This window comes from the organism of the source record quoted next, unplaced genomic scaffold, assembly GCF_019419815.1.
Source record: "Pyrus x bretschneideri cultivar Hongxiangsu unplaced genomic scaffold, Pyrus_bretschneideri_v1 Contig14, whole genome shotgun sequence".
NCBI classification, from domain to species: domain Eukaryota; kingdom Viridiplantae; phylum Streptophyta; class Magnoliopsida; order Rosales; family Rosaceae; genus Pyrus; species Pyrus x bretschneideri.
In genome coordinates, this window is record NW_025999435.1 from 5,750,849 (window position 1) to 5,822,514 (window position 71,666).

Consider the following 71,666-nt stretch of genomic DNA (forward strand, 5'->3'; position numbering starts at 1 on the left):
TCGATATGGGATTAATATTCAACACTTTTATGTAGTGAAAAGCATGTCCTTGAAATAATGAGGATCCTCTTCGGATTTTTTTTGTGAGGATTTCGGGGATCTTTCAATCACGTTTGTTTGTCGTACATCGTGCAATTAGTTTGCATCAGATACTGTTTATATTCAATTTTAAATAAAAAAAATTACAATGATTTTCGATCATACATCGTTCGTACAAGCCCCATGATGACAAACCTTTGCAACACATAACCCAAGTTGACAAAATCATACCATCGGTGTATACAGATTTGAAGTAGGATTCTATTCCCTCCTTACCTATTTCATCCCTCCGTACTTTCATCTTTCTTTTTCTTTTTGTTTTTCTAAAGAAAAACATCACAGGATGTTAACGTAACTTAATCGTAACCGTTCAAATAAGAGAAGATAGAAGGGAAGAAAGATTAGAAAGGGAGAGAAATCCTACTCTTACAGACTTTTGCACGACTCATACTTCGTCGGACAGAGGTTGTTTGAACGAAATGATTCATCGCCAAAGCAGTTAGGTATTTTTTTTAATTTTTTAATTTTTAATCTATTATTATTATTATTATTATTTATACTAAATAATACAATATGAAGTCTTAAATATCTGCGACTTTTATTAGGTCTAATGGTATCTGCTCTACTTCAAAGTTGACAGTCTTAAGTTGAACACAAAAAAAAGTAACGAATTCAATGCTTAATTAAGTGATTGGTTTATTGTCTGACTTTACTCAAATCCTCAGACTCCAAATACCATTGTGTTAAAGAAAGTGCACTACCAACATCTACACAGAGAAAATACAATCATCCTTTTGATTAAAGGGGCTTTTAGATCTAGGTCTAAAAACATAGATGGTTTTTATGAGTGAGTCTAATTATCTAATTACATGTTTTTATTTCTTTTATACTCATTTTATATTTTTTTAAATATTAAAAATCAATTAAAATCTTCTAATATTATGCATTTTTCAACTCCAAAAAATCTAATTAATATCTTACAAAAAAAAAAAAAAAAAAAACTAACATACTAACATAAATTATCTACAAAACACTGTACCTTAACTCAACTAACAAATATATGAATATATATATATACCTGTAAGCGAGATATGAAACCTAACTAAAAGGTAGGAAAAAACATAATATACCTTGTAAGATCCCACATCGCCCAGGGGAGTGATCCTTAAATGTATATTCCCATCCCTACCTAGCACGAGGCATTTTGGGAGCTCACTGGCTTCGGGTTCCGTAGGAACTCCGAAGTTAAGCGAGTAGCGCGTGAAAGCATTCCCAGGATGGGTGAACCATCGGGAAGTTCTCGTTTGAGTTCCCAGAAACAAAACCGTGAGGGCGTGGTCGGGGCCCAAAGCGGACAATATCGTGCTATGGTAGTGGAGCGGGCCCGGGAAGTGGTCCCCCCCGGGCCGAGATGTGACAATTTGGTATCAGAGCCTAACCCTGACCGTGGTGTGTCGACGAGGACGTCGGGCCCCTAAGGGGGGTGGATTGTAAGATCCCACATCGCCCAGGGGAGTGATCCTTAAATGTATATTTCCATCCCTACCTAGCACGAGGCCTTTTGGGAGCTCACTGGCTTTGGATTCCGTAGGAACTCCGAAGTTAAGCGAGAAGGGGGCTTGAGCAATCCCATGATGGGTGACCCACTGGGAAGTTGCTTGTGAGTTCCCAAAAACAAAACCGTGAGAGAATGGTAAGCCTAAAGCGGACAATATCGTGCTACGGTAGTGGAGTTGGGCCCGGGAAGTGGTTTGCCCCGGGCCGGGATGTGACATACCTACAAGCAAGACACATGAATTTGTGACACGTTGATTATAAAAAAGAATATATCATATAGATACATAAAAATAATTAACCTGTGATATAGGTTGATTATAAAAATTAAAAATAAAATCTATAAATGGGGTTTAAAGCAGGAGGAAGAACAAGAAATTAAAAAAAAAGAAAAAGAAATAATCAAAGAGATAATTAGGAAGAAATTTAATTTTTATAATAAATCTTATCATTGAATAAATAATTATTGATAATAAAATAATTAAATTTAAGGAATTGGATATATTTTAATAAATTGGACTATTCCTACTATTAGCTAAAAAAATTGGACTTATATCAAGTTTTCCCTTGATTGATTAAATTCAATCATCCTCTTGTACTAATTGTTCAATACACATAGGAAACGAGAACATTTTGGACCTAGAGCGTTATTTGGACTAAACAGCCCTTCATTAGCCTTCAAGAATAAATAATACGAAAAAACAGTTGAAGTAGGTAATTCTATTGGCAATTCATTAGTACATCACTTCTTTTGAAATAAAATACAAAATTTACTAGTACTACATTTTTTTTTTTTTTTGTAAAGTAAAAGGTTTTAAGTTATATTATCGTAAATAATGAATTCAATACAATATTACTATGGAGACTGCCATATTGTGTGGTTTAACTTATCTCACCAGATACCAAAATAATGATTTTTTTTTAACAAGCATCACTATCTACTTAAGGGCTGGGTGAATAGGCTAAACCTCACAATGAGCTAACAATAATGTGGTTCAAATTCACATTTCAAAGCAGTAAAACTTATACTTCCACATTTTACACCACATTTTACACCACTGAGCGTGACATTTGTTACACCACATTTTACTAATAGAAGTATGATCTACTTATATTGATTCACCTTCATTAGAGAAGTAGTACAATCTAGTCTACCAAAATGCGTTCTCCCAATATTCTCGTAGAGTGTAGATTACGGTGTCAAATCAAGAACTATTCTATTTTTAAAGGAATGAATCTGCACATCATCAAACCAATTATTTATTTTTTTTAATTATTTATTATTATTTTTTGCAGTAGTTAACCAAGAAGGTAATTATTACCCTATAGTTTTGGTTTTTAATGGGAAACCAAGAAATTTTATATTTATTTTAATATTTGAATATGTTATTAGCACTTCAAATTAAATAGTCTTTAAGCATTTTTTTGCTATTTTGTAATATGTTAATAATTGTTTTTATTTTTATTTTTATGTCAATTACAAATTGTGACAGCTCGTCCCGAATGTGTATATTATTTTATCCTTAATAGCATGAAATGACTTTTATACCCTTGGACGTTAGATGGTGTTGTGTGACATGCATTTTGGTTGTGGTCCAATTCATGTTTTCCTTAGTTTTTGGAACAAATTAGAACTTAGGTTTTATTTTATTTTCTTTTGTTTTGGTTGACTACCATCTGGACCACACACACACATCCATACCACTCTCCTGTTGACTATCTCCTCCCTCTCGGATTTCTTTCCATTTCCGTACAATTGTATGGACAACTTCTCAAGCCACTTGATCATTCATGGATCGAGGTTGTGGTTAGTGTTTTTGGATTCCTTGCAAGCTCAGGAGTCGATCTATACTCGTAGTTGGATGTGAAGACTTCAATTACTCAAGAACTAGAAAACCACGATGAGGTGCACTGTTCATCCATCATGATCAAGGAGGTTTTGTTGAGTTTGGAGGTGTTAGAGAGCCTTAGAACTTCTTCACGAAGCTTAGGGAAGAGTTTTGGAAGGTTTTGGACGTTAGGAAGCTGGGGTTTGACAAGTTGCAGATGTGGTTGGATTATCGTGATTTTTCCAGCGAGATCCGTGAGTTTTAGGACCTAAAAGTGGTAAGGATGTGTTCCATTCATCCTTAGCTTCATTTTGGTTTAAGTATCATGGATTTTGGTGCTAAAATGAAGAAGATATGATGATTAGAAGTTTTTCCAGTTTTCGGGGATGCAAACGGCGGCTGGCAACGACTTAGGCGAGGATCACCGGAGAAGACGAAGAATATTCCGTCAACTTTGACGGAATATATTAACGGCGTTACTAAAGACGTCAGGTACATTTAACAGTATATTCCATTTTTGGACGAAATATTCCCTAACGCCGTTAGGGTTTTCGTACGTGTGCCAGGCACGTGCCTACACGTGGCCGACACATGTGGCCGTGCCTTGGCTGGCGCGTAAGGGCACGTGGGTGATCAGAATTTTTTTCTAAAAATATGGGGATATTAGTGGGGTTGAGTAGATCACATTGGTATATTCAAACATCCCAATTAAGCAACGTGTGAGAAGTTATTACCTAGTTTTGTTTATGTGCTTTAAAATAACGTTTATATGGTTGTTTTGCATATAGGTGAGACCTATCCAGAGGACGACCCTTCTACATATCAGTGAGTGGGCTTTTGGTTTTCGGTATATATATATATATATATATTATATATATATATATATGCTTGGTATTTTTCCCAGAAAATTAATTTAAATGATTCATATGTTTTGAAATGCCATGCCAAATGTCTTATACTTAGAATATGTATTTAGTAGTTGCACATATTGTCATTGACACTACGGATGCTCAGGTAAGTACCAGGTGAGTTTATTGATTGTCGATGTGAGTTGCATGATTATGTTGAGATGTATTTTGAGCTCATAACCTGCACCCCAGTGTTAGTGCTCCCGTCCGTGATTAGAGCACAGTCATTCACGTGATGTTCACCTCCCGCACCATACGTTCACCTTGGATCCAAGTTAGGTGTATAGTCCTGTCGTACAGACCACTATAAGTGGTTTCGACTCGTAGGTAACCCGCGACTATTCGCACAATCTTCACGTGGTCGTAGCACTTGAGCGTATTTATTTACACCTAGTCCTGTCTTACAGACCACTTTAGGTGGTTCCGACTCGTGTGCAGGTATACTTGTTGAGACATGGATTTGAGTCATACAGGTTACGTTAGGTGAATCCGGATTTTGCATTGATTTATATCACCTGGCTTACATATTTTTTATGCTGAGATATTTGACATGGCATATATGAGGATTTTACTATTCTGATCATGGTTGTGATATAGATATGTATTCTAATTTCTGGGAAATTATACAGGTTTTACGCAAGGGGTTACTAGCTTTGATGTTGAAATGGTTTTGAAAAGCTTTGTTTTTGCCCACTCACACTTTTTGTTTTGCACCCTTCCAGGTTCCAGTTAGAAGTGCTTATTGGTGGCTTGCGAGGAATCCATGGTAGTTCTGATAGATTATCACCATTGTATGATCACATTTGGTGTTGTATAATTAGTATTCGTCCTGCTGGACTGCACTTAGGCTACTTATACTCTGGTTGTGAACTCACACTTAATTCCATCTTGCACTTATTCTTATCTAGTACTCTAGTTGGTTTGGTTTTTGTTTATTCGCATTTCTTATATTATTATTGCTTCCGCACTGTGCACATGGCTACGCCACCCTCACGTGACGGCCAGCATGCCTTGATTTCGGTCGGGGTGTGTCATAAATGATGTATTACTACTCTAAACTAAATTCAAAGAAGAGGGGAGGAATTAAATTAAAATGCGGTGAGTTAAAGAAAAAGATCTTATATACCAAACCAATCAATTATCATGTAATTATCTAAACTACATATTAATGAAATCCTCTTTGTCAACTAAAAAATGGTGAAACGATATGTTTGTCTTTTATCAAAAAATAAAATTATGGACAATAAAGTAATTTTACACAAACTAGGGGTGTATTCAATTGGAATTTTGAGATATTTTAATTCTTTTAATGTATCTATGAGAATTCAATTAGGATTTTAAATGTTTCTATGAAATTCAAAGTGTATCCAATTGAGATTTCAAGATAGTATGTTAAAATCTTTAGAAATCCGAGTGTATTTAATTAGGATTTTAAAGAAGTTTATAATATTCTAAATGTATTCAATTATAAATTAATTTTAAAGAATTTTTAAAAATTGAGGAATTCGTGGGAATTGAAGAGATTTTGTAGTGTACTTTAAGTATTCACAAATGTCACCTTACCCCATAAGATTTCGAGGGAATTGAATCAAAGTTTTATATGGAAATTTTACAAATCAATTAAACTCCATAAAAATCCATGGATTTATAAATCTATTAAAATATCTCAAATAAGCAAGTGGCCCTTTACCACAGTGATGGAAAGAAGTTAAGCCCTTGCATGACGGTGTAGGTTTAAACCTTGTCGATGACTAATCTAATACCTAATTTAACGTCTGATCATGAATTTGGCCCCTTTAACGTTCGATCATGTGCCTATCTGTTTGGAAATCTGACACAGCCCAGAGGTACCACATTTTAAACACAGATATTTCAGGTTTGAGGAAGCTTGGTTGCATCGTGATGAATGTGAGCAAGTGATAGCTGAGGGGTGGGCTGCTTCGGTTCAGGGGGTACTATTGTTTCGGGTTTGTGGAAAAATTAAGACTGTCAAACTTGAACTACTTAAGTGGAAATGGTCTTTCTCTCTAATCAAGGATGAAATCAATGTTGTTCATGATCAGTTGAGGGTCTTATATCAGCAACCACCAGACACTGAGGTTTGGAGCCTCAGCTCTGCGCTTTATGCAAAGCTAGGCCCAGGAAGAAGCACATTGGCGGCAAAGGGCTAAAGTACATTGGCTCCAAGATGGCGATCGTAATACACGTTACTTTCACCAGAAAACTACCAATCGTTGGAAAAAAAAAATTGCATTAAAGGTTTATTTAATGACCAGGGTGTTTGGCGCTCTTATCCCAACGAAATCCAACAGGTTGTAGTTAGTTATTTCTCGAGCATGTTTTCCACTAATGGGTGTCTTCCCTGCTCAGATATTCTAGATATAACTCAAAGTCGTGTAACTCCGGCGATGAATGATCTCTTACTGGCAGAGTATTCTGATTTCGAGATCAATGAGGCGTTATTTCAGATGGAGCCACACACTGCTCTAAGGCCGGATGGAATGCCCTCAATATTTTTTCAAAAGTTCTGGCCAATTGTTGGCAATGATGTAATCTGTGCAGTCAAGTCCTTTCTCTCATCTAGGCGTATTCTGAAGGAGCTCAATTATACTCACGTCTCTTTAATTTCAAAGTTAGCTAAAGTTCAGAACATTACGCAGCTTAGATTGATTGCGTTGTGTAATGTTCTATATAAAATGGGTGCCAAGGTGCTAGTGAACCACTTAAAGAGTATACTGGATCAAATTATTTCCAAGCAGCAGGGTGCCTTTTTTCCTGGTAGAATGATTTCCAATAACTTTGTTATTGCTTCCGAGGTTAGGCATTATTTTCACAATCTTTGTTGAGTCTGGAGTTGTTAGCTAGCTTTAAAGCTAGATATGAGTAAAGTATATGATCGAATGGAATGGGGATTCTTGTGTTCCATGTTGTTGAAGCCTGGATTTGCTGCAAGTTGGGTTGAAACTGTTAAAAATTGTGTATCCCCTATCTCATACTTTTTCCTGGTTAATGGTAAGATTACAGGTTACATGTCCCCTCACTTGTGGTCTCTGTTCGGGTGATCTGCTTTCCTCATATTTGTTTCTGATTCGTGCAGAGGGGTTCACGGCTGTTTAAAATTTTTGAGAGGCGTGGGCTTATTAATGGGGTCCCAATTTGTCGTGGGGCGCCCACTATAACTCACTTATTATTTGTGGATGACAGTTTCCTCCTTCTCCTCACATCTTTTTAAGAATGTTGGCATCTTAAGAATATTTTGAATATTTATGAGCATGCGTCTAGGCAACGTACCAATTTGCAAAAGAGTGCTGTGTCTTTTAGCCCCAATGTTTACCGAGCCATTCAAGATCAGCTTGTTGCCTATTTGGGGGTGCCTCGGGTGGATGTCCATGACAAGTATTTGGGGCTTCAGATTGTTATTGGTCATAGTCATTCTGCAAGATAAGCATACATTAAAGATAGGTTATGGAAAAAGCTTAAAGATAGGAAAGACAAGCTACTGAGTAGTACAGGGAAGGATATTTTTATTAAGGTGGTGGGTCAAACTCTCCCTATTTATACGATGAATTGCTTTCTCTTGCCTAAAACCTTTTGTGAAGATCTTTAACATATTCTCTGTCGATTTTGGTGGGGAGACCTTGATGATTCAAAGCGTATTCATTGGCTCTCATGGGGAAACATGTGCAAACCAAGGCCTGAGGGTGGTTTGAGATTTTGATCTCTGTATGATTTTAATTGCACCCTTTTGACTAAACAGGGCTGAAGATTGCTTCACAACCTGGATTCACTTGCCTCTTGGTTACTCAAAGCCAAATAATTTTCTCATAATTCCTTCTGGGATGCTGGTTTGGATTCCTGTCCATCTCCTTGATGGTGGGGGATTATAAAGGCTCGCATCATTCTAGAGCGAGGGTCTCGTTGGCAGGTGGGCGTTCTATTCGTATTTGGAAAGATAGGTGGTTGGACCACCTGCACTTGTTTCGGCCTTTATCATCACCTTCATCCAATGGTGAATTAGAATTAGTCTCTTCCATAATCTTACCATTACTGGCTTCCTGGAATGAGCAATTAATATTGAATATTTTCCCACCTGATGAAGCTTTGCTAATTCTTTCCATCCCGCTAAGTTTGAGATTTCCCCAGGATTGTTTGATCTAGCACTACGATACAAGGTTGGTTGTGGCTTGGTGGTTGAACCTTCTTCTTCTCACAGTGGGGCTTCAAACACTCAGTGGAATATTATCTGGAAAGCAAAGGTTCTTAATAAAGTAAAATTGTGTGTTTGGTGGGCTGCTTGGAACATTCTACCTACTCGTGCTGCTTGGTTAACAAAGGCATTATGGTGGATGACATTTGTGTGTTATGTAGTTCATCTTCGGAGTCGGCGCTACATGTGTTTACTGAAAGTTCATTTGCAAGAGCCGTTTGTTCTTCTGCCAACATTGAGCTTAGACCATGCTGCTCTTCTTTCTCTTGCTTCTTGGAGTGCCTTAGTTGCCGTGCTATTGTCCTCAAGCATGGTCAATTTGATCTTCTTCTTGTCCTTATCCATTTTATTTGGCATGCTAGGAATTCCCTTCTTTGGGATGATAAGCAGGAAAACCCCATTATGGTGAGTAGATTGGCGAGCCTTTTCCTATCAAATTTTGTGTCTGCACAACCCCAAATTGCTCATTGCCCTCTGCTTTCTCCTTCTTGGTGGTCTCTGCCACCGCTAAACTGGATTAAGATTAATGTCGATGCTTCTTTTTGTTCAAATTCGAAGTGTAGGGGTATCAGTGGCTTTTCGTGACGAAGCAGGTAACTATGCTGGAGGTTTCGTTTGCTAAATTCCTCATGCGATCGACCCCTATACTGTGGAGATTCTAGCAGCTCGTGCAGGCTTGCACCAGGCTGTACAACGACAATGAAGGCTAGTCATTCTGGAGAGCGATGCCTTACAAGTGGTTTAAGCACTGTATAGTCCCCATTGTGGTGTTTCTGCTACTGGTTTATTTATTGAGGATGTGAAAGCCAGCTTGCAGAGTTTTGCTTGCTACAGTGAAAGTAAATCATATATGTAGATCCGCCAATGTTTCAGCACATAGTATGGACTAAATTGGCCATAAGTTTTACTGTTCCTAGTCTTTGGTTTGAGGTGCTTCCGGTTACTATTCAGGATGCCTCCTACATGATTGTATGCTTCATTAATATTATGAATAAAACTGCTATAGTATCTTCTTCTTAAAAAAAAAAAAAAAAAACCCTAATCTATCAAAATCTTTTTGAAGATTTTTTATTTTTTATTTTTATTTTTATTTTTTTATCTCTAAGTCCCAATTGAATACACCCTCCAAATTTTACAGGTTTTTAAACAAATCACCTACATACAATCTTAATTAATTTTTGGACTTGGATGTGTGGCTGAGATGGCTTGGTGTGTACACCCACCAATTTTAATCAAGATGCTCTAATCGAGGATGTTTCTTAATTAGTTTCTATTGTTTGTAATCTTTGGAGGATGGTTATATTATTCATTATGCGGGCATTGAGACCCAGGGTGCACCCCATCCTCATATTGATGTACGTATTTTTCTTACCCTAATAAATATCGTACTTCTCTAAAAAAAAAAAAACAAAAATCACCTAAATATGATCCTAATAAATCTCTAATTTAAAAAAAAATAAAAATATCGATACCAAATTAGGTTACCTATTGCAGTGGCTTAGCCGAACTCCTCATCCCCTAGTATAAAAATATTGGTGTATTAAAAATAAAAAACAAAAACAAAAACTCATCCATCTTTTCCACATTCTCTCTTTCTCCCCCTCTCTCTTCTTCTCATTTTTTTGAACAAAAAACTATCGATTCTAGTTAAATTTTTCTCTCTTTCTCATTTAAAAAAAAAAAAAAAATGTCCGCACCCACAAATGTGTGGACATATGCTAGTTTCATTTATTAAAACCCCTTGCGTGCAAACAAAGAAAAAAGAGAGATTGGACATAGAGGTTGCAACCATCAAATTTAAAGGCCCAACTACTTTTTTCCCGTTTGATCATTATGATTCTATTAATTTGGGAAAGAGAATATCTCCAAATCTTTTTCACAAGATTATGGGATCAAGTGATCTAGATTTTTAAAATTTGATTCGACGGATAAACAGGAGTTCCTTTAAAAATTATAATAACTTTAACCATTTGATCAAATTTTAAAGATCCGGATCACTTGATCCGGTAATCTTGATGGAAAAAATCCGGAGATGATATTTTTCCATTAATTTGGTGGGTAGCAACTCAAATCCAATATGGTAGAAAAAACAAGAAGCAACAATCTAGGCACACAACCAAACTTTATCAAATTAATGAGAAAACAAACAAAGAGAGTTTCGAAAAGGGGAAGCAATTAACTTTTTATGTGCTAAAAAAAGGACAAGAGAGAGATCCGCTTTCACCCGAAAGGCCAGGAGAGAAGACTGGTTGGTGGAGAATAAAATTTATAAAACTGCCTCAACCCCCATGAACGTTAGCTGAACACGATTGATGAGAAAACGTAACCAAACAAAACTGCAAGGACGGAAAAACCAAACAGCAAACGAAACCAAAACAAAAACCCAAAGCATGGAAAACCAGGAGAGAAGATCATGACACAAGAAGAAGCAGTAGCAAGAAATACAATATTTGTTTTAGGGTTTTAATTTGAATTTTTTTCTGGTGAGGAGGAAAAATTGCACGGAAAGTATGGAGGAAATATTGTTCAGGATGAAGAGGGAGGTGATTGAAGATGTTGCGATAATAGGGGGGTTGGTAGGGGTGCAATTTGTGTATGCTGGGAATGCTGTGTTGCTAAGCTATGTCATGTCTTTGGGGCTTGACCCTCTCACCATTGTTATCTTCTCTACCTTGTCCACTTTCATCGTCCTCTCTCCCATTGCCGCTTATTTTGAAAGGTACGTACGTATGCATTTCTCTCTCATCAATTCAGAAGTAATTGTTTTTATTTAATTTCGAAATTTAAACAATTATAACAGACAGAATTCAATTGGGTTCCAGTAGATTTTGGTGTTTGATGATATATGAATTTGTGTTTGCAGGCACACATGGCCGAAGAAAATCAGCTTGAAGTTCTTGATACAGTTGCTTTTGATCGCCCTTGGAGGGTATGAATTTCTAAAATCTTTTGTTTCTAATTAGTTATTATAATTTGCATAATTCCCATGAATTTTTCTGGAAAATCTTTTTTTTTTTAACAAATAATATTATCTACTCTAAGAGGTGGGAAATGTGTTAAGCCTTATAATAGGCGAGCCATAATAATATGATTCAAATTCTCCTTTGTAGAAACATTTTTGAGATATGCACTTTTTATTTATTTTTTATTTTTTTATTCTGGGTTACCTTTTTTTTCCCTGATAATGTGGTAAGTGAAAGATCGCTCGTCCCAAATTTGGAAGATGCAATCAATTTAGTGTTCTTCAATTTCACCGAACTCAATGCATCTTTTTAAGGTTTTACTTATATTATATTTCATTTGAGTCATTCTTAAAAGTTGGGCTGGAAATTGCTATACATGTTTTTAATCGTATACAATACTTATCTTGACATAGTTATTGGTGAAGGAGCACATGCATTGTCATCCAAATTAAAAATCCTGCTAATTTACCACCAAATTTTTTTTTTGTGTGTTAATTTAGCACCTTTTTTATTTTTCGTTTGAAATTTTGTCAAAACTAATCATTTGTTATGCAAGTGATCATTTTTCATGCTTATTACTCTAAGACTCTTAGACAACTTCGGGTAAGAATTTCGTTAACTACAACTTGTTCTCGAGGAGAAGGAATATATGTCCCACGAGCTTTGTTTAATGAAGTTTATACACTTATTCGCCTATAGGTTTTAAGTGGCAAAAGTACCATTAAAAATATATTACATGTGCTGCAGATGACACATTTTAACTAAATTTTTAGCAAAAACTAATGGAGGTGGTAAATTCACACTAACATATGAGTTTGTGTGGTAAATTGACAAGATTTTTAGTTTGGGTGTATTTGCACACACCCATAATAGGTGAGGTGATGTTTATGCAAATTTCCCTTTGCAAACGCTGAAATTTAAGTGTTTAGAAAAACAGAAAGAATAGGAGAGTGGTTTTTGTTAAATTAAACTAAATGAAGCTCACACTATATGCGTGAGGATTTAAGGTGTTTGTGTGAGAGTGGGAGAAGTGTTTTCCTAAAACGTAGGATGAACATTTTAAATTTTAAAGGTGTGCAAACACGAATTCTAGATAGATTTTTCTAATTTTGTGCATGTACCTAAATCCGTATTATGAATTCTAATGATTGTACACAATAATTTTTTCCGCAAGAAATCAGAAAGTTGTAATCTCTCTTTGATTTGGGAATGAAATTCAGATGTTATGATGAACTACTTACATGGGTTTTCTGAATTTAGCTTAGTTTTGGTACTTAAAGCAACAACCAAACAAGTTTTTAATTTTTAGTTTTTAAAACGGATCCTTAATGATGATTGTTTTGGTTCTGAGTCAATATAAATTAACTTTTCAACTGAAATATAGATTCTTTAAATTTAAATTGTTTTTACACTTACTTGTCTTCTTCCTCCTCTAATTTAAAAAATAAACATAGAAAATTATGAAAGAAAAAGGGGTAGTAAAGTTATTTTCCTTGTTTCTTGTTTTGCAGGGTAACTTTGTTCCAGACATTATTTCTAAAGGGGATCCAGTTGACTTCACCAGCAATGGCAGCAGCCATGCCAAACCTTGCTCCTGGGTTTATTTTTGTCATCGCGTGTACTGTTAGGTATTTGATCTCATCTTTTTTCTTTCTTTTTTCCCAAGTAAAGAAGATGATGAAGAGAAAGAAGTGGCAAACTATTAGAATAGTTAACATAAGGTATGGGGATAATCATTTGGACATTTTAGTCTCGACTTTGTTGGAAGAGATCAAAATTCAAATCTCATGTACGGAAATTGTTGAATTAAACAAATACTAATATAGTAATATTTATAGGGGTTTTTTGAAATGGGTCCAAAGTAACTAAAAATTGGACCTATTTCAAAAGTCAAAAGTCACTAAAAATTGGACCTATTTCAAAAGGTAGTCTATAAAATTGGACCTATTTCAAATTTTCCCATATTTTTTTTATAATGGTTATGCAGATTGGAGAGAGTGAAAATTAGTTGCCTATACAGCAAAATGAAGATTCTAGGCACAATTCTGTGTGTGGTAGGAGCTATCACAATGAGCGTAATGCAAAGCACTGCCAGTCCTTCCGAAGCAGAAGCACAGCCCCAATTTCGAGCTCCTTCCCCTGAATCACTCTTTGATAAGCAAAAGATTATTGGTTGCTTTTATCTCCTTGCTGCTGTGTTTGTTTTGTCCAGTAATATTGTCTTGCAGGTGAACGTACAACTAGTATGAATATAATTGTTAACTTTAATTGTTATCTGACTGTGAATCTGAATTCGATGATACGTGAGATCCAGATTCACAGACGGACAACATAAGCATTTGCCAAGAACAGAAGATTATCATTGTTTAATATATTTTTCTTTTGTTTTTTATGGATTAGTATTTTTTATGATGTTTGACAGGCTACAACATTGGGTGATTTTCCTGCACCTATCTCCTTGTGCGCCATAACATCTTTGATAGGGGTGTTTCTAACTGCAGCTGTACAATTTATTCAAGATCACAAAATAGAAACTGGTTGGCCACTTGTGAGTGCAAAACAATTGATTGGCTTCTCTCTACTGGTAAGTACGCCTCTCTCTCTCTCTCTCTCTCTCTCTCGCGGTACTTTGGTATGTGTTGAACATATAATCAATCATAACCCTAATCACTTTCTTCACCCACCATCACTCGGGCTAGTCCGAAGGGCTTAGTATTTATGACCCCGGTCTTTAACCCCGCTCTTTTAACCAAATATACACAGGGAGGTGTAGTAAGCGGAGCATGTGTGAGCTTCAACGGATGGGCAATGAAGAAAAGAGGGCCGGTTTTGGTTTCCATGTTTAGCCCCATTGGAACAGTTTGCTCGGTTGTTCTCTCAGTTATCACATTGGGAGATGCCATTAGCGTTGGAAGGTACTTTAATTATCTAGTACTGAAGTAGTTTTTCTCTTTTTCTCTTTTTGAAATTTTTGTATTAATTTGTTGCTTTGGTCTCAATAATGCAGCTTCGCTGGTATGTGCCTCATGTTTACTGGGCTCTACTTCTTCCTATGGGCAAAGGGGAAGGAAGGCTACATCGATGTGCGTGACTTAGAAAGTGAGTTTGATGCAGAGAAGCCTCTGTTATGTTGATATCATTTGTTTGTGTATATATGGGTTTTGGCTTCAGTTTAGACAGATAGGGATAAACAAAATTTGAAGGAATCGTTCTACGGGCTACAGACTAATCGCCTGTAAGTAATGTGCATGATTTTCATGCATAGTACTAGTGTTAATGTGACAACACAACTTGATGGAACAAGCTATGTGCGACCGATAAATTCAGTAAAATTGTTATAAATTTGCTTAATAGTTAATGCTCAACATTGAACAGTAAGTTTTCCCTGCATTTTTAACTGTTTTTGCAGAATGCTGAAGGGCCTACAAATACGACTTGTGATATTTTACTTTATAGAGATGGTGCTTGGGAAGAGTACGGATTTGGGCAACTGAGAGTTTTAATTCTACGGCTTTCTTTTTCTTATATATTTGGGAAGGCTCATAAAATTTCTAACTACAAGTTGAACCCAAAAAGGACTCATTTGGCAGACATTCTTCTAGGAGGAGTTACTAATTAACACTTCGACCACACTGTTAAGTCATTTTTGAGTTATTGGGTCTAATATACTTAACCAAAAAACTACTTTGGGATGTTTAGATGTGGTAAAACATTATACACAAAACCAAGTCTAGGCTGCTATGGAGTGAGCAATATTGTATATGATGTTGTAAAACCATATATATTATAATTCATACTAACTACTACAATTCTTCTATAAAATATTTTTGATGTGCTTTCTTTGCCAAAGAACTTTCTAGAAAACGACCGTGCTGTGACCAACAATCATTGTGCAGAATTACCGTTAGTTACAATATGCAATGTTCAAAATACGATTACATGACTTGTTAATTATTATTAATTAGATGGATATGCAACATGATAAATATGACCGACAATGAATGTTAAATTGAGCATTGTAAGTAAAATTACACTCTAGCTGAAATATAATTCCAGTCAGAACTTTGCTTGGTGTTCTCCTAACCTAACCGGTTGAGGAAATGAGTGCTGAATTATTTGTCTTGATTGGGTTGGCTTCCATACCAAGTTTTGGTTCCAAGGCCTACTTGTCAGGTTTGTGTGATTCTTAAAACTAGGTATTTTGAAAAACAGCTCACCAAAAGAAGATACATGAACAAGAAGCAGAATCCAATTAGAACTCATCGGTTCTACAATTATGTTAGCATGTATGCGTGAGCGATTAATGCTAGTAGTCATCGTGATTTTAAACATTGTTAGATGTTGATCATCATAATGACCTCTGTTCGAAAATGAGACTGATTGTCACAAAGTGAATTGTCAAGGAAGGTGTCTACTTTTTCTATCTTCTGTTGGCCAACAAAGTGTCTATTTAAAGGAACGAAATCCAGTAACCATTTAAGAATGTGGTTTACTTTAGGTGTGGGAGGATAAGTGCTTTAACGTTGTAGCTCCTTGAGCTTTTACCTATTGTTATAGTAATTCCGTCTTCCGAGCTGGCTTATATGCGCAGTTATATACGATATTGCGGAAAGAAAACTGTTACAATGGCACACACTTCTACTAATTTAGGCAAAATTTTTGCAAAAATTCATTAATATATTACTGCCCATATTGTTAATGAACAGAAGCACGTAAATTGGTAGAGGCTCAACATTATTACTTGTTTCCAAAGCGACAAACTAACCTGTATGGATGGTGGGAATAAATTGAACTTAGGACTTTTGTTCTAGAGGTAAATGCTCTTAACTCTTGGTTACACCTGCTCACCCCTTTTGAAGCGCTAAAATTTGCATCAACTCATTTTGTATATTATTCCTAGTGTAATTATTATGAGTTTCCACATTCTGAATAAAATCAATCTCCCTCTCTCTCTCTCTCTCTCTCTCTCTCAATGTTAGCAAAAGAGTATGGGAAGAAAATTACATTAACTATCAATCCAACATCAAATGATCATTAGTTCTTCGCTTCTTTACAAATGACAAGTCCCAAATTATGTAATCAGAATCTGAACACTTGAATATTAATGCTCTAAAACTCCATTCTCTCTCCTAACCATGAAAAAGCATCCAAAAGGTTCACCATTTTTTCAAAAAGCAAACCCTCTGCAAATGCAGATTCCTGGAAAAATCTTACTAATCACTTTCATCAGTGTACAGCCCTTGCATGATCACCTCCAACTCTACCTGAAAGTTCACACATATGTCGTACTCAGACTCCAACTCACTCTTCAGCATCTGAACCTCTCCTGTTTGTCCCAACTGACCAATAATACTCTTCACATTCTCCATCTGCTCGTCCAATTTTCTTGCAATTTCCCGCAATTCCACCAGCCGTGCATTGCCGCGGTTGGAAGACTCGGCCGGAAAGCTGGAAGTAGAAGACGACGCAGCTGGAATAGCCAGGTCCAAAACAAACCTTTCCAAGTTATCCTGGAACTGCAAAATATCTTCCTTCTTGTTCTCCAACTCACCTTTCAGCCTCTGAATCTCTACTTGATCCTGTGTGCTCACCTCAACTACTTCCGTCAACAGACGAATAATCATCACCACAATCTGTATTTGCTTTGCCAACCTCTTTGCAAATATTGACAGCGGGGATTTGCCGCCGCCCGAAGACTCAGAGCTGGAAGTAGAAGACGACTCAGTGGAAAAAACCGGGTTGAAAACAAAATCGTCCTCATTGAAATTCCATCCGGTAAACCCCATATTCTCAGCCCTTAGTTCTCCACATTTTTCCTTGCCCAACAATTCACCCAAACCCCTGTTTCTTTTCTTGAACCTCTCCTCAACACTCTCCAAATGCGGAAGCACAGTCCCCACCAGAAAATCCTTGCCACTGTAGTTGTGGAAAAACGAGTGCTTCAGCAGCGTCTCCGCCGCCAGCCTCTTTTCGGGGTCCCGATCAAGGCAAGAAACCACCAAGTCCTTGAAATCCGCAGAGTACTTCTTGTTCTTGAAATCTTTGATGATGTTTTTGTAATCGGAAAACGGGAACCTGTTCTTGATCTTCAGAATCTGAGACTCTAAAAACGGCGGCAGGTCAGACACGGGTGGGCCGCCGAGAGCCAATTCCAGCGCCGTGATCCCAAATGCCCAGATATCCGCCTTGCATCCACCTCCGTTGGGTGCCACCCAATACGGCGTTGCAGAAGTGTCGTTTGTCCCAGTTGAATGATCGGCGCCGTAGAAAGAAGCAGAGACCCCGAAGTCGGCGAGCTTAACAGACCCATCAGAGTCAACCAAGATGTTTCCGGGTTTGATGTCGCCGTGGACGTGTTCCTGACCATGGAGATACGACATGGCGTTTAGCGTCTCTTCCAGGACAACAGCAAGGCAGGGCTCTGGTAATCCTTCCGGGAAAGCAGAGGAGGAGATTAGAGAGCCGAAGGCCATGAACGGCATAACCACCCAGAGACGGCGGTCGGCGGTGGTGAAGGAGCAATGGTCGCTGAGAATGTTGGGGTGGGAAAGAGACAGAGTCTTGGTATCGCGTAGCTTGCCCTCGAAATCGGCCGTGGATTGATTGAGGTCAACGGACTTGATTGCGACGATTGCAGAGTTCATGGGGACGCAGACGGCCTTGTAGACGACGACCTTGTCGCCAGAGCCGATTTCTTGGAGGTCTTTGTATGCGGCGGAGTCCAACGGGAATTGGACCTTTTGTGGGTTATCTTGGTGGGAGGAAGAAGTCGAAGAAGTCGCCATTGGAGACGACAAAGATGAAATCTTGAAGAACGAAAGTGGGTTAATTGGATTTCGGGGAAATGGGTTTTGACGGAGTTGATGAATGTAGGGTTTCTGGAATACTAATTCTTGTGGAAGGTTGAGGCTTTGGGAGGAAGACGACGATGCATGAGAATGTGTGGGTGTGTACTGCTCTGCTTTTATTTACTTATATAATAAGAGAAATTTCAACTTTTGCCCCCAGATTTTGTTAATTAGCAGAATCATCAACATTCAGTCGTGAGGCGATTTTGGTGATCAGGATTGGGTGAGGTTGGTTAAGATAGTAATACAGTTAGTTCGTTTTCTGTTATTCGCCATCTCAGCAGTGTCTTGGGAGGCAAGGCATGATGCCCACATATGAGGCATGCCCATCTCACTACCATAGACGTGAGAGGTGTCATATCCTCTTCTCATTTGATACAATCTCGAATGGTTAGTCCTGTTGTGAGTGCCTCGTATAAATATTTCGAAAGGACTATAAGGATACGATATATGAACAAAATACGTATTGAGACCTGTAAGTCCAATAACAACACCAACCTACTAACCTATTGAAATCAATCATTCTCCAAGATGTAATTAAAAATCAAGCAAGTCCTATAAAATCATAAAAAAAGTTGTTGGTAATACTAGAGAGACCAAGTTTTGTAAACCATATGATGTGGTGATTGAATTATTATTTAAGTGTAGATTAACATGCTTATTTTCTGTTGGTGACGCATCATATGAATATGATTTGCAAATTTGGTTTAAAAAATTGGTCTACGTAGCATTACTTTTTGTAAAATGTGAATTTTAATATTAAACTGAAAAATAAACATAATATAATTTTTAATTATATTTGAAATTTTGTCACTGTGATAAGGCACAACTCTATCATCAATGGTAGGAACATTACTAGTATTTCCATAAGGATTATTAAGAAATTGAGAAATAATTCACAAAGGAGAGAAAAAGTGCCCTCATGATATTGGCGAGGCCCACCTTCGTTCCACACGCAATTCAACCCTCGAGAAGACCTGAGCTGCTGACTACAACTTTTTCATGCTCATTTACTCATGGCAAGAAAAACTTCAAAAGAATTAAAGATAGGATTAATAACTAATCGCTTAGCACATAACGAGTACTTCATCTTTATTTGTCTTAATCCATAACTCAGTTTCATTACTTGGTTCAGATAAAGAAATGTGATTGCCATGACCAAATATAAAACAAGAAAGTGACAATAGAAAAAATGAGGAATGAGCCCAAATAGTTACAAACTTTAATCATAGATATAAATGCCACATAGTACTACGATTTTGTGTACTTATTTTTACTTATAATTAAGAGGGCTTAGGTTCGTATTCAGAAATAACAAATTCATAACAACTTTATTCTCTTATTCCTTAGTATAGATATATCATTGTATATATTATAAAAAAATACAATTTACGTGCAATTTAGCAATCTTTCTTCAATAATACTTATCATGACTTCATGAGTGGTATATGGAATAAACGGTTGAAACTAAAAGAAAATCTAACACTTAGAATAATCAAATCTTAACGGCTAAAACACACCCTGTTGCGCTTCGCGTTCTTTTTCTTTGATTATTTTCTATTGCCACTTAATACTAGGATAGTCATATTCCTCTCACTTTGGTTGGATCGTCCATCTCGTTTACACTCCACATGGGCCTTCACGTTTCCAGCAGTCGTTGAATGGTGAGAGAGAGAGAGAGAGAGACAACATTTCTCTCCATCTTGTTGTGATTTATGCAAATGGGGTTTTGTGACTTGTTCTAAAATTGTATTTTCTTGTTAATCTTGATTGAATATTTCACACTAATGGTTGGTTGGTTGGTTGGTTTGGTTGTAAGGATTTCTATTACCTCCTACTTCTATGTTAACCATTGTTTACTTGAATAGATATCATCTTTGAATTTCTTATTTTTGCTAACGTAATTGGAAGTTAGAATATAAGGGCACTAACAAACAAGCTCACAAGTTACAACTGAAGTTGGTATTCTCGTTTCTACTTAACTAACTTTACTATTCAAACGGATTAGCTCTGATATTTTAGAATTTGGCTTTTATTGTATTTAGTCTTAGGTCAAAAGTTTAGCTTTACAAGTTACTACTTATCCCTTGCGAAAGAAAATGGGGTTAGCGTTGCCTGGTTGAGGAGCTTTATGTGGAGCTTGCTTTGCAGTTTATACACTCTTCCGCCGTAGATCCTTCAAACCCACATCGTGTTGCGCGATGCTATCTAAGATTGGATCAATAAAGGCAAGCTTAAATGCCCTGAAAAGGTGCAGATATTGGTTGACACCGATCATTTCCCAACCACGACAGTTGATATGGGCAACGACTACGTGCTTAAGAAAATTGATCGGCCAAAGTCAATGATTGATCCTTCCCCAACAGTGACTCATAGAGCTAAGAAGAGTCCTCAGCCAAGGCTACAAAACCATCTCACCCATCACAGTGTTCCTCCACAACAACCTGTACCAACTTCCCATACCTAGGTCAAATTTGCCAGTCAGGCTTAAAGTGAGTTGGATGAACTGGTAGTATTGTGCAGTCGATATAAGTCAGAAGTTAACCTCACAAAGTGGAAAGCTTAATCGCTCAGCCAGTCGGTCTCATTCTTCCGGGTCATCATAGAATCTCAAAACATCTGAGCCGTCTGATCGAGGTTTAGCGTAGAGCCGGTCAGGAGTGTTTAGCAAATTATGGTCGTCACTTGAAGATCAGACGGCTTAACTTTGACAAGGAATTTTATGATGAAAATTTCGTTGAATTCAAGGTGGGTGATACATAGGGCTAGTTTGGGTTGGGATCCCGAACCGAAACCCAAGGCCCAAATTCCAAACTAATACTTTTTGGGATGGAATTTTACAACCCGAAACTGGACTGAATTTTTGGAATTCCTCAATTTTAGGATGATCGAAAGTTTTTCGGAATTTCGGGCTTGTTTGGGATTGGGCCCAATTTTATTTTATTTTTATTTTTTGCAGTTCAAGCCCAAATTGTTGGGCTTTTTAATTGTTTTGAATTTTGGAAAGAATAAAAGATGCCCACCAGTTTGTGATAGCTTAGATTACAACTGCACATTACAATTTTTAAGTTTCATGAAGTCCAAATTAATTAGCCTCATTAGTCATTTTATCTCCAAGCTTCTGTAACCCAAGACCCTATTTTTTAGCCCCAAGAATCATAACCAATTGTGACGGTGCTACTGGTGGCGCCACAAAAAACATCCCTCCCATAACTGCAACTCTTTGCATCTTGAATCTCCAAACTGCAAGAAAACAGAGCACTCTCTCTCCACTCTTAAACCCTCACTGGGTTTTTAGAATGTAAGCAAACATGCCCAAACCCAGAAACCCAGAAAACCCCCAGCCCATTAGTTTTAGGAAAACCCTAAATCATTAGTTTTCCAAAAAAACACATAATACCCAGAAATACAAAATTCATACCTTTAGCATGTGTTTGACTGTGTGTGGTTTTCTTGTGGCTCAGTGGTTGGCTAGAGTCGAGTCAAAGTGGACGGAGGAGGATTCTAGAGAGATGAGCGGATTTGAGGAGAGTGTTGCGGAGTGTTGAAGCCTGGAGAGATCGAGGGTGAATGAGAGATGAGGATGTCTGGGCTCCAACCTAATTTACAATGGACGGTTAAGATTATATCTCAACCAATCCAAGCATCCAACGGTCCAAGTAATAAGTAAATTATAAATTAAAAAGAAATAAACAAATATATATATATAAAACATTGATTTGGATTGGGATTCCTGAATCATTACAAAGAGGAGAGCAAATCCCATACCTAAAATTTCAGAATGGTTCGGGATTTTCGGGTATTTTTTTTTTCCCACCCCTAGTAACACGAGCACATCAACTCTACAAAGGACATTCAAGCCATCGAAGATATATAAAGGTATGAATACAATGTTCATGTCGGTGCATACATTGCAAGGTTTAAGTCACAAAAACACCGGTAACAACGTAATGGACTCAGGGATCACCTTCGCAATAAGGCGGCCAATGCTTAAAGAAATGCATCTCAAGTTTGGCAGTCGAAAGACAAGATGGAATTAGCTTCGGTGGACCAAGTCCCTACAATTCTCCCTGAGATAGCCGAAGGGAAGAAGACTTGGACTTTGACTAGAGAGACCGAGGTAGAGGAATCTGAGAAATAGATCATGTTATTGGTTTAGTCAGGCTAAATGAAAGCACAGATCGAACGTTTCACCAAGAACGCTTGAAAGGCTCTTCCTCCACTTTCCCTACAGGAGTCCCTGATCAAAGTTCAGCGTAACAAGCACCCTCCATTTATTGGTGAAGCTCTGGAATACATGAAACAGTTTTACAGGAAATTTTTGGCCAACGATCTTTATGGTTTACCTAAAGAATGTCAGGACTGTGTCAATTTGGCTCTGACCAGTCATGCGGCCGAGGATGCAATGATCCAAAGTAATTAATTCAGATCTAGTAATCCTAGCCATAATCCAACACATTCAAGAAGCCAAAGTACAAGGTTCAAGGTCGAACCATACGTTGACATAGACGATAAAGAGTTTCCCTTCTCCTTGGAAGACTTGCGATATCTCCGCTGACACTTGCAGGTATTCTTGGCCGTCAATCTATTCGACCTAATTCTTGGAGTAAATTGAAAGAATCACTTGTTCACACAAGGTCCAGAACATTTTAAAATTTCAAAACCAATTAACCACAGTTTGAGCTTCTAGTTTATTGAAAATCTCCTTCACAATAACAAGAAAAATAAAATACAAGATTGATTTTTATGACTAAGCTTCTTACGATTGCGTTGACGAATTTGGCACTCATTTTCTGGTCATTTTTGTTCTAGATTGAATTTTTATTTTCTAATACTTTTTTTACATTGCATGAGTGAAAATCACTAGTCTTGTCATGAAGTTTTCACCAAATTCACCTAGTTTAGGATCCGAATCGTTGAAATTTGATCCAACGACTACAAACAAAAGGTCCTTTTAAAAGTTGTAATAACTATAGCCGTTGGATCATCCAACGATCGAAATCTCAGACTAGGTAGATTTGGTGGAAAGGAATCCGTAGAGGATCCCTTTCCCCCAAAATGCTATATTATGTACGTCAAAACCACTAGCCTTAAATGAAGCCACCAACACATTTAGAGTATTTTATTCACCGGATACTCTAAATGTGTTGGTGATGTCATTCCAAATAGTAATGGGGACCTTGTTGGTAATTTAATCTGTCGTCAACATCACATCCCCTCTCCAGCTTCGATCGAGTTTCTGGCTGCTAGAGAAGGTGCTTGTGGAGCCTTGGAGCTTCAAGCCAATAAGTTCTCCTTGAATGTGACTCCCTGCAAGGTATCCAAGCCGTTAGCAGCAGCCACCAAGATGCTTCTATCCTCAATGGACAACACCACATTTTACTTTTCTCTTTCAACTTTTCGCATTACACGCTTTGCCAATGTCACAGCATATAGATTTGTCAAGTTGATTTTGTACTTTGAATTTGAATTCATTTGCTTTGAAGAACTTCTAGATCTCATTCGTGCTATTCGTTTGAAAGATTATAATGCTTGATTCTCAATACAATACTATTCTTTCGCATAGAAAACATAAAATTTAAGATCTAACCACTAAAAAGTTAAGAAAATATACTTAGAGCACCATAGAAATTTTATGGTGTTTTATGTATGTAGCTTTGGCTCATTCTGCAATTGGTGGAAATTGCCAGCAACATATAGACAATCACAATGACTTGGTCCAATTCCTTTTAAGCTTTAGATAATGTTAGGAATAAATTTGTAAACAAACTTGCAAATTAAATGATGTATCACTAATAGAAAATGAGCACGTTTATCAACGGTTGAGTAATAGTTCAATCATCAACTTTCATGTCATTTAGTTTACACTTTAGGTAATGCTAGGGATACTAAATTTGTAAATAAAATTTGCGAACTAAACGATATGTCACCAATAGGAAATGAGCACGTTTATCAACGTTTAGTAATAATCCAATCATTAACTTCCATGTTATTTAATTTTCAAAATTTTGTTTACTAATTTAATCTCTTTAACTTATCCCAGGCATTTAGGCTTTGAGAAGCTACAACTCGTCAATTGCATGCTATAATTTGATTGCTCATTAGAATAAAGATGGATTAAATGTCAAGACAAATTGTGATGTGTCATAATTTTTTCCATTTTCTAACAAAATACAAATAAAAAACTGCTTCATCAACCAACCCGAGTCACATCATATTTGGTGCCATAAACAGATCTACTTTGCAACAACAAAAAGCAAACTAGTATTGTTTGTACTCAGTTTTTCACTTTCTATTAGTAGTACTATTTATATTTAACTGCTTGTATAGATAGGGATTTTCTATGGTATTTTGAGTTTTTGATACTTGAATTTTTTAACCGTTAAATTTTAGTAAATAAACAAAAACATAAAATTTAAGGATTTAAAAGTTTGGATAGCTTCTTATAAAATTTCTTGCAATTGAACTACGAGATTGTGTGACATACAATAGAAGTCAGAAGAGTATGGATTTGGGCAACTGAGAGTTTTAATTCTAGGGCTTTCTTTTTCTTATATATTTGGGAAGGCTCATAAAATTTCTAACCACAAGTTGAACCCAAAAAGGACTCATTTGGCAGACATTCTTCTAGGAGGAGTTACTAATTAACACTTCGACCACACTGTTAAGTCATTTTTGAGTTATTGGGTCTAATATACCAAAAAACTACTTTGGGATGTTTAGATGTGGTAAAACATTATACACAAAACCAAGTCTAGGCTGCTATGGAGTGAGCAATATTGTATATGATGTTATAAAACCATATATATTATAATTCATACTAACTACTACAATTCTTCTTTAAAATATTTTTGATGTGTTTTCTTTACCAAAGAACTTTCTAGAATACGACCGCTGTGATAAACAATCATTGTGCAGAATTACCGTTAGTCACAATATGCAATATTCAAAATACGATTACATGACTTGTTAATTATTATTAATTAGATTGATATGCGACACGATAAATATGATCGACAATGAATGTTAAATTGAGCATTGTAAGTAAAATTACACTCTAGCTGAAATATAATTCCAGTCAGAACTTTGCTTGGTGTTCTCCTAACCTAACCGGTTGAGGAAATGAGTGCTGAATTATTTGGCTTTATTGGGTTGGCTTACATACCAAGTTTTGGTTCCAAGGCCTACTTGTCAGGTTTGTTGATTCTTAAACCTAGGTACTTTGAAAAACAGCTCACCAAAAGAAGATACATGAACAAGAAGCAGAATCCAATTAGAAATCATCGGTTCTACAATTATGTTAGCTTGTATGCATGAGCGATGAATGCTAGCAGTCATCATGATTTTAAACATTGTTAGATGTTTATCATCATCATGACCTCTGTTCGAAAATGAGATTGATTGTCACAAAGTGAATTGTCAAGGAAAGTGTCTACTTTCTCTATCTTCTGTTGGCCACATTCTGAATAAAATCAATCTCCATCTCTCTCTCTCTCTCTCTCTCTCTCTCTCTCCCTCCCTCTCAATGTTAGCAAAAGAGTATGGGAAGAAAATTACAGTAACTATCAATCCAACATCAAATGATCATTAATTCTTCGCTTCTTTACAAATGACAAGTCCCAAATTATGTAATCAGAATCTGAACACTTGAATATTAATGCTCTAAAACTCAATTCTCTCTCCTGACCATGAAAAAGCAACCAAAAGGTTCACCATTTTTTCAAAAAGCAAACCCTCTGCAAATGCAGTTTCCTGGAAAAATCTTACTAATCACTTTCATCAGTGTACAGCCTTTGAATGATCACCTCCAACTCTACCTGAAAGTTCACACATATGTCGTACTCAGACTCCAACTCACTCTTCAGCATCTGAACCTCTCCTGTTTGTCCCAACTGACCAATAATACTCTTCACATTCTCCATCTGCTCGTCCAATTTTCTTGCAATTTCCCGCAATTCCACCAGCCGTGCATTGCCGCGGTTGGAAGACTCGGCCGGAAAGCTGGAAGTAGAAGACGACGCAGCTGGAATAGCCAGGTCCAAAACAAACCTCTCCAAGTCATCCTGGAACTGCAAAATATCTTCCTTCTTGTTCTCCAACTCACCCTTCAGCCTCTGAATCTCTACTTGATCCTGCGTGCTCACCTCAACTACTCCCGTCAACAGACGAATAATCATCACCACAACCTGTAATTGCTTTGCCAACCTCTTTGCAAATATTGACAGCGGGGATTTGCCGCCGCCAGAAGACTCAGAGCTGGAAGTAGAAGACGACTCAGTGGAAAATACCGGGTTGAAAACAAAATCGTCCTCATTGAAATTCCATCCGCTAAACTCCATATTCTCAGCCCTTAGTTCTCCACATTTTTCCTTGCCCAACAATTCACCCAAACCCCTGTTTCTTTTCTTGAACATCTCCTCAACGCTCTCCAAATGCGGAAGCACAGTCCCCACCAGAAAATCCTTGCCACTGTAGTTGTGGAAAAACGAGTGCTTCAGCAGCGTCTCCGCCGCCGGCCTCTTTTCCGGGTCCCGATCAAGGCAAGAACCCACCAAGTCCTTGAAATCCGCAGAGTACTTCTTGTTCTTGAAATCTTTGATGATGTTTTTGTAATCGGAACACGGGAACCTGTTCTTGACCTTCAGAATCTGAGACTCTAAAAACGGCGGCAGGTCAGACACGGGAGGGCCGCCGAGAGCCAATTCCAGCGCCGTGATCCCAAATGCCCAGATATCCGCCTTGCATCCACCTCCGTTGGGTGCCACCCAATACGGCGTTGCAGAAGTTTCGTTTGTCCCAGTTGAATGATCGGCGCCGTAGAAAGAAGCAGAGACCCCGAAGTCGGCGAGCTTAACAGACCCATCAGAGTCAACCAAGATGTTTCCGGGTTTGATGTCGCCGTGGACGTGTTCCTGACCATGGAGATACGACATGGCGTTTAGCGTCTCTTCCAGGACAACAGCAAGGCAGGGCTCTGGTAATCCTTCCGGGAAAGCAGAGGAGGAGATTAGAGAGCCGAAGGCCATGAACGGCATAACCACCCAGAGACGGCGGTCGGCGGTGGTGAAGGAGCAATGGTCGCTGAGAATGTTGGGGTGGGAAAGAGACAGAGTCTTGGTATCGCGTAGCTTGCCCTCGAAATCGGCCGTGGATTGATTGAGGTCAACGGACTTGATTGCGACGATTGCAGAGTTCATGGGGACGCAGACGGCCTTGTAGACGACGACCTTGTCGCCAGAGCCGATTTCTTGGAGGTCTTTGTATGCGGCGGAGTCCAGCGGGAATTGGACCTTTTGTGGGTTATCTTGGTGGGAGGAAGAAGTCGCCATTGGAGACAACAAAGATGAAATCTTGAAGAACGAAAGTGGGTTGCTTGGATTTCGGGGAAATGGGTTTTGATGGAGTTGATGAATGTAGGGTTTCTGCAATACTAATTCTTGTGAAAGGTTGAGGCTTTGGGAGGAAGACGACGATGCATGAGAATGTGTGGGTGTGTACTGCTCTGCTTTTATTTACTTATATAATAAGAGAAGTTTCAACTTTTGCCCCTAGATTTTGTTAATAGCAGAATCATCAACATTCTGTCGTGAGGCGATTTTGGTGATTAGGATTGGGTGAGGTTGGTTAAGATAGTAATACAGTTAGTTTGTTTTCTGTTATTTGCCATCTCAACAATGTCTTGGCAGGCAAGGCATGATGCCCACATATGAGGCAAGCCCATCTCACTACCATATAAGTGAGATGTGTCATCTCCTCTGCTAATTTGATCTAATCTCGAATGATTAGTCCTGTTGTGAGTGCCTCGTATAAATATTTCGAAATGACTATAAGGATACGATATACGAACAAAATATGTACTGAGACGTGCAAGTCCAATAACAAGACCAACCTACGATCATATTGAAATCAATCATTCTCTAAGATGTAATTAAAAATCAAGTAAGTCCTGTAAAATCATAAAAAAAAAGTTGTTGGTAATACTAGAGAGACCAAGTTTTGTAAACCATATGATGTGATGATTGAATTATTATATAAGTGTAGATTAACGTGCTTATTTTATATTGGTGACGTATCATGTGGATATGATATGCAAATTTGGTCTAAAAAATTGGTCTACCTAGCATTACTTTTTGTAAAATGTGAACTTGAATATTAAACAGAAAAATAAACATAATTATAATTTTTTAATTATATTTGAAATTTTGTCACTGTGATAAGGCACAACTCTATCATCAATGCTAAGAACATTACTAGTATTTCCATAAGGATTATTAAGAAATTGAGAAATAATTCACAAAGGAGAGAAAAAGTGCCCTCATGATATTGGCAAGGCCCACTTTTGTTCCACGTGCAATTCAACCCTCGAGAAGACCTAAGATGCTGACTACAACTTTTTCATGCTCATTTACTCATGGCAAGGAAAAACTTCAAAAGAATTAAAGATAGGATTAATAACTAATCGCTTAGCACATAACGAGTACTTCATCTTTATTTGTCTTAATCACTCAGTTTCATTACTTGGTTCAGATAAAGAAATGTGATTACCATGACCAAATATAAAACAAGAAAGTGACAATAGAAAAAAATGGGGAATGAGCCCAAATAGTTACAAACTTTAATCATAGATATAAATGCCACATAGTACTACGATTTTGTGTACTTATTTTTACTTATAATTAAGAAGTCTTAGGTTCGTATTCAGAAATAACAAACTCATAACAACTTTATTCTCTCATTCCTTAATGTAAATATATCATTGTATATATTATAAAAAATACAATTTACGTACAATTTAGCAATCTTTCTTCAATAATATTTATCATGACTTCATGAGTGGTATATGGAATAAACGGTTGAGACTCAAAGAAAATCTAAACAGTTAGAATAATCAAATCTTAACGGCTAAAACACACCCTGTTGCCCTTCGCGTTTTTTTTCTTTGATTATTTTCTATTGCCACTTAATACTAGGATAGTCATATTCCTCTCACTTTGGTTGGATCGTCCATCTCTTTTACACTCCTCATGGGCCTTCACGTTTCCAGCGTCGTTGAATGGAGAGAGAGAGAGAGAGAGAGAGAGAGAGACAACATTTCTCTCCATCTTGTTGTGATTTATGCAAATGGGGTTTTGTGACTTGTTCTAAAATTGCATTTTCTTGTTAATCTTGATTGAATATTTCACACTAATGGTTGATTGGTTGGTTGGTTTGGTTGTAAGGATTTATGTTACCTCCTACTTCTGTGTGAACCATTGTTTACTTGAATAGATATCATCTTTGAATTTCTTATTTTTGCTAATGTAATTGAAAGTTAGAATATAAGGGCACTAACAAACAGGCTCACAAGTTACAACTGAAGTTGGTAGCCTCGTTTCTACTTAACTGACTTTACAATCAAACGGATTAGCTGTGATATTTTAGAATTTGGCTTTATCATATTTAGTCTTAGGTCAAAAGTTTAGCTTTACAAGTTACTACTTATCCCTTGTGAAAGAAAATGGGGTTGGGGCTACCTAGTTGAGGAGCTTTATGTGGGGCTTGCTTTGCAATTTATACACTTTTCCGCCGTAGAGCCTTCAAACCCACATCGTGTTGCGCGATGCTATCTAAGATTGGATCAATAAAGGCAAGTTTAAATGCCCTGAAAAGGTGCAGATATTGGTTGACACCGATCTTTTCCCAACCACGACAGTCGATATGGGCAACGACTACGTGCGTAAGAAAAATGATCTGGCAAAGTCGATGATTGATCCTTCCCCAACAGTGACTCATAGACCCAAGAAGAGTCCTCAGCCAAGGCTAAAATACCAGTCTCACCCATCACAACGTTCCTCCACAACAGCCTGTGCCAACTTCCCATACCTAGGTGAAATTCGCCAGTTAGGCTTAAAGTGAGTTGGATGAACTGGTAATATTGTGTAGTCGATGCAAGTTAGAAGTTAACCTCACAAAGCGAAAAGCTTAATCGCTCAGCCAGTCGGTCTCATTCTTCCGGGTCATCTTAGGATCTCAAAATATCTTAGCCGTCTAATCGAGGTTTAGCGCAAAACCCGACAGGAGTGTTTAGCAAATTAGGGTCGTCGCTTGAAGATCAGATGGCTTGACTTTCACAAGGGATTTTATGATGAAAATTTCGTTGAATTCAAGATGGGTGACACATAGGGCTGGTTCGAGTTGGGATCTTGAACCGAAACCCAAAGCCCAAATTCTAAACTAATAATTTTTGGGATGGAATTTTACAATCCAAAACTAGATCGAATTTTTGGAATTCCCCAATTTTAGGATGCTCGAAAGTTTTTCGGAATTTTGGGCTGGTTTGGGATTGGGCCCAATTTTATTTTATTTTATTTTTTACAGTTCAAGCCCAAATTGTTGGGCTTTTTAATTTTTTTGGATTTTGGAAAGAATAAAAGATGCCCACCAATTTGTGATAGCTTAGATTACAACTACACATTACAATTTTTAAGTTTCATGAAGTCCAAATTAATTAGCCTCATTAGTCATTTAATCTCCAAGCTTCTGTAACCCAAGACCGTATTCTTTAGCCCCAAGAATCATAACCAATTGTGACGGTGCTACTGGTGGCGCCACAAAAAACATCCCTCCCGTAACTGTAATTCTTTGCATCTTCAATCTCCAAACTGCAAGAAAAACAGAGTCCTCTCTCTCCACTCTTCGAACCCTCACTGGGTTTTTAGAATGTAAGCAAACATGCGCAAACCCAGAAACCCAGAAAACCCCAAGCCCATTAGTTTTAGGAAAATCCTAAATCACTAGTTTAAAAAAAAAACACAGAATACCCAGAAATACAAAATCCAGACCTTTAGCGTGTGTTTGACTGTGCGTGGTTTTCTTGTGGCTCAGTGGTTGGTTAGAGTCGAGTCAAAGTGGACGAAGGAGGATTCGAGAGAGATGGCGGATTTGAGGAGAGTGTTGCAGAGTGTTAAAGCCTGGAGAGATTGAGAGTGAATGAGAGAGGAGGATGTCTGGGCTTCAACCTAATTTACAATGGATGGTTAAGATTATATCTCACCCAATCCAAGCATCCAACGGTCCAAGTAATTAGTAAATTATAAATTAAAAAGAAATAAACAAATATATATATATATATATAATATCGATTTAGATTGGGATTCCTGAATCATTACAAAGAGAAGAGCGAATCCCATACCTAAAATTGTGGGATCAGTTCGATTTTGGGTAACGAACGTTTCGTGATGTTTGATTCGGACGCTTTTCAATTCAATTTCGGGACTGTTTGGGATTTTCGAGTATTTTTTTTTTCCACCCCCAGTAACATGAGCGCATCAACTCCACAGAGGACATTCAAGCCACCGAAGATATATAAAGGTATGAATACAATGTTCATGTCGGTGCATACATTGCAAGGTTTAAGTCACAAACACCGGTAACAACGTAATGGACTTAGGGATCACCTTCGCAATAAGGCGGCCAATGCCTAAAGAAATGCATCTCAAGTTTGGCAGGTGAACGACAAGATGGAATTAGCTTCGGTGGACCAAGTCCCTACAATTCTCCCCGAGATAGCCAAAGGGAAGAAGACTTAGACTTTGGCTAGAGAGACCGAGGTAGAGGAATCTGAGAAACATATCATGTTATTGGTTTAGTCAGGCCAAATGAAAGCACAGATCGAACGTTTCACCAAGAACGCTTGAAAGGCTCTTCCTCCACTTTCCCTACAGGAGCCCCTGATCAAAGTCAACGTAACAAGCACCCTCCATTTATTGGTGAATCTCTGGAATACATGAAACAGTTTTATAAGAAATTTTTGGCCAACGATCTTTATGGTTTACCTAAAGAATGTTAGGACTGTATCAATTTGGCTCTGACGAGTCATGCGGCCGAGGATGGAATGATCCAAAGGAATTAATTCAGATCTAGTAATCCTAGCCATAATCCAACACATTCGAGAAGCCAAAGTACAAGGTTCAAGGTCAAAGCATACGTTGACATAGACGATAAAGAGTTTCCTTTCTCCTTGGAAGACTTGCGATATCTCCGCTGACACTTGTAGGTATTCTTGGCCGTCAATCTATTCGGCCTGATTCTTGGAGTAAATTGAAAGAATCACTTGTTCACACAAGATCCAGAACATTTTAAAATTTCAAAACCAATTAACCACAGCTTAAGCTTCTAATTTATTGAAAATCTCCTTCACAATAACAAGAAAAATAAAATGCAAGATTGATTTTTATGATTGAGCTTCTTACGATTGGGTTGACGATTTTGGCACTCATTTTCTGGTCATTTTTGTTCTAGATTGAATTTTTATTTTCTAATACTTTTTTTACATTGCATGAGCGAAAAACAAATATCAAAATCACTAGTCTTATCATGAAGTTTCCACCAAATCCATCTAGTTTGGGATCCAAACCGTTGAAATTTGATCCAACGGCTACAAACAAGGGGCCCTTGAAAAGTTATAATAACTATAGTCGTTGGATGATCTAACAGCCAAAATCTCGGACTAGGTGGATTTGGTGGAAAGGAATCCGTAGAGAATCTCTTTCCCCCAAAATGCTATGTTATGTATGTCAAAACCACTAGCCTCAAATGAAGCCACCAACACATTTAGAGTATTTTATTCACCGGATACTCTAAATGTGTTGGTGGTGTCATTCCAAATAGTAACGGGGACCTTGTTGGTAATTTAATCTGTCGTCAACATCACATCCCCTCTCCAGCTTTGATCAAGTTTCTGGTTGCTAGAGAAGGTGCTTGTGGAGCCGCGGAGCTTCAAGCCAACAAGTTCTCCTTGAATGTGACTCCCTGCAAGGTGTCCAAGCCGTTAACAGCAGCCACCAAGATGCTTCTATCCTCAGCCCATTAATGGACGACACCACATTTTACTTGAGTTCTCTTTTAACTTTTCGCATTACACGCTTTGTCAATGTCGCAGCATATAAATTTGTCAAGTTGATTTTGTACTTTGAATTTGAATTCATTTGCTTTAAAGAACTTCTAGATCTCATTCGTGTTGTTCGTTTGAAAGATTATAATGCTTGATTGTCAATACAATACTATTCTTTCGCATAGAAAACATAAAATTTAAGATCTAACAACTAAAAAATTAAGAGAATATAATTAGAGCACCATAGAAATTTTATCGTGTTTTATGTATGTAGCTTTGGCCCATTACGCAATTGGTAGAAATTGCCACAACATATAGACAGTCACAATGACTCGGTCCAATTCTTTTTAAGCTTTAGACAATGTTAGGAATAAATTTGTAAACCAAATGATGTATCGCTAATAGGAAATGAGCACATTTATCAACGGTTAAGTAATAGTTCAATTATCAATTTCAATGTCATTTAGTTTACGCTTTGGGTAATGCTAGGGATACTAAATTTGTAAACAAAATTTGCGAACTAAACGTTGTGTCACCAATATGAAATGAACACGTTTATCAACACTTAAGTAATAATTCAATCATTAACTTCATGTTATTTAATTTTCAAAATTTTGTTTACTAATTTAATCTCGCTAACTTACCCGCAGGCATTTAGGCTTTGACAAGCTACACTTGTCAATTGCATGCTATAATTTGATCGCTCATTAGAATAAAGATGGATTAAATGTCAAGACAAATTGTGATGTGTCATAATTTTTTCCATTTTCTAACAAAATACAAATAAAAAAACTGCTTCATCAACCAACCCGAGTCACATCATGTTTGGTGCCATAAACAGATCTACTTTGCAACAACAAAAAGCAAACTAGTATTGTTTGTACTCAGTTTTTCACTTTCTATTAGTAGTATTATTTATATTTAACTGCTTGTATAGATTGGGATTTTCTATGTTATTCCAAGTTTTCGATACTTGGAAAATTTTAACCGTTAAATTTTAGTAAAAAAATAAAAACACAAAACTTAAGGATTTAAAAGTTCGGTTAGCTTGTTATAAAATTTCTTGCCATTGAACTACGAGATTGTGTGACATACAATAGGAATCAGAAGAGGAATAAAATAATATTATGGAGGCTAAACAGCCAAGAAGAAGAGGAAGAAAGAAACATGTGAAAGATCACAATTAAAGTACCATCCAGTTAATAATCACAATTAGTTTTTCCTAATTAAAAAGTATTGAAATTCATATATCTCCTAGTCTAATATATCCCAATAGTAAAATAAAAACGTACCAAAGTGATCAGAGCCGGCTTTCTTAGCATCCTAATATTCTTACTCTCTTCGGTGTCAATTTTTAACGTTGCCGTAACCTAATAGAATTAGAGTATCCAACGCAAAAGTAATGACAATTAAATAAGATTTGCAATAACATCGTGTTACTTTCATGACGTGCGATTCTCCCGATGGGTCTTACCGTGGAAAAGTATAGCCGATTATTTGGAGGCTAGTCATGACCAAAGTCGTTCCCATTTAATTAGTAAGGCAAATAAATGGTCAAGGCTTGGAGTATTTAGTCATATTGGTGTGTGAATGAAGTTTGTGCTTAGAAATAATTTATGATCTTATTCGAATTTATTAAAATATGAATAGAGTTTTAATTAAAAAAAAAAAGCATATGTAACTTTTTTTTCCTCTACGATGAACTGTTTGCATGCACAACGCACATGTATCAAATTTAAATTAGAATATTAACAATATTATAGTTTAGTGATATTTTTATTTACTTATGCTCAAACTTTTTACTTTTTTTAATAAAATACCTAAAGAAAATGGAAACATCGATTTTAGCACTCTGATAACACTTGAAGTTCGTAAAATTAAAGTTTCCAAATTATTGACGTGTTACCCTTTTACACACTTTTTTTATTTTGTTTCTTAATTTTCTGTAATTTATTCAATCTAAATACTATAATAAAAAAAAGCAAGTGTTAAGGAAAAAAAATTAGAAATGATTAAAAAAATAGAATCATTTTTGCTTACCAGCTTAAAATTTGGTATATGCTCACTATACACTTAATTATCTTTTATGTGTACTTTCAATTAACATACATCATAGTTATAGTGATGAACAACTACTCTATAAAAATAAAATAAAAAAGCACCAAAGCGGCAGGTGCGTGGATGTAACCCATCATAGAAAGCACCGGGCGGCATGCTAAAGCGTTTTGTAATGTAGCAGTTGGCGCTGATTACCATCTAAAATTACTACCATTTTTGCTATAAGTATCACAACGTAGTAAATACCAGTAAAAGTACATATAGCTCCAATGGTGCCATCTAAAATTAATGACCATGGCTTTTAGGGTTTTAGCTTAAGTAATTAAATGTCTTTATCTTTTTATTTGATGTTAGATGTTTTGTAGCAGCGTGACAAAAAGAAAAAAAATAAATAAAGCAATAACTTTGAAACATAAGAAATTTGAAACCGCCGGAGAATATGAGAAAACCTAAGTTTTTTTATTGAATAAATGAAAGTTAATAAGTCTAACACCATAAATGACGTATCTACTATACTATAACCTAAGTTTTTTTATTGAATAAATGAAAGTTAATAAGTCTAACACCATAAATGACGTATCTACTATACTATACTTTCACGAGAAGTTTTAATATTATACAAAATATGTAACAAAATACCAAAAATATTCTCAAAACTTGTTTCGTTTTGGGCTTAGTGAACATTAGAATCTCGCTATATATCAAGGTGAATACTACTTCCTATTCCTGATGACGTTCTATTCCAAACGGCGGGTCATTGAGTGCAAATCGAACACTAAAGCACAAATTTATAATGCCTGGACTCTGTTGCCATATTTATGTCTTTTATTCTAATTCTCGATGCACTCCTCCAATTTTATTCTAATTCTCAATGCACTCCTTCATAAGATCTACATCACGTTCAATTTTTCCCTTTCATCGCTTCAGTAAATTACCATTTTGTTTTTTTCTGGCTACACTAGCACTTATCCGAAAAATGAACGATTTCCCACCAAGAAAATTTTGTTGTTGTTGATCATATTTGATGAAGACAAATTACTTAATAAGATACAAAAGAGGAAGAAATTCTTGTTCTTAACTTGGTAGCACATGATCCCTATCGCTTGGAGCCTATTGTTCCAACAAACCCAACTGTTTTTGTTGTTGTTGTTTAACTTTATTAAGGTAAGCCATTACTTTAGGATCCCTTATCATGCCTCTCAAATCTCACCCTTGTCGGTCCTAATTGTGTAAAATGTGTGAGAAAAAGTTCAATCCAGCATAAACTCAATAACATGCTAAGAAAGGTAAGCTTGAATTATAAGGGTTAAGCAAATGTACCAATGATCAACAAGCGAATTAAATCGCAAACACATTGGTTAAAGCAGTTTTCTTATTATGCATATGAGTTTGAACTTTCCTCACTCCGTCTTGGATTAGTGTAAATAGATTATAGGTGATAAAACAATTTAAAGATAAAATCTTTTTTCTCTTCGAAGAATAAAGGAAAAAAGAAAAGTGGGAATCATTAAGAAATGGAAAAGAATGGAAGCAGGAGAGGAACAAAGGTATGGACAAAAGGGAAATTTCAAGTCTTCAAGTAAAAGAAAACTTGGTATACCATAAAATTGAATTGTTCAGATTAAGTCATGCAATGTGGCTTCCAGAAAGATTGCAAATGACCAAAAATGGCCGCCCATAACTTTTAAATTAAAACCATGTTACACAGTTTTGGTCTTGAAACTAACAAATCCATAATGGCCTTGCAATGAGTACAACACTCACACTTCCAAGATGTGTGTGTCTATATATATATATATTAATAAAAATGAGGACTAGTTATGGGGTTCACTTCACATTATACTTTAACGATCCAAAATCGTTTATTTTTCAAGTTGTATTTCATAAATCATTCTTGCAAAATATTAGCCAAAATCTGAAATGTTTGAGGTATCTAATTGAGTTTGAAAATTTGTTGAACACTCTAAAAAACATTAAATTTCATCATGACAATCACATGGACAAATGATTCAGATTGAATTGATTCTTTTACAGGGATAATATATGAATGAAGACTTAAAAATAGACGGTTTGGATTGTGAAAGTTCGATGTGAAGTGAGTCCACAACTAGTCCCCATTTAAAACAAATGGAAATCTCTTTGGATAAAGGCTATAGGTATGCATGTATGTATGTATAGATACAGAAAAAATTTGAAAAAATAAAACCCTTGAAAAAAAGCATGGGAGGAGTTTAATTTCCTAATCCAAAAAGTGGTAAAAAGAAAAGTTTACTAGTGAAATGGGTAAGGATTGCATGTTACTTGTCCCTCTTTCTCCATTCATGATCACACTTTATAAGGTTTTTGGCACACTTAAAAAACTAATGAGATTAGTATCATTATTTTTTGTGATTTTTTTAACATTTTAACAACTGTTTTTTCATACCTTGTTATGTGTTTTTAAAAAAAAATGGTATAAAATTTTGGGTTGTGTGTGTCTTTTGGTGAAGGAATGCTTGTCACCTACTCCTTTTAAGTTCCCAATCTCTCTCCAATACTAGTAGCATTCTCCAAAGGCCATAGCTTTAGAGAGAGAAAGAGAGAGAGGAGGGCCTTAAAGCTCTGATCTTTGCTCTGCTCTGCTGTGTACTGTGACAATGGAGAGGCACAGATGCAAGCTTTGCTCCAGGGCTTTTGCTAATGGCAGAGCATTGGGTGGTCACATGAAGGCTCACCTCGCAACTTTTCCTCTTCCACCCAAAACCCACCAACTCACTGAGTCCGACTCGTCTTCGTCTTCCTCCTCCGGCGAAGAACCAGAAGAAGAAGAGCAGCATTTACAAGAAGAAGAAGGAGAGGAAAAGGGTTTGATTTATGGGCTGAGAGAGAACCCAAAGAGGAGTTTCCGGCTTGCAGATCCTGAGTTTTCTTTTGTTAATGCTGGGTCGGTGATTCAAGACAGGGAGAGTGAGACCGAGTCAAAAAACCCAACTCGAAGACGATCTAAGCGGAACCGGAGATCATTCGTTGTTGTTACAGAGAATCTGCAGAGCCCGAATTTGGAGTTGAAGAAAAAAACCACGTTGACAATCTCAACACCGCCGCGTTTGGCCGAGTCTCCTCCTCCGGCTGCTGAGCCAGAACCGGTGAGCTCGGTCTCCGATACTTCTCCGGAAGAAGATGTTGCTATGTGCCTTATGATGCTGTCAAGAGATGTGCGGATGGTAAGATCAAATGATCATCAGCACGCAGATCAATTGGTTCAAGCTCAAGAACAACAGGGTAAACAAGTAGTAGCTGAGAAGTTGGACGGGATCAAATTGAAGAAACTTCGAGGGAAGAACCGGTGTGAGAAATGCAACAAACTGTTTCGATCTTTTCAAGCAATGTGCGGGCACAAAAAGATTTGTTTTCGCAACGAGGAGGAAGCAATCAACAATGCAGGTGGTGAGAAGCTGTTTGAGTGCCCGTTTTGTTACAAGATATTTGGTTCCGGTCAAGCTCTTGGCGGTCACAAAAGATCTCACCTTTCGGGTTCTTCAAGATCAATGGTTGTATCAGTGGCTGCAAAAACTGAAGTTAGAGAGGGTTTCATAGATCTCAACCTGCCTGCTCCGGAAGACGATGATGATTTCAGCGTGCTATCGGATGCCTAAAACTGTAAAAAGTAACGGACTTTTCCATCAAAACTCGGATCTAAAGGTAAAAGAAATTCGATTATTTTGAGTAACATTGAGATCAAATGGTGAAGATTGAAACACTTTTTCAATACTTTCACTCATAGATCAATCGATTCGCTCTTTTTTTTAGGTACTGGTATTGTTCATTTCTGACCGTATTCATTTTGTTTGTGCACTTTCAAGTTCAACAACTGTTTGGTCAAGTTCCAACTGCAGTAACAACTTGTTCTATGTACTGTTGTTGACTAGAATACAGAAACTAGAATTGTTCTTTTTTTTTCTTTTATTATATAGTAAAATTCAAGTAATTAGGTACTACCCCAATGCATTTAAGAAGAGCGTAACGAAATGCGATACTTGCTGTAAAATTGCAGAATCTCGTGAACCATCGAATCTATTGTTCTAGTTGTTCTTGGGTTGTCAATGTGCTATGCTGCTTCTGCTTGAGGTCCAGTTTTCCAGTAATTCTTGCAAATTGTCCCATCTAATAAAAAATAAATAAAAATGAAATTAAAAAGTTATATTCTTTGTATGATTGTTTTGTTTGTCCCATTTGCTCTTTCTCTCTCTCAGCTGGTTGTTTTAGCTTGAAGCATAGGATCAAATGATTTCTGAGGTCTCTGAACCAACAAACTGCAGACCTTTTTTTCCAGATGACCAAAATAACCTTGAAAGAAGAACCTAATGACATTTTTTTTTTGTGTTTGATTGTGACCAAAGAAGATCCCAAAACCCCTTTTTTCAATTTGTGAATTTAATTAAAAAAATTAAAATAATATCTGCCTTGAAATGAACGAAGTATCCGGGCAGAGGAGGTGCCAGCCATCCGCTGCCATGCTTACCATTCTTATCGAAGAATCAGTCAGAAGACTAGAATTTGTTTAAATCTTCGTACATTGGATGCTTTTATACGCTTTTTAATATGCACAAAAATAAGAATTTATATTACAATCTAGAAGTGTTTTTATTTACTTGATATTTATGTGAAAATTCTCAATTCCTACTTGTGTTAAATTCGTTGAAAACTAAAATTTTACATTAACTTTTATGATTTTTGAATGTAACCCACCATTTATATGGTCATTAATTCTAATTCTTTTATTTTAATAATATAAAATTATGTTACTAAGTACTACAAAATAGTGATATTCTTATTTACTTCTAAGTGAGAGGTTTTAGGTTCGTATCTCGTAGATAGCGAATTTGATACTAAATTAGGTTGCCCATTGTGTGGCTTGACCAACATCTCCCTCAACTTAGTGTAAAAATATCAGGATACTAAAAATATTATATAAAATTATATACAAGCAATCTCTTTTCCTTACATCACTTTTCTAGTCCCTTCTTGTACATATATATTTCAAGTTTTTTGATTTGTTTGAATTTTAACATGTACTTGTTTAATGGGGAAAAATTCTTGGTTCACCTTGTGAAAATTTTCATAAGCTAACTGATATTGTGAAAAATACATTATCAAATTTTTTTGTTCATAAAGATTGACGAAAAATTTCTAGCTCCGCCCTTGTGATAGTAGAATGTCGTCTGTGTTGTGACAGTAGAACATCGTCTGTATAAGGTCCCGGCTTCTCCCGTGTAGGGTCCTTTTATGCATGTGTGATTTTTTCATGCTTCATATGATCTACTCGTTAAAGGTTGACTAAAAACGATCTACTCAAATTATGCCTGTGATTTTAAAAAGCAAAGTAATTGTGCAATGGTAGGTCACGAGTAGGGCTGTGAATCAAATTGACCAAATCTGTTGATTCGAATCGTAGTGGTAAAGTTTGATTTGATTTTTGATTCACAAAATTGCCCAACGGTTCAAAATGGACCCAACTGTATAATTTTGTTCAATTTGGTTTTGAGCTTTTGTAAAACGACTTAATTGTACTGACCACTTAAGGACGGATCCATTAAGGGACCAACCGTGTCCTTGAATTCTACGGAAGACGCAAAAATAGCTTGGGAGGTCCTATGGGTACCCTATGTCAATAGTGGGACAAGACCTCGTAGTGACCACCAACTCTAAGTGTTTAATGTAATGCCTACTCTACAAATGTCACTAGGTTATACTTCACATGTCTTGATAAGTTCAACAGGCTTTGGCAGCATGACTCAACAGATGTCGACAAGCCTATCAAGTGCTCGACAAAGTACTCTCACTGACATAACCCAATAGAAATCAATTTAACTCGAAAACTTTTTTTTTTGGTAGAACTCGAAACTTTTTGCTCTCTTCTCACGCGTCTATGTTTTAAAAAAGTTTTTTAACTTCTATACTAGAACCACATAAGCCATGAGGTATGATTTCTAGATTCACCACTTTGACCAATTATATATTCATTTTTGTATTGTTTTATTTTAAATGTTTAATATTCTTATTGGCTAATAACTAAGATAAGAATGTTGAATTTAATTTTATGGAATTTGAAGCTATTGATGTTGGGGCAAGTGTATTAATTTTTGAACTTTGAGGTTTGATGGAATTTTGAATAATAATAAATACATAGGAAGTTATGAGTTATGTAAATCTTTTCGCACACTTATTTATTGCTTGCTTTTTGTTTGAAAAAATAAATGTGCATAAACCAATTTTCTTTGTTAAACAAAAATATACTTAGGAAGAGAAAGTGAAAACTCTCCCATACAATGGAAAGGAAAATGTGACCAAAAGAAAGAAATAGTGAGTGTAATTTTTTTTTTTTTTTTAAACGATAAATTTTGTAAGTTTAGATTAGTTAAGGGGTTTGAACTCACGCTATTATGCAAGGTCTTAATACATTTCTATCACTGTAGTAAATAATCACTTACAAATAATGGGTATTATAGAGAGAAAAAGATAGAACAATGTCGGCAGCATTTGTCATGTGGCTCTGGGCGGCCCTTATTTTCGTGCGTTGGCTTTGACCCAAAGGTCGTATAATTCTCAGGAGAAGAAGCTGGCTCATGGCTGCCGGCTTTACTTTCCTTCCTTCCATCCATACATCCCCCTTACCTTGCTTGAACATCTTTATTAATTAATTAATTAAACTCTTTTGCTTTCAAACCGGTAGGGCAGCTAATTAAGCTTTTACTAGTTATTCAATGCGAAGTCATGGTCAATGCACAGAAACTCATGCTTAGAATAAATGTTAACATTACCATTGCCAAACTAAATTGTGACTTGTGAGTTCCTATCTTATATGAAGACTACATTTGGGTTACGTTTGAGAGATTAAATTTTCTGCACTAAAAACCCTATGTGATTTCTATGTGTTTTATTTATTTGAGTGACACGTGTCTTTTTAGCTTAATTCATTTTTAGTTTTTATTTTATTTTATTTTTATCGAGAAGATAAGTTGAAGAGTTAACATTATTAAGTGAGGTTTAAATGAATGGTCAGGTGTCAACAAATGAGATAAAGACGTAGAAAGACCACATGCAGAAGATGTGAACTCCATGCTTGATGCGTGGTATTGAATTAGATTAGATAACTCACTAAATTTAAAATATGTTAAACTGTAAAAGGAGGAAACGGAGGTCGACTTTTAAATTATGTTCAAGTTCAAGGTGGAAAATGGTAAATGACAAACACACACCATTTTTAACTTCTGACACACACTGTTAAATCTTGTTTGTCGATTGCGCTTGATTTATATAATTTGAAAACTAAAACTTAAGATGAGTATATGACCAGCTAAAAGATGAATTTGTGTGCCCTAATGTAACAGCCCGTGGTCGAGTAACGTCTCCACAATCAGTAGTCATGATGCCCAAGAGAAGTACCATAAAATAAAGAGGGCAACAAGAAGAAAAAAGAAGTTTTAAGAGACTGCCAACGCCATGATGGTGATCCGATATTGATTCTAGGTGTGCTGCAATTTAAAGCATGGTATCATAAGCAAGACTTATGAGTGAGTCCAAAGCTAAAGGAATTCCAAACAATTACCTACTTTTTATAAATTAGATTAGTCACCAAGTGTCAGTTATGACATGAATTAGGATCGATGGGTTTTCACTCTCAAATCTATCAAGCTCTAATCCCTAAACCAACCGCTTTCAACTAGGCAAATTTAGAGTTTAACTTGGATAAAAGGGTCCATTGAGAATACAGAGCTCCATAAATGACATGTTAGTGATAACCAATCTCATTATTTGTCCACTTCATAATTTAATGTTAGTTAAATCATTACTTAACGCTGACGCCATCACTTAACATTGGTGAATTAGCAAATTTCCATTTTTCAAAACGTTAGCTAATTATTTCAAAAGTTTTAACGGGTTATTAGGACCAATTTAAAATTACACCAAAAGGATGGGTAGTTCCATACTTACTGAATTTAATTTCCGAATAATTTCCATTGAAATTAAAAGTAGTTTAAGTCTTAAAATTTTCAAATTGTGAAGAACACACATTGTAACTTTAAAAAGAAAATTGAGACTTACAAATCAACACAGGTTTTTCATCCATCATCCATTCAAGTAGCCTTCTTCTTTGAGAGCATTAGTTGCATATTATTCTCTTAATTATTAGTTAATATATGAGAAGCGTTGTAACTTGTACGTCTTGATTTTCCTCTTATGCCTTCACACGTTCTGTTTGAAGCAATGCGTCTGACGAAATGCTTTGAAAAAAGGCGCTTTTAAGCTAAAAATGCAGGCAAACCCTGCCCATGTTCAACTTCACGAGCTTGTTTATCCCATCAAGTAGAGATCTTATCGCTCGAAAGACCTATCTCTTAAAAACCGATAAGAAAATGCAGTCTGATGTTTGCTAAGGAGACTACCAACTAAGCTTATACACCAGAAATTGCTGCTGCTGGATCTTTCTAAATCTTAGTATTTTTATAAGCATGTAGAGTAATTTGTACAAAGCACCAAAAAATTGAAACAAAAGCATCACTGAGGAAATGCAGACTATAAGAATAAGAACAACCGACAATACATAATTCGTCAGAACGCTGAAAGATAATCTATACCTTTTTTCAGTTGTGTTACAAAGTTGACTCGCTTATTACAGAAAGCCAACGCAGTTGTGTTCAAGTTTCAACTACTAATTACAACGCGCATCAAACTTTTGAAATACCTGGTGGCAAAGGCTTGATCTTGCCCAACAGCTTTTCAGCTTCAACAAATCCAATTGATCCCGCAGACAAATACTTTATACACTTCCATCTGTTCAAGTATAATTAGGTATGTCAGTTCAATGAACAAGCAGGATGTAATCATGTAAGAGAAATCCCCGAGGTACAAAATAGCTTGCCTGGGTGTGTAGGGTAGTGCAAAACAATGTAGGTGAAGATGGTTAACGGAGTTGAATGGAGGCTGATGAAATCCAAATCTGTCAAAAGGAAAGTCCAAAATCATAATCAAAACTCTTTCATAATTGAAATCGTTTGAATCATGAAATCCTAATATTTTGATCCAATCATTTACAATTAATGATGCGTGCATGCCCGGTCTAATTCAAGTTTAAATGTCTAATTGTTGTGTATCATTGAAGGATTCACAAGCAATCTCACATACTCATTTACAGAAAGACCATCTTCCAAAGAAGGCGTAAAGCGGCCTAGTTGGTCAGGGATACATCAAATTACAGAATTAATTAACATTCACATTCTTCACCAGCTCATTTCTGCATTAAGCAATCTGTTTAGATAGCATATAAAGATTTTATTAAACCAATCGATTGTTCTGACTTATTTGGGGATAGCATAATGACGCGAAACAAATCTTAGCACAAATTTACATGAAGTAGCTTCTGAAGATCAATCTGTTTGTGCACGCAATTACAAACCCGAAAATAATACTAGAAAAAACTTAAATCGCAAGGCAATACCTGTACTGATGGCATTGCGGTGCATCTCGTTGTATTAGCGTTTTCCCCACTTCTAACATGTGACTTACTGTATAAGAATGAAAAAAATGGAGAACATAATCACGAAACATATCAACAACAAAAGGCAAAAAATTAAGAAATAGCAAGAAAAGTCACACATTGGTTCAATTAGATATGATTTTGAACTAAAGATACCAACAAATTCAGATTAGATTACCCAAAGAGTAGTCTTCAGGTTTCCTCTGAAGATCCTTAACAGTTGGAATGTGATCCACAGGAATAACCAAGTAATGCCTACACAGGATTAGATTGGAATTCGACTTAAAATTCAATTAACATGGTAAAATTCATGCATAAAAATTGGGAAATTACTTTCTATCAGCACCTTACAGCAGCAGGGTTGACGTCTTGAAAAGCAACGACCTTTTCATCCTGCAGGAAAAACCAGTTGACCAATTACTGAACTACAGCATCAAGATAATTACGACAAGCAGCGTTTGGTTGCTGAGAAAATGGGAAGGGGACAAAACCCAATTGGAAGCTCAACTTTCTGGGCATCCAAACTAAAATGGAAAGGAAAAATAAATGGGTGGAGAGAGAGAGAGAGAGAGAGAGAGCAGACAGTGTGGAGGAGAGTGGTCGAGGTGGATTTTCCGGCGATCTGGCAGAAGATGCACGGTGAAGCTAGGGCTGCTGCTACCGCCATCGGCTACCCTAAACCGCGAGCAGAGTTGAAGTTGATGGGAGTCAGACGCGTTTGGAGCTCTCTCCGTGATTTGTTTTGTTGCCAGCATTTTCTGAACTATTATTTTTGTATATGGATGACGCTTTCTCTGTTCTGCCTGATAAACTTTTTTTTTTCAAGTATCTGGTATTTGAGCTGGTATCTCGGTAGAGATAGCTACGGTTCAGTTTAAAAACGAAAATTCTATGTTCATCTCTAAAGTCATGAAAATTAATTATATCTATCACAAAATTAATTATCAGAGATTATCCATAACCATTTACCGAGTAATGAATTATTCATCGGTTAACAATTATATTTATGTTCACCAATACCTATAATATATTTGTTTAATTAATGCATTATAATATAATAGTACTAATTTCGTCATTAAATATCTATGTCCAATCATAAAAAACATAACAATGTTCTTTTGTAATTGTTGATGATAAGCCAAATGTGATAAATTGGTCCAATGAAAAAAGAAAAGAATGATAAATGCAAAAACAACAATCATTAAAAAAAAAAGAAAAAAGACAAGGCAAATTGTCAAATAATTCTAAAACTTGTGACAACAAAATTAGAGCATTGAATTTAAAACACTGATGGTGTTGGATGATCTTTTTTATCTCTCCTATAAGCATCAATGAATTCACATTGGTTTTGATTCTAAACTTGTGAACTTTCCACAAAATGCAATTTTTGTAATTTTCAAGATAATGAGTTCAGAGAATACTTACATATATACATACATACATATATATATATATATATTATATAACACAATATTATATTATATTATATTATATACGAGTTGTATTATATATAAATCATATTGTTCGGGTCGGATTCGGGAACAGATATAAATCGGAGACTCATATAACCATAGTTAATACCATAATCGAATAATATTTTTGGGTTTTCCCCTATCCAAAATATACCAGAATTTTCATCTCCAACAATCCGTCTCATTCGGACAGTTATCCACAGTCATTGGGTTTAATGGTTTGAATTATCATCCCTAATATCTCACGTATGATGGTTAATAAGATAGTAACTTTTATTATTAAAAGGAGATGAGAGGATTCGAAACTATTACAATAATTTAGAGGAGGGAGAGTTTGAATTGAGATGCATGAGTGAAAACCTATTACCCTATTCATTAAGATATGGCTTTTTAGCCAAAATGGTTCTTCAAATTTGCATAACACATCATTTTGGTCCCTGAATCGAAAATCAATAGAAATGGTCATTGAGATTGTCCACCATCTATTATTTTGGTCATTCCGTTAAAAACTCCGTTAAGTGTCCCAGAGCTCTTGACCGAAAGTTTAGGCAATTTTCAAAACTTCGTAACTCAATTGTTTCTTAACCAAATTTGACCCATAATATATCAAAATGAAGATAGGAAAGTGTAGAATAAGATTATACATATTTGGAAGCCCAATGGTTACCGGAGATGGCCCGAAAATAGCCTGAAAGGTGACTGGTTTGCGGAAAAACTGGAAAACTCGCCCGAAATTGGGTAAAATTTAAACGTTCATAACCTCTTCAATACTCAACGAAATCAAGTGATTCAAAAGCAAAAATCATACTTCTCGATGAGACGAAGAGAATGGTACCTTTTTTTGACAGCTAACTAGCCATGGTTTGGCCAGAAAACGGCTCGAAAATGGCTATCTTGGTCTCCAGTTAGCCACTTTCGAGCCGTTTTCCGGGCAAACCACGACGAATTAGCCATCAAGAAAGGTATCATTCTCTTCATCTCGTTGAGAAGTATGATTTTCGTTTTCGAATTACTCGATTTCGTTGATTATTGAAGAAGTTACGAATGTTTAAATTTTACCCAATTTCCGGCGAGTTTTCTATACTTCCCGCGGACCAGTCACTTTTCAAGCTTTTTCAGCCATCTCAGGTAACCATTGGCTCTCAAATAGGTATAATCTTGTTCTATACTTTCCTATCTTCATTTTGATATATTATGGGTCTAATTTGGTTAAGAAACGATTGAGTAACGAAGCTTTGAAAATTGCCTAAACTTCCGGCAAAGAGCTTCAGGACGCTTAATGGAGTTTTTAATGGAATGACCAAAATAATGGATGGTAGACAATCTCAAGGATCATTTCTATTGATTTTTAATCTCAGGGACCATTTCTATTGATTTTCAATCTCAGGGACCAAAGTGATGTATTATGCAAATCTCAGAAGTCATTTTGGCTATAAAGCTTTAAGATATTTGACAACATGTTTAAAACAACATTTAAATTGCATTTTAAAGCTGTTTTAGTAGAAGCATAGTATAAACTTTAATAAATATTTTTATTTCATATGATAAACTCATTGATTTTTTTCTAAATGACATCATCAATCTTTTCCGACTCCACCACTACCTACTGAGTCAATGCCACCACCAATAGCGTCCCCCATCATAATTGCCACTACCATCTATCGCACCACCAACTTCTTCACCACTGTGACCACCATTGCAACCACCATCTTCGCCACCATCACCAACCCTCACCAACATCATCATCACCATCACCAACACCAGCACCACAACGATCATTATCACAATTTGAATTACCGTTTAAGCTCTCGGGGAGCCATTGGAATTTCTTCTAAATAGAAAGCATAAAGTTGTTTGCCTACTTACTTTGGGAAGTCAAATGCCAAGGCAGACCTTTATTTTTATTCTTCGGGATGAAGGATAGTACTCTTTTGCTAGAAAAGCGAATAAAGCTTTAGTTGGGATGCCTTTACATCTCCTGTATCTAGCCCCCCATAACATAGGAATGAGAATTCAAATTCTCTTATGTCTCATCTCTTGGGTGCCCAATCCAAATTAAACAAGAGCAGTAGATCCACGGTGGTGAAGGAAGCAATGCATTCTGAAAGATCTTCAAATATGAAGGTCTACCTACAATCTTTTTATTCTTGTGGTGAGATAGGGTATGAGATGTAGGACTACACCAAGATGTCAGATGAGAGATAGACTTCTCAAATTTTCTTTTATTCATTGTTGTGCTTTAAATTTGATTAAACATTTTCCTACAATTTGACAGCTAGGGAATTCTAATTTATCCAATTTTATCTCAAATTTTTTTTATTGAAATTCCTTTTGTATCTCTCAACTTAGCGAAAAACTTGACGGCGTCAACGAAAAAGGTCATAGGTGCAACACATGACATAATTTGAGGTCTAGAGCAAATATTATTAAAATTCAGGAATCAAAATTAAACTAGTTGTATAGTTCAAGACCATTGTACAATTTAATATGGGAAATTAAACGCATTGATGATGATAAATAAAGTAAAAAAAAAAAAAAAAATTAATGAGCATAGATTTGGAAGGAATTATAATTTAATTCTTCAGTAACGTTTTTAAAATTTTAATTAAAATTTATAACCTGTTCTGAAGTTAATTATTGGGTGAGAGAGAGAGAGGACAGTAGAGGGTGAGAGAAGGGCTCACGTTATGTGAATTGTACGTTTACCTCCTGGTCTTTCACCTTCTTACCTTACAAGTAATACAGATTCTATGAGAATTTATTCTCCATTCCTATTGGGATTCTACTTTAAAGTTTATGCAATCATATTCCCAATTAATAATTCTATTCACAACTTAGTAGTAGTCACATCCAGTCTTCATAATTGTAAGATGGTTGTTGTCGTTAGTTCTCAGCATATATAAATAATTTCTAACACGAGTCTTATAGTAGGGGGACGTTTAGGATGATCATTAGCATACACAAGGGTATGACTAGCACAGAGTATGTGCCTCATTGAAACCTCGTCAGGTTAGTAAAAACCCAGAAGAAAAAATGCTATTGATTGTAGAGAACAGAGTACATTAAGGTCATGTGAGTATACTATAGAATACTGGCTTGAGTTCGACAAAACTCTCCAAGAGAACTACGAGTGATACAAATATGAACATTTACACAAACCAATTTTATGACAAAGCTTCTGAAGGTAGGCTTTAGCAACGACTTCATGAATAGGTCGACATGATTGTCCTGGGATCGGCTCTATTTAACTATTAAAGATATTACTTGTCTCTTAAGTAAAGAAACTCTAATTCAAGTCAAATTAGGATATCTTGGGGATTAGATAACATAATCAAGATTCTAAGAGGATTGGGTATGTTATCCTAGATTCCCTCCTAGATAGCCTCTCAATTTGATGAATTGCCCTAGATTTTCTCCTAGATAGTTTCTCAATTTGGTGACGATTACTTTCCCTATAAAGACTTTCAAGATCCCTATAAATACTCTAACTTGGGTATTTATCAAGGGGGACATCCACATCTCTTTCTCTTTGACTCTCTCAAGACTACTACACATATTTTCTTTATGCCTAACATAGGCCCATACGTCACCGTTTGCTCGAAGACACGTCCATGGAGAACTCATCTCCTTAATGCTCCACCATAGGCTTTCGTCAAGGATGGTTCATACCATTCTTTCTTAAACCTATACCCGTGGTTTGGTTCTCCTCTTCGGAGATATGTAGACATCCCTTTTCTGATTCAATCACACCCCCAATCAAACCCATTATCTCCACACCAGAGATCATAGGCTATCCTGATTGGAATTCAACTTCGCCTGTAGATGTGCGCGACTTTGGTTCTAGCATTTTCTTTAACTGGTTGATACATGCAACCTTTGAATCATTATTGGAATGTCAATGATAGAAGAAAAAGCACATGAGGTTCTTATATGATCAATCACACCCCTCAACCAAAAGCATTCATGCGATGCTTCGTGTAGGGCTAGAATCTCTGCGTGATTTGAAGACATAGCAACCAAGTCCTATTTGGTTGATCTCCAAGATATTACAGTATATCTAACCGTAAAGACATAACCCTCTTGAAAACACGCCTTGTGCGGGTGAGATTAATAACCCTCGTCAGCATAACCAACAAGGCAAAATCATTCCGAGGATTAGGGATTGTATTCGCTCAATGATGAGTAGGGATAGAGTAAGCCCATATTAATTTTCCTTGAAGCTAACGTATGATGTCATGATGTCTTTAACATCTATCCAATGTCTGTGTGTAGGCTGTATCTTATTTTTTTAATTTCTATAATAAATTTAAGAAATGTTATCAGCACTTCAAAAATCTTATTTTGCACTTCTCACACTTGTATTTTGCTTCACTTGTAAGTGAGAGGTCTTAGGTTCGAATGTTGTGGATGACAAATTCGATACCAAATTAGGTTGTCCATTGTGTTGCGTAATCAAACTCCCCCTCCCCTTATAGCAACTCTACACCTAAAAAATGAGTTAGCCCAAAGTCCATTTAATCCACCCAAATGAATAGTAATTGACTCCAATGAACAGTAATTGGCTAAGTGCATCTTCACTTCTAAAAAATGAGCCAGGCAAGAGTCTAGTTAATTCGTATTAAAATATCATTAGTTTTTTTTTTTTTTTTTTTGTAAAATAATAAAAACTAATATTATTTTTAATTTTGGATATAATTTTAACCAATCTTGTCCTGCCACTTGTCATTTTTCGAAAGTACAATTTTTGTGAAAGATGGTTAGGTGTGTGTGTATATATAATCATTTAATTTTTTTTTGGTATTTTAAAACAATTTTTCTATTTTTTTTATTAAGTTAATTAATTTGGACCATTGGATTTCAAAAAGGATTAAATCTAACAGCCCAAAATTGGACACGTGGCCCATGGTAAGATTCTGACATTTTTTTTAATGTTGAAACGCGGGCCAGCGACAAAAAAAAGAAAATGAAATTCACATAGCTGGCGTCATGTAGGCCAATCTCTTGCTCAATCCATTATGTGCTGGGCTCAAGGTTAGCCTCCACTTTGGATTAGCCTATTGCGGGGTGGAGTGAGTTTTTTTTTTTTTTTTTGGTTGGGGGGGGGTGGCCTACAAGAGACTCTAGGCTAGCACATTTGTTAGGGATGAAAGTGCTCTTATTGTAGAATATATAGTTGTCATTTGAAGTACATAATGAGAATTTTAAAATGCTAATAATAGTTCTTTAAATTTAAATATAATTATTAATTATTTGTCAATAAAATAATAAATTTTTTTCAACCACGATTCGTGAGGAAGAAAATAATAATTAAAACATGGCGATTGAAACGTTTCTAACGTCAGTAAAAGCCCTAGTCTCAGTCTCTCACCGTCACTGACTCGCTCGCCGAACTCACCACCGCCATGTTTCTCAACGCCTCCTCCTCGTCTTCCTAATGCTCTCTCGAATTGCCAAAACCTTATTTCCCAAACTACCCCTTCACTCTACACCCCGGCTTGCCCGACCCATGAGCTCCCAGCCGACTCAGCGCGCCTTCCAGCTCCGTGTCAACCCGCTCACCGGAAACTCCGAGTGGATCGTCATTGAGGAAGACGGACCAGAGGAACAAACTTTCAACAATCCCCAAAATGCCCTTCTCGCCACAACGTCGTATCTGGACATGCTCAACGACTCCCCTCGAAACAGAGCATTCCGTGCAGCCATTGACAAGACCATCACCGCTCCCTGCCATGTTCTCGATATCGGGTTAACCTCATAATTACCAATTAAATTTGATTTAATCAATGAAGTTTACATTTGATTGATTTAATTAATCAAATTTTGAATTTTGTGCATTTTGATTGATTTGGTTGTTCAAATTTTGAATTTTTGCGAAGTGCTGGAACTGGGTTGCTGTCGATGATGGCAGCGCGGGCAATGGGCCCAACGACATGTCGTATGGTGACTGCCTGCGAGTCTTACCTTCCAATGGTGAAGCTAATGAGGAAAGTGGTGCGCTTAAACTGACATGGAAAACCAAATAAAGGTCATCAACAAACGCTCCGATGAGCTCGAAGTTGGAGTTGACGTTGCTTCTCGTGCTGACGTACTGGTAAGTTTACAAAAAAGGAACAAAACTTTGTGATTGTGCGAAAAATGGTGTGGTTTGATTTCCAGAACAGAGTGTATGCACCATTGTGACTGTGTTTTTAATGGGTAGGTTAGTGAGATTCTGGATTCTGAGTTGTTGGGAGAAGGGCTCATTCCAAGTTTACAGCATGCTCATGACATGTTGTTGGTGGAAAATCCCAAAACCGTGCCGTATAAGGCGACCACCTACGGCCAGGTATGTGAAGATACAAAGATTTTACAATGTGGGATAGGATGGGATGGGAATGGGATACCATGTTTTCTTATGTACCAAATGTTTTGAATAACCCATTTTTGGAAACCTCCCTCAGCTTGTTGAGAGTACATTTTTGTGGAAGCTTCATGATTTACATGGCAATGAGGCGAAAGCATCTGATGGGATTCGTCTAGTTCCAACTGGGTTGGGTGATATTCTAGGTGTTAAGCCGCAACAGTATGCCTTTCACTGCAATGCGATAGAGAATGAAGTGAAACTGGTAATGACATTGTATTACTCTTGGACAGACTTATAGGGAAAACACTTACGGTTTAATTCCTACTAAATTTTGGATTCATCCAGCTGTCCGAACCCTTCAAAATTTTTGAATTTGATTTTTGGAAACGGCCCGACAGTTGTGGGGAGACTGAGCTATTTGTGAAGGCAACTAAAGATGGTCGAGTTCATGCTGTAATTTCATGGTAATTGGACTGAGTCGTTTGTTAATTCATTTTTGTTCCTCTTGAAGAGGCGGTCATGAAAATTTTGGTATCTGTTTGCGTGCGTTATTTCAGGTGGATACTTCAGCTTGATCGTGAAGGGACAATCTTTTATTCCACTGCCCCTAGGTGGATAAGTTTGCCAGCCAACATAAGTAAGTTATAGATAATTCCTTTGTAAGCAAGAACCAATACCATATTAGTGCCTTTAGTGTTCTTTAAGTAAGTTCTGCAGTTTTTTGGTATGTTCACCCTACAAGTCTTATCATATGTTATGATAGCATAGTATGATTGTTTTGCCGTTCTCAGTGACGAATTATCCGCCAACCCACATTAGGTCATATAGGACAAACTTACTCTTCTATTCAGAATTTGACTGCAAATGAAATGATAGCTATTTGTTTTCTTTCATAGTCATGCGATAAAGAAAGTGGTTTTGTTTTTTTGCCAGGTCATGGGGATTGGTGTGACCATTGGAAACAGTGTGTTTGGTTTGTTCCTGGTGAAGGTATGTCCATAACTAAGGATGAAGAGGTTTGTTTACATGCTGCTCATACAGAAACTAGCATCTCTTATAATCTCAAGAACCAATTTCCAAGAAATGAGACTCTACAGTATGGCCTCAAGAATGGGGAATTCAAACTCACACTACCCCCAGAAAGAATTGCAATTTACGGAGACAGTGAATGGAGGCATTCCATGTTTAGTGCCATAACTAAACCTGTAAGATTTAAACACTATCTCTTTATATCTCTCTGTCTGTCTGCCACCGTGTACCTCCGACCTCAGAAGAAAGAAGATAAGTAGTAATAATAATAATAAATAAGAAAAACCTTTCACATTCTTGACATGGATGGTATTCTCACAGTTACAGGGAAGAGTTGATCCGTTATGCATTGTTGCAGATGACAGCATCTTCTTAACACTCCTCGTTGCACATATTTCTAAAACATCACATATGATGTCTTTCTTTCGGGGTTGCAAGGCAAGGGTATTGGATATTTGCAAGCTGTTGCTAGTTCAAATGGTTTTTCAATGGATCGTGTAGAATTTATTAATAAGAGGAAAACAAAGTTGACCATGCATGACACACACCAGAAAAAGGTACTTTCTTCCCAGTGAGTTTGTATACTAGTATGACATGGTACAGTGATGATATGTTGATCGAATGAAAAACAAACAATAATAATAATTCTTTTTCATCCTCATCCTTCTAGGGGTACTATGACATTTGTTTTTTTTTTTCTGTTGACAATTTAGAAACTGAATTGGCATGTTTGGGCCTTTTGTCCTATTTGTAGGTTGATCTATTGATTGGAGAACCTTTCTACTATGGAACGGATGGCATGCTTCCATGGCAAAACCTACGGTTTTGGTATACTATTATTTTCTGTTCCTGCAGTAATTCAAATTATGTGCTTTATGAGATTTTTATGCTTTTTACGGAAATACTATATGTAGACTCAAGTAGGAGTTGGTTTTAGACTCTTCTGTCTATGATAGCAATAACCATGTATATGCATACATACTATATTCATTAGATAATTGTCTACAGAACCGTTGTCTTTTTTATCATTGGTTATTTTCGGTGGCCATGGTTATGCTACGTTGATTGATTTTAGGTATATAAAAGTTGGTAAACCAATATATATAATTCTTGTTATGATTGGGTTTGAAGGAATGAACGGACAATGCTTGACTCTGTCCTATCTGAAGATGCATTGGTACTGCCATGTAAAGCGATATTAAAGACTTGTGCCTTGTCTATCCCTGTAAGTTTTATTCTTACCCACCCGCTCACCCCTTTCCCAATTGAAAAGGCCTATATCTTATTTGTTTTGACCATGTATGTGGCTGTTCACTATGATTATAAGTTATGGTATGCCACCTTTTGGACAGGATCTTTGGAATAGTCGTCGCTGCTTAAGTAAGATTGAAGGTTTTGACCATTCAGTTGTAAATTCCACCTTAGGAGCATGTGGTGAATTACCTGCAGGGCAAGAGTCTCCTTGTCTGTCCTTGTTTCATCTGGCAGTGTGGAAATGTTCGGGTAATCAATCAGAATAGTATATTTTCTGTGGAGGAGTTTTATTTTGTGAAAGTAAGATTTAGGTTCCTTTTTTGACTTGTGTTTTTTTGACTTATGTTGTGGTAACTGTTTAAAAAATATTTCAGAAGCTCAGTGAAGAATTTACGCTTATGGAGTTTGATTGTTCAAAACCTATAACGCCATCTTATGGAGAAACCCAGGTACCATAATAGAAATCTTATCTGTGGTCATCCATGTTGAAATTTTGTTACAGTTGGTTTATTGCAAAGTACAGTAGTGGTGGTATATATCTTAATTAGATAAATGAACATATGCTCTCCGTTTATCACAAACCATGTATGACATTAGCGGCCTCACTAACGTTGATTCTAGGACCTTGGTAGATCAAGAAACAATAGGCTTGCACTATACTTTGTTAATGTGTTCTTTACGTCGCATCTAATAGGTAAAGATTTTTATAAAAACTATAAACTACGATTTCCCCCTAAGTTTTGGTAACAAAAACTGCAGTACCATCCTCCCTCCTTTCCTGTGAAGTGACAGTTCAGATTTTGAATGAATAAATGCAATATTACATGACTCTATTTTTATTATCCATCACTATAATAATCACTTCATGTAACGAAAAATTGGGTCAGAGAATTAATACATATAAGGCATGCTATGGTCTTGCTTAACTGGTGGTTGGAATGCTTCTTGTCAGGTTGAATTTACGGAGCCTGGGATATGCCATGGATTTGCACTCTGGATTGATTGGGTGATGGATTCGGAGAACTCCCTTGTGTTCTCTACAGGGCCAGGTATGGTTGGGTTCCTTGTCGAAGCGGTTCAATGGGAAATTTGCTACTTATAATTGCTTTCTTGCACATTGTTGAACAACCTTCGCTTACTTGTGACTTCAGCTTTGTTACCTTTTGCTCATATGTTGTGTTAAATGTGGATTCAGAAAAGAGATATTGGAAGCAAGGAGTAAAGCTTCTGGCCAAGCCTGTAGCAGTTAGAAATAATGAATCGAGTACGGGAGAAAGTCGGTCTGCAATAATTCAAGCGTCATTTGATCCATCAAACGGTGACCTCAACATCAGACATGATTTCTTATAGGCGGTCATGTGGTTCCTGCCTCAACATCATTTGAACCATCAACGGGATAACTGTTCTCTCTGTCTCAGTCTCTCGTACCGTGTTCTCATGTGCTATCAATGTTGCCAATGTGTTTAGGATTTTGTTAGAGTTCATGCTCTATGGCTGGGGGTGCAAATCCTAGTTTTTATAAGGGTTTGCACCCTGATAGTGGTTCAGTGGTACCTTTTTTATTTTTTTATTTTTTTTTAAGATTTCGCTGGCTGTTACTAAGATCGACGACGAAATTTCGCTGTATCACCTTTCCCCTTCCCCACTTTCACCTTATGTACTTACCTTCTTAATTTTGGCTCTTGGTTCTTCTTTGCTTTATTTTAATTCAATTGCTCAAAAAAAGAAAAAGAAAAAATAAATTGAAGGGTGTTTTCTAAATATAAAATCAGAAGATCCTAAATTTGATTAGTATAGCAGAGGTTTCTAAACAAAAGGGAAATATGAAGGGATGGAACACTGAAGTTTGAAGATCGTTATGAATCTAGCGTAAAATCATGTACTAGTGTTTTACCCACTAGATTTAATTTTCACAGCTGTTGGGTCTTCTATCTTCAATTTTAACCATTCATTTTTGTACCACTTAGTGTTACGTACGTACTAAGGCTGGGCATTCTATAAAAAAAAACCAATTGAACCGCTCGAACCGCACAGATGGTTTGGTTTGGGTTTTTTTTATTTTTTATTTTTATTTTTGTTTTTTTTGTTTTCTAATTTTGGGTGATTAAACTGAACCGCACCAATCATAATCGGTTTGGCAATCGGTTCCCAAAATTCTTAGGGTGAGGTTAACCGAACCGACCTGCATATATTTAATTTTATAATTTTAAATCATAACTAATATGTGTAGTAATATAAATTGTTAGTTATTTATGAGTTACCGTGTTTCCATCACATGAAACAAAACCTGATTAGTTTAAGAGTCCCTTTGGAGAATAACAGGGGCATTATTTGGAGAACGCAACAGCTGCTGCTTTGGTGCTCTCCTTGGGCCGCTTCATTTGTGCTTTCTTTTGAGCAATCACTCATATTGGTGTTAGGTTTTGTAGCTTTTGGAAGAGACATTTATTATGTATTTTCATCTTCACACAAACTAAGAACCAATTCAAACCAACCCGCCACAATAGGTTAACCGACTTGATCGGTTTTATAGACCCAGCTTGGTCGGTTTTGACTTACAATTTTGGCCAAATTGACATAGTCTGGTTTCGGTTTTGGCCCAAAACTGACCCAAACCAACATGTGCCCACCCTTACTACGTATCTCTTTTAATTAATGAAACTCTCTTTGTCAACCAAAAGAGGGTGAAAAAACTACTTAGTCTTCTATCATGCAAACAAAAAAAAAAAAAAAAAAAAAAAAATGATGGGCAATAATGTAATTTCACAGGTCCAAATTTTACTGTTTTTATTGAAGCCTCATCTACAGGTGATATTAAAATACCTCCAATATTTAAAAAAAAAAAAAAAACCTCCCACTCTCCCCACGCACTCTCTCTCTCTCTCTCTCTCTCTCTCTCTCTCTCTCTTTCTCTCTCTCCCCCTCTCTCCTTCTCATTTTCTTAAAAAATGTGTTTATACACACAAAGTGTGTAGGCAAATGTTAGTTATTGATAATATAAAGGCATAAATTTTCTTCTCCCTTGCAACTTTCATCTCCCTTCTCGCCTGTATTTCCAGATAGATTCTAAAAGTCGCAAATATAATAGAATTTAAATAAATGAAACAGGATACACTGATGCTTAATTTGCTCATATTGTGCTTGTTATGTTTGGGGGTTCAATGTCCTATTTTTCATTGATAAATGACGGGAAAAAATTTAGCCAAGAAGCTTTCTCGCAAAGAAACGCTACTAGACCAAGAACTAGTTTTATTTATTTATTTATACGAAATGAGTTGTTCGACGGTTCCTCGAGTGTTGTTTTTGTGTTCTCTTGTTTGTCATTTATTTTCTTCCTACGGCATTTGCAGCTCGTCAAAATGGTTCAATAGTTTCGTATTAGCCTACAACAACAGTAGTTGAGGATTCCGACCTAAAAACAAAGCAAAGTAGTAATACCTCGTATCGCCCGCCACCAAAAGTGTTTAGGTTCTCCAGGGCAGGGATTACAAAATCCCATAATGCCAGACTTATTTACTCTATAAAGCTGCCAGATTAAATTGATCAACCACTAGTGTTCGAAAAACTACTGCAGTTTTAAGGAACAATAGTATCTAGAGTCGAGATTTCTTCTGGTTACAATAGACCCTGCAAACATGGCATGCCAAGCAGACGCACTTTGGCTGCTCAAGGATGAGTTTCCGTTGTTTTCGTGAGCTAGAACGTAACCCTTCCTTTCCCTTTAGGTCGACAGTCGACGGGAAAAGCAGAGTTGCCAAATCTAAGGTTCCCTCACTTTTTAAGTTTTGTAAAATTCATTTTCAGAGTTGAAATGCGTATATATTTTAGATGAAATTATTCAGTTCACCGATGCATCCATCTCAAATACATTCCTAGGATGAGATCTCACGAGCACTTAAAACTGATGATTATCTCAAGATACTAAAAGAAGAAGAAACATTATTCGTAAAACAACAAACCTTCAGTTCCCCAGATTCGCTGATAACGAAATTTAGAGGCAATTTAACATCAATGACCAGTGAATCATTTGATTCTACTGGTGCATCGCTTTTCTTCAAAGCTTTGAGATTCCCCTACAATTAAGAAAGAGCTAGGTAGTTCCTGGGATTGATATATGGAAGAATACATGGAGGAATAATATGGCTGAATACTTTGTGTATTGAATAGAGGCTATGTAGCCCACCATATATATATACAAATACTAATAGTAAAATCAATTCCTGATTCTAATCCTAGAAAGCCGTGATCCGCAATACATGGAATAGCCTTTCCTAGTTTAGACAAGTACGATATTATACATTAATTACAATATATTCTTAATACTCCTCCTCAAGTTGGAAAGTGAAGATTATGAACACCCAACTTGTCTCACAGCTTCACAAATTGATCATTCCCTAAAGCCTTTGTGAATATATCAGCTAATTGAAAAAGCGCAGGTATATACGTAGTGCGAATTATACCAGCTTGTAATTTTTCTTGAACTATATGACAATATATCTCAATATACTTGGTACGTTCGTGAAAACAGGATTTGCTGCGATGTACAAGGTTGCTTGATTATCACAAAACAATGAAGCGGGAATTTTATGAGGACCTCATAAATCTTGTAATATGTAATGCATCCAAGTTATTTCCAGGCAAGTATTTGCCATAACACGGTATTTCCTGCATTATCTTGCTTCTTGGACTTCCACGAAATGAGTGAATTGCCAAGAAAAACACAATATCCCATAACTGATCTTCTTGTGGCACGACTGTGAAATCCCGTTCATGGATTTCACTATTGCAAACTACGTATTTGTATTAAGGAGAATTTATATTATTTTTGAGAATTTATATTAAATTTAGATTTTAATTAAACTATTGTGAAGTTCAAATTTTGGTCAGTAATCATTAAAAATTCGTGGACTTATGGGGTCACACTAAGTATAATTGGATAGAGCTCGACCTTATGAGCGTGTAGGCGAAAACCGTTTGCGAATTGGAGTTGAAACGAAGAAATTAGAGATGTTTTAGTTGTTAAAAAAAAAGAAAGAAAAAAAAAAAGAAGAGAAAAGATTGGAAGTTGCCAGATGCAAGCGGGAGAGAGGGGGAAAATGAGGAATGTAGGAGAGAAGAAGGGGTGGAGGAGGCAGACCAATAGGAAGGAAAGAACTGGGAGGAAAATGAGAGAGGTGAGAAGCACCAAACCTAGACCCATTTCCCTTGACCTATACACCATGACCTGACTCGGTTCTCGCAAGGCAATCCCGACTGTCTCCTCGGCCTTTTTCCTAGTGAATCTAGTTGGAACCTCACCTGGAAACAACTCCCTACCCTTCCCTCTTCCATTTCCATCCAAAACCCACTTCGAATAGCCCCGATTTTTGGAGGAACAGAACCCATTGGTTCCATGGGTGTCCCGGTGAGATACATCGATTCCGAAGGTCCTAACCACCACCACCAAACCACTCCTTCAGAGGCCAGGAACAAACCCCAAACAACCTTGGAGGCGGCGGAGCACTGGAGAAGTTGAATCAAGAACACCCATTTCTAGGGTTGTCGACGGATCGAGGCGAATTCAAGCCATTTATCAGCCTAATTGAACTTCGGCCCAGGTATGAAAATTGGTCCCCTCATTGAGATTTACAATTCTGTAAATTTTAGTAATTTTTGGAGTTCGTCGGAAAATTGGGTTTCCGTTCATCGGAAACCGCCGCATGTGGCGGTGCGTGGCCAGTGGGCCAACTCTGTCTTTCTAGGCTAGATTCAATACCCTGAATTGATTAGTGACATCCGATTGACGTCGTTTGAATATAGTTTTGCTAGATGCTGCCACTTGATTATTATAATAATCGACAATCTAACCGTTAGATCGTTGCCAAGCTTTGATACGTGATAGTATGTAATATTTGAGGACCATAGGAACTTACGGATCGGGAACCTGAAAGGGGATTTTCCTGAATTGAATTTCTAAGTTTGTAAAAACCAAACATTGATAGCAACCTAATTCTTGCAATTGGTGGAGATCCGACCGTTGATTGTTCCGAAATTTTAGAATATTGTTCTAAAAGATAAATGAGATCCTTGGGAAGTTACGGATTGGAAATCCATAGGCGGATGTTCCAGATTGACTTGTATAGGATTGTGGACCCCACCATTGATAGAGACTCGACTTTTGGTCAATATGCTACGAATTGATCTTAAATATTAAAATTAGTATTACTAGAGACTATGTAGGGCTTAGTGGGCCTATATTGGTTAGTGAGTTATCCCAGATAGTATATACATCGGTTTACGTGTATAGGACGTCATATTGCGTTATATATGTGATTATTTATCTTCTTGATATGAATGATATGTATGTTAACTGTTATGACATTGTGAGCCTAAAATCCTATTAGAAGTGTTCTGTAGAACATATATGCTTGTGTGACATGGTAGTTAGTGATCATGAGGAATTGATAGTGCAAGTGATTATGATGTAAATCATAGAGGTTGACATAAGGGTAAGTGGATTGTGTGTTGATCTAACTACACCATGTAGCAGAGGTACATGGATGGTCCTGCTTGGTATATCCGCGATGGGGGACCATACGTATTCAGGGGTGATCATGCTTCGTATATCCACGATGGGTGATCACCACCTACACGAATAGACTATGCTTATGGTTCTGCTTGGTATATCCGCGATAAGGGACCATACGTATTCTAGAAGTGATCATACTTGGTATATCTGCGATGGGTGATCACCACCTAAAGCTATAGGATGCAGTCCTGCTTGGTATATCCGCAATGGGGGATTGTTAGGGGTGATCATGCTTGGTATATCCGCGATGGCTGATCACTACCTACGTTATTAGACTATGCATATGGTTCTGTTTGGTATATTCACGATGGGGGACCATATGCATTCTAGGAGTGATCGTGCTTGGTATATCCGCGATGGGGGACCATACGTATTCAGGGGTGATCATGCTTGGTATATATGCGATGGGCAGTGATGTGATCACTGCCTGCATGATGAGATTATGCCTATAGTTCTGCTTGGTATATCCGCGATCGGGGGACCATACGCATACCAAGGATGATGAGGATTAGTGGTACTTGGGACATTTTGGTAGGTGTTCTATTTTAGTTGGATTCCGTTGAGTGGTTCGGAATCCTTGCTTTTGCTCATTTTCATAAGTTAGTCTGGAACCCTAGATTCGAATGAATGAGGATTAACCACAATAGATCTTGTGAATATAAATGAAATTTACCATGTTATTACTTAGATACCAAGTAGGGATTTATGTAGAGTTCTTTAAGTAAATTCATGAAATGATATGTTATTTCATTGATTGATTAACGTAGCTAAATGTTAATATCGTGCATCTTTGATTCATGGAATTGATTAATTGGTGTGATTGTGGAGTGTCGTTGGATATGATTGTTATTATTATGAATAAATTAGTAGATCAATGTGGCTTGAGAATAATACTGTGCTTCTTTGGTTCTTTGATATGTTACATGTTGTAGATTGAGGTATCATGTTGAAACATAGTGATTTATATGATGGTTGGAATGGAAATCTTAAATGTCGTGTGGATTTCTTATGTAGCTCTGGATCTAGTAATTTCATGCTTGTCAAGTTCTAATAAATTATTGAGGAATGCTATACTTTTCTGCTTGAACGTTCTGTGATAAACGTCGGAGTGTAGTGAATGGTGAACTACGAATGACTTGATTCCTTTTTAGGGTACGTAGGCAGTCTAACGAGGAGGTTAGATGCAGCTATAAAGTATACGAAAATTACTATGCAATTCGAATCTTGAATTATGCTTTGTACATATTCCGGAGGTGGGGTTTATTGGATATACAGATACTTGGTGACGTCACATGCCGATCCTAGACGTATATAGGGATCAGGGAGTGACAACATCTTCCTCAGTCAGAATCACAAAAAGCTTTCAAGTCTATATTATTGTTGGCATAAAATAGTAGACCTTGACCAGGAGTCCCTTTGATATATCTAAGGATTCGCATAGCTGCATCCCAATACAATTTCTGTGGCTCGTGCATAAATTGCCTCAAAGTATGAACAACATAAATGATGTTCAGTCTAGTAATAGTGAGATATATCAATCTCCCAACTAACCTTCTGTATTTAGTTGGGTCATCCAACAATGCTCCAATTGGACACCTAACAAAAAATAGGCCAAATGCATCTTCACCCCTAACAAAAAATAGCCTAGTCCATTTTATTAAAATATGATTAAATAAAATGAATCTCCAATTGGACCTTTAAAATAATAATTTTAATAGGTTTTAAAAACCTATTTCCTTACCCAATCATTTGACCGGTTCTCTCTCTTTTCTTTCTTTCTTTTTCTCTCTCTCTCTATCTATTTTCTCTCCCTCTCTCTCTCTTTTCTAGCTCACTCCCGTGAGCTCTCATTCTCCTTCCTCTTCCAAACTTTCAACAAATCAAACACAAAATATTATTTTTGTAATCCTTGGAGCTCAAGGAACCCAACCATGGCCTTGCAAGCCGTATCAGTGCATGGTGTGAGATCCTACCATTGAAGCCGAGAGCTTAAGCTCTCCTTAGATCTCTCTCCCTTTGTTTGCTTTTGCGGGTCCAAGGGTTTTCTCTCTGAGCAATTCGAATCCCTCTCCGGGTTCGAACGCTCTCTCTCTCTCTCTCTCTCTCTCTCTCTCTCTCTCTCTCCGCGATGGACTTACACTTCACGGCTGCATCGCATCCATAGATCCAAGCAGCCAATTCCATCCCTAACGTCAACATGGCGCCATACAGGCCGGTCCCAAGGTCTATCAATTTTGGGCTGGGTGCTAGGCAATCCCATGGGCTAGAGAGACTTCCCTAGGTGTCGGGCCATTTTTTTGGCTGTGTGCTGGCCTATCCCACCCCCGGCGAAAGTGCTCTAAAGAGTGGTTGATTTAAAAAAACAAGTGTCGTGATCCCTAACCTACTTCCAACTGTCTAGCTATAGACGTTAACTAAAGCGCTAATTGGAAGGCAACCCAATTTTTCCAACTATTTTCTTTTTATTTTCGTTCATTTTATTTCTTGTTTTTATTCCTTATCCCAAAAAGCCAAAAACAAAAAAAGATAAAAACAAAAAACAAAACAAATAAAATCAGAAAATTGAAAAACACAAAAACAGAATTTTTAGTTAATAACTATTTTATTTGGAATTTATTCTAGTCCGATTTTAATTTTGTGATTTTATGCAGGTTGAATTTGAATCAAATACCCCCAATCGACTGAATCATGCATTCAGCAACATTTATCCACTCACCTCAGAACGCATTCAACCATCCATTCGTCACAGCTTTGCATTCAACATCAAGATTAAAGTGCAGAAATTTCAAAGGAATGCGAACTGGAGTCTGAATTCTGAAATGCTTACAGTGGGGTTGCTGTGGTGACCTCTGTACCGCTGGACCCCCTTTCACTCAATCACTCGCTCACATTTTATTAAAAGTTCTATTACATGCAAGTTTGGGGAGTAGACCAAGCAGCGCAGAGGTAGGCCGATATCCATTCCCGGTACTCAGATTCATGCGAGTGCCCTGATAAGGCATTCATCACATGGACGGCATGCCAATTAACACAAAAGAAAAAAAAATCACATCAGTGAGACGAATGCATGTTCACAGACAACATCCACAGATCCAAATGATTTTCAAAGACATCATATCTAACGCAGTGCAAGGGTTTGGCTTTACCTTCCATTTTGTGATCTGAGTCCTTGAAGCCAACTTTGCTTATGTACAGAAGCTCCGTGTGTGCGCCCTTGCTCCTTGCAGTTCCTATTTCCCTTGGCCTTACTCGAATCCAGAACTCTACATACAGAATACATGCATGCATGGGTTAGAAATTCGTTTCACTTCGGTCAGGAAATCGAAGGCAAAGAAGATGTGGATACATTTTACCTGAGGAATGTAGCTCTGTATCTGCAGCAGTGAATAAGTTTGGGGGTGTAGCTATGGCGGCTCTGGTTATGACAGGTTGAGATGGGGTTTTGGATATTGGTTTGTGTTACAGAAAAGAGAGAAGAGGCACTGTGTTGTGAAGGTTTTGGGAAGCTTCGAGAAATGAAGTGGAATGGCTAGGGTTTGATGGACTCAGTAGAAAGAGAGAGTAAAGAAGGAGAAGTGCAAGGCTCCGGGCTCGAGACTAGAGAGAAAATAAGCTAGACGACTGGGAGAACTGAGCAGCTAAATGTAGACTTATATAAGAAGATTGCTCGAGTTTCCGGCACGAGTGGGCTCGCACGTGACTGGGCAGAAGGTCAGCGCCTCATGCTGCTTCGAGGTCTCCAGTTCGACTCCAGGTCCCCTCGTTCGTTTTCTTGCTTTTCTATTTTATTTGTTTTATTATATTTTCTGCTGTTTCTTTGCTTATTTTATGTTTAGGATTTTCTAGTCGTAAGGAGTCATTTTATTTATTTCCACACTTTGAGGACAGTGTGTGATTTAAGTTTGGGGGTGGGAAATAAAAAAAAAATTTATTTTAATTTTTTGTCAATCATAAGTAGTCAGTTTCTTTGCTTAATATTCATAGTTTATTTTAAACGTTAGAACAAATGGACATGGTGAGGATTAATCCCATAGTAGAGTCTTTTCTATTTATTGTTGCTTAGACACTAATTCATGAGTTATACTTTGAAAATTTGGACATTCACACCTAGCATGGTTTGTGGAAAGTGCGATTGAAGAACTTACTTTTTGTCTAGTTAACTTTTAATTTTTGTTCTAAATAAAGGAACGTTAGTTATCATTATAAATAAAGTAATAATTGTTCCACCCGAGTATTTGCTTAGTAATCGGGCTAGTCTTGCCTGATCAGCAGTGATTCTCACGTCAAACGGTAGAGTCTTGACATGGAACAGGATGGTTAGTTGGTTTCTAGCCTTTTTAGCTTGAGTTAATAAGTCCTTAGGGTGATTTACACCTAGTGCCCTAAAGCCTTAGGGTTTGGGAGATATTGACCTAAAGCTCGCTACATGAGTTGGATAGAAAGCTTAAGGGAATCGACATTGCACGACCATTACTGTTACTAAAAAAAAAAAGGAAGAAAATTCGAGACAAAAAATGAGAAAAATTGAAAAAAGAAAAAAATATCAAGGTAGTATGTGTGAAATAAAAGGACGTAAGGTAAGGATTTTCATCGAGTATCCTTAACTATGTTGGTTCACTTTACATTAAAGAAAATTCATGAATTCTTCTCTAATTGATTCTAAATGGCTTAAACTCTATAGTGGGATTTGTTGGAACTTTTGAAAAGATGTTCTGAATTTTAACGTTATCTATGGTTGGCAACTTGAAGGTGAAAATTTTGTCTTAGTTAATTTTTGTTTAAGTTTCGAGTTTGTTAGTTTTAATTTTTGTTTTTGAGTTTTGTTTTGCTTGAGGATAATCAAAAAGCTAAGTTTGGGGGTATTTGATGAGTCGATATTATACTATATATTTAACCTAATTTTAGTATTAATTTATTAGTTATTTTGTGAGAATTTTGATACTTTTAATTGTATTTATTAATTATTTTGGAGAAAAAAGTTCGTGAAACAAGGCAAGGGAAATATGAGAATTTTTGCATTGGCAAGGAAGGACAACTTCCTAGCAAATTAAATTGCTATAGAAGCGACACGGCAGAAAAAGAGTTTTCTCATCTCATGATTTAGTTTGATTAGGAGCTCAAGCGTACTAAATTGGGAAGCCATGATCCAGGAGAATCTCAACAAATTACTAAGTTATAATTAATAATTTAATAATTAATTATTAAATAACCCAACGGTTTGGGGTTTTGGCTTTGTCTGTTCAAAACCATTCTAAACTAAAGTTTTATTTTATTTTATTTATTTATTTATTTTTTTTGGAGAACAGGCAATACATATAAAATAGGCCTGACAATTTTTGACACGACCCAATAACCCGACACAACATGACACGAAATTAACAGGTGTTTGGGTCGACACGATAACGAATCGAGTCGTTATCGGGTAACCCGATAAGCATCTGTTAAGATAACGGGTTGATTCGGGTATACACGTGGGTAACACGATACACGATAAGCAGAATATTATTTTTATAATTTTATAACCCTAAAAAAATACTAATATATTAATTTAACAATTTTATACCCCTAAAAACTGTAATAAATATATATATATATATATTAAATTAACTATAATAATTATACCCCCAAAATATTAACTATCTATAATAATTATATATATATATATATATTAAATTTTGAATTAAATTTTATAAAAACTATAATCATTATTAATTAATATGCATCCATTGATTTGATTCTATAATTGATAATTCCATTCCATTCCCTGCAGTGCCGCCCTTTTGAAGAAAAAGTGAGGTAAAATGAAAATGATAAGAAAAGTTGAAAAGGAAACAAAAAAGAGAGGGAATTAGGGAAAGATAGGTAGACACCGTAGGTTGCCGGAGGGAAAAGTGAAAATTATAAGAAAAGTTGAAAAGGAAACAAAAAAGAGAGGGAAAAATGAAAATTAATAGAAGTGGTGAGAATTTTTTTTTTTTTTGTAAGTTATTAACTTTTTATCACAAATATGACATATCTCACTATTTATATAATGACTCATGTGATGTACTACTCCGTGTACCAATCAATTATACGTACATAATAAATAGATTTAAATCTACTTAATAAATATATATATATACACACACACACACACACCCCATTGAACTTGATGGGATACGAATTCTTCGAAACTAATTTCAACGATCCCAACCGTCAAACTTGTTTGTATATGCTTCGAGATCACATCAGCAAAAAATCGCAAAAAACAAACATTCAGAGATCAAGTAACGGGACAAAGCTTTTCGATGGTTATAAACGAAAAATCACGATTTAACGGTTATTTTAACTTCGATTTTGATGATTTTTTACAGCTACACTCATTGACTCTATATGAATACAATAAATGAATTTGATCTTCAATTTAAAATATTTATACAAGTGGATACCACAAAATCTTATGTTATACTTGATGAAAGTATAAAAAAAACTCTAAGTGTTAGTCAATCTATTGTTTTTATGGGATACGAATTCTCCGAAACTAATTTCAACGATCCCAACCGTCAAACTTGTTTGTATATGCTTTGAGATCACATCAGCAAAAAATCACAAAAAAAAACATTCAAAGATTAAGTAACGGGACAAAGTTTTTCAACGGTTATAAACGAAAAATCACGATTTAATGATTATTTTAACTCTGATTTTGATGATTTTTTTATAGTTACACTCCTTGACCCTATATGAATACAATGAATGAATTTGATTTTCAATTTAAAATATTTACACAAGTGAATACCACAAAATCTTATGTTATACTTAATGAAAGTATAAATAAACTCTAAGTGTTAGTCAATCTATCGTTTTGATGGGATACGAATTATCCGAAACTAATTTCAACGATCGCAACCATCAAATTTGTTTGTATATGCTTTGAGATCACATCAGCAAAAAATCACAAAAACACAAACATTCAGAGATCAAGTAACGGGACAATGCTTTTTGACGGTTATAAATGAAAAATCACGATCTAACGGTTATTTTAACTCTGATTTTGATGATTTTTCACAACTACACTCTTGACCCTATATGAATACAATGAATGAATTCGATATTCAATTTAAAATATTTACACTAGTAGATACCATAAAATCTTATATTATACTTAATGAAAGTATAAATAAACTTTAAGTGTTAGTCAATCTATCATTTTGATGGGATACAAATTCTCCGAAACTAATTTCAATGATCCTAACCGTTAAACTTGTTTGTTTATGCTTTGAGATCACACCAGCAAAAAATCGCAAAAAACAAACATTTAAAGATCAAGTGACTGGACAAAACTTTTTCACGGTTATAAACGAAAAATCACGATTTAGCAGTTATTTTAACTCTGATTTTGATGATTTTTTACAGCTACACTCCTTGACCCTATATGAATATCATGAATGAACTCGATCTTCAATTTAAAATATTTACACTAGTGGATACCACAAAATCTTATGTTATACTTAATGAAAGTATAAATAAACTCTAAGTGTTAGTGAATCTATTGTTTTGATAGGATACGCATTCTATGAAACTAGTTTCAACGATTCAACCGCCAAACATGTTTTTATATGCTTCGAGATCGCATACGTAAAAAATTTCAAAAAACAAAACATTCAGAGATCAAGTAACGGGACAAAACCTTTCGATGGTTATCAACGAAAAATCACGATTTTACGGTTATTTTAACTTCAATTTTGATGATTTTTTACAACTACATTCCTTGATCCTATATGAATACAATGAATGAATTCGATCTTCAATTTAAAATATTTACACAAGTGGATACTACAAAATCTTATGTTATATTTAATTAAAGTATAAATAAACTCTAAGTGTTAGTGAATCTATTGTTTTAATAGGATACGCATTCTACGAAATTAGTTTCAACGATCCAACCGTCAAACATGTTTGTATATGCTTCGAGATCGCATACGCCAAAAATTTCAAAAAAACAAACATTCAGAGATTAAGTAACGGGACAAAACTTTGTGACGGTTATCAACGAAAAATCACGATTTGACGGTTATTTTAACTCCGATTTTGATGATTTTTTACAGCTACACTCCTTGACCCTATATGAATATCATGAATGAACTCGATCTTCAATTTAAAATATTTACACTAGTGGATGCCACAAAATTTAAGTGTTAGTGAATTTATCATTTTGATGGGATACGCATTCTGCCAAACTAATTTCAATGATCCAACTGTCAAACATATTTGTATATACTTTGAGATCACATACACCAAAAATTGCAAACAACAAACATTCAGAGATCAAGTAACGGGACAAAAGTTTTCGACGGTTATCATTGAAAAATCATGATTTAACGGTTATTTTAACTCCGATTTTGATGATTTTTTACAACCACACTCCTTGACCCTATGTGAATACAATGAATGAACTCGATCTTTAATTTAAAATATTTACACTAGTGGATATCACAAAATCTTATATTATACTTAATGAAAGTATGAATAAATTCTTAAGTATTAGTGAATTTATTGCTTTGATGGGATATGCATTCTATGAAACTAGTTTCAACGATCCAACCGTCAAACATGTTTGTATATACTTCGAGATAGCATACGCCAAAAATTTCAAAAAACAAACATTTAGAAATCAAATAACGGGGCAAAACTTTTCGACGGTTTTCAACGAAAATCACAATTTAACGGTTATTTTAACTCCAATTTTGATGATTTTTTACAGTTACAGTCCTTGACCCTATATGAATACAATGAATGAATTCGATCTTCAATTTAAAATATTTATCCTAGTAGATACCACAAAATCTTATGTTATACTTAATGAAAGTATAAATAAACTCCAGTGTTAGTGAATCTATCGTTTTGATGGGATACGCATTCTACGAAAATAATTTCAATGATCCAACCGTCAAACTTGTTTGTATATGCTTCAAGATCGCATACGTCAAAAATTGCAAAAAACAAACATTCAGAGATGAATTCGATCTTCAATTTAAAATATTTACACTAGTGGATACCACAAATCCTTATGCCATGATGATCGATGAAAATTGAGGATTTTGTAAAAGGAATAACATGCAAGCTTTGAGTTCTATTGGCAAGGTTTAAACTTTTGAGAAAGGCTTCACAACCTTGAAAACAAAAACTTTTTCATTTTGCATATCCTTGCACATTTAATATTTTGTAATAGATTAGTAGTGTATGAATGTTTGTTTATTAGGCTCTTATTTTCAAGTGTAGATGTAGTACTTAAACGACAAATGTGTTTTAATGTTTTGAAGTAATATTTATGTGGCAATGTGTAGTATGTGTAAATTTCAGAAAAAAATAAACATTTTTCTTAACGGGTCATAACGGGTCGGGTCACATTACCCGTTGGGTAAAATGACCCGACCTGTTAAGGACCCGTTAAGATAACGGGTGTAACACGACATGACCCGTTAAGATAACCAGTGTTACACGAAAACGACACGAAGATGACAGACACGACCCGTTTGCCAGGCCTAATATAAAACTAGGCAGAAGCCAGTGAGTTACACAGAAAGCCTACCGCAAGGCTAACCAATAGAAACAACACAAATAAACAGCAAAGGGGATAAGGAAAGACACGAGAACCAAGTTCAAGCGTCACCCTTTTAACTGCAACCAAAATCAACAGGAATCAAGGGGACATGATAAACCATCCTTGTTAAGTACATGAACCAACGAAGATGGAGGACGGTTAACCCAAATGAAATTGCACATCTCTGTGTTGTGTCACAACATTAAGAAATTCGTTGCCAAATTGGCTAATCTTGGAACCCAAGACTAGTGACAGTCCTAGAAAGACTCTTCATACCGTTTAACAAGCATTAAGGTAGGAAAGGCTTCCCAGCTGCCAGCATCCAACGAGTTTGACAAAGATGAAATGATATCCTGAGAATCAGATTCAAAGATTACCTGGCAAAGGCCCAGGTCAACGGCGAGCTGACATCCTCTCAGCATAGCCAATGCTTTAGACGTGGTTGCAGTAGGTGCTTGAACTTCATACCGTGCAGCAGCAACAAACTAACCCTGCTGTCCTCGAATCACCATTCCCACAAAACCAGTGTGTAAGGAAGAAGACCAGCTAGCATCCACATTAATCTTGAAGAAGGGAAGGGGAGGGGGTGACCGAAGAACCACCGAAGGCTGCCCCGTAGACAGCA

The 71,666-nt window shown here is 36.4% G+C and overlaps 7 protein-coding genes across 8 annotated transcripts; 4 read left to right on the forward strand and 3 right to left on the reverse strand.

Moving 5' to 3' along the window:
• The first annotated feature begins 6,738 nt into the window (after positions 1–6,738).
• LOC125475320 lies at positions 6,739–7,775 on the forward strand. The gene is made up of 3 exons (XM_048580038.1): positions 6,739–7,146; positions 7,267–7,388; positions 7,613–7,775. Exons 1-3 carry the CDS (start codon positions 6,739–6,741, stop codon positions 7,773–7,775), a joined length of 693 nt encoding a protein of 230 aa, XP_048435995.1.
• A 3,110-nt stretch (positions 7,776–10,885) lies between these two features.
• On the forward strand, positions 10,886–14,851 carry LOC103927326 (WAT1-related protein At5g47470). The gene is made up of 7 exons (XM_009336234.3): positions 10,886–11,256; positions 11,401–11,466; positions 13,012–13,128; positions 13,488–13,728; positions 13,923–14,084; positions 14,264–14,415; positions 14,508–14,851. Exons 1-7 carry the CDS (start codon positions 11,048–11,050, stop codon positions 14,632–14,634), a joined length of 1,074 nt encoding a protein of 357 aa, XP_009334509.1. The 5' UTR covers positions 10,886–11,047; the 3' UTR covers positions 14,635–14,851.
• Positions 14,852–16,548: 1,697 nt separating this feature from the next.
• On the reverse strand, positions 16,549–18,334 carry LOC103927353 (serine/threonine-protein kinase BLUS1-like). Its single transcript, XM_048579520.1, has one exon. The coding sequence runs from the start codon at positions 18,283–18,285 to the stop codon at positions 16,714–16,716; it is 1,572 nt and encodes a 523-aa protein (XP_048435477.1). The 5' UTR covers positions 18,286–18,334; the 3' UTR covers positions 16,549–16,713.
• Positions 18,335–26,016: 7,682 nt separating this feature from the next.
• On the reverse strand, positions 26,017–27,782 carry LOC125475147 (serine/threonine-protein kinase BLUS1-like). Its single transcript, XM_048579517.1, has one exon. The coding sequence runs from the start codon at positions 27,675–27,677 to the stop codon at positions 26,115–26,117; it is 1,563 nt and encodes a 520-aa protein (XP_048435474.1). The 5' UTR covers positions 27,678–27,782; the 3' UTR covers positions 26,017–26,114.
• Positions 27,783–37,756: 9,974 nt separating this feature from the next.
• On the forward strand, positions 37,757–38,913 carry LOC125475328 (zinc finger protein ZAT4-like). Its single transcript, XM_048580055.1, has one exon. The coding sequence runs from the start codon at positions 37,915–37,917 to the stop codon at positions 38,911–38,913; it is 999 nt and encodes a 332-aa protein (XP_048436012.1). The 5' UTR covers positions 37,757–37,914.
• Positions 38,914–43,820: 4,907 nt separating this feature from the next.
• LOC103927323 (bifunctional adenosine 5'-phosphosulfate phosphorylase/adenylylsulfatase HINT4) lies at positions 43,821–45,607 on the reverse strand. 2 transcript variants are annotated; one of them, XM_048580056.1, is made up of 7 exons: positions 45,379–45,607; positions 45,142–45,188; positions 44,974–45,050; positions 44,757–44,823; positions 44,181–44,258; positions 43,951–44,092; positions 43,821–43,906 (listed from the first exon to the last, which is right to left on the reverse strand). In XM_048580056.1, exons 1-6 carry the CDS (start codon positions 45,460–45,462, stop codon positions 43,987–43,989), a joined length of 459 nt encoding a protein of 152 aa, XP_048436013.1. In that variant the 5' UTR covers positions 45,463–45,607; the 3' UTR covers positions 43,821–43,906; positions 43,951–43,986. The 2 variants fall into 2 exon arrangements, with proteins under 2 accessions (XP_048436013.1, XP_009334507.2); XM_009336232.3 differs by having other exon boundaries at positions 43,821–44,092.
• Positions 45,608–51,596: 5,989 nt separating this feature from the next.
• Positions 51,597–56,566, forward strand: LOC103927321 (protein arginine N-methyltransferase 1.6). The gene is given in 17 exon segments (XM_018642592.2): positions 51,597–52,012; positions 52,144–52,270; positions 52,272–52,358; positions 52,467–52,592; positions 52,708–52,872; positions 52,956–53,074; positions 53,168–53,247; positions 53,544–53,815; positions 53,961–54,060; positions 54,063–54,196; positions 54,394–54,467; positions 54,771–54,864; positions 54,992–55,108; positions 55,110–55,142; positions 55,268–55,342; positions 55,846–55,942; positions 56,089–56,566. Coding segments are annotated over 17 exon segments (2,166 nt in total). The 5' UTR covers positions 51,597–51,701; the 3' UTR covers positions 56,244–56,566.
• The last annotated feature ends 15,100 nt before the right edge of the window (positions 56,567–71,666 follow it).

Bases quoted from the DNA above. Each gene is read 5' to 3' on its own strand.
- LOC103927323 (XM_048580056.1), bottom strand. From the start codon at position 45,462: ATGGCGGTAGCAGCAGCCCTAGCTTCACCGTGCATCTTCTGCCAGATC. The intron at 45,189-45,378 runs GTCTGCTCTCTC...TTTTTCCTGCAG, and splicing joins CGACCACTCTCCTCCACACT to GATGAAAAGGTCGTTGCTTT. The intron at 44,093-44,180 runs GCAAGCTATTTT...ATACTTGAACAG, and splicing joins GCACTACCCTACACACCCAG to ATGGAAGTGTATAAAGTATT.
- LOC125475328 (XM_048580055.1), top strand. From the start codon at position 37,915: ATGGAGAGGCACAGATGCAAGCTTTGCTCCAGGGCTTTTGCTAATGGC.
- LOC125475147 (XM_048579517.1), bottom strand. From the start codon at position 27,677: ATGGCGACTTCTTCCTCCCACCAAGATAACCCACAAAAGGTCCAATTC.
- LOC125475320 (XM_048580038.1), top strand. From the start codon at position 6,739: ATGAATGATCTCTTACTGGCAGAGTATTCTGATTTCGAGATCAATGAG. The intron at 7,147-7,266 runs GTTAGGCATTAT...ATGTTGTTGAAG, and splicing joins ACTTTGTTATTGCTTCCGAG to CCTGGATTTGCTGCAAGTTG. The intron at 7,389-7,612 runs GTGATCTGCTTT...GCATGCGTCTAG, and splicing joins CACTTGTGGTCTCTGTTCGG to GCAACGTACCAATTTGCAAA.
- LOC103927326 (XM_009336234.3), top strand. From the start codon at position 11,048: ATGGAGGAAATATTGTTCAGGATGAAGAGGGAGGTGATTGAAGATGTT. The intron at 13,129-13,487 runs GTATTTGATCTC...ATGGTTATGCAG, and splicing joins GTCATCGCGTGTACTGTTAG to ATTGGAGAGAGTGAAAATTA. The intron at 14,085-14,263 runs GTAAGTACGCCT...AAATATACACAG, and splicing joins TGATTGGCTTCTCTCTACTG to GGAGGTGTAGTAAGCGGAGC.
- LOC103927353 (XM_048579520.1), bottom strand. From the start codon at position 18,285: ATGGCGACTTCTTCGACTTCTTCCTCCCACCAAGATAACCCACAAAAG.